Below are 62,911 nucleotides of genomic sequence, written 5' to 3'. Positions count from 1 at the left end.
CCAAAAAATGTTTATGTGAAATTCAAATTGAAATAGGTGTCCTGTATTTTATCTGGCAACCCCACTTACAGGAGCCAGGTGAGCGGAGGTGAGGTCCGCACTCCTTCAGGGGGACTTGTTGCTTTATTATGCCTCCCCCCACCCCCCACCCCCAGTCCTTGGAGGGAGCCTCCCTCATGGCCATTCCCTCCTCCTGGGTTGTTCAGAGCAGGATCTATACAAAACCCACCCCCAGCCCTCAGCCCACATCCCAACTGACCCCGGATCTGAACACACCCCTCAGCCACTTCTGAGATTTTCCAGCAGATCTGACAGAGGAAATGAGGCAGGGGCAGGGCACGGATGGGTGAAAGGACTGATCTCACAGGAAACGGGGTGAACTGGAGCTGCTGCCACGCCTTGGACTCAGCCTGAGAGAAGCTGGCCCCTTTCCAGATTGCCACCTCCTCCATGTCTTTTTGATTCTTCCTGAACGTGGCCTTGCAGCCCTGGGTACTGGACTATTCCATGAGATGGGGATGTCACTGCAGGGATGTAATCTGATCTGCATTTTTCAAAAGATCACTCTGGCTGCCGAGCAGAGAACAGATTATAGGAGCAAGGCAAGTCATGAGAATGGTAGGAGGCAACTGCAGTAGTCCTGGTGAGAAAGAGGGTGGCAGGACCAGGCAGCAACATGGTGCCTCTCCTACCTGGTCTTTCCCTACTCTGCTCCAGCCACAGCTTCCTTGCTCTTTCTCAAACACCAGGCACACTCCCCACTCCAGGACATTTGCACTTGCTATTCCCTCAAGTCTCTCATTTCCTCTCTTCCATTAAGTCCTTGCTCCTCTGTCATCCTTCTCTGACCATTTAATTAAAAATGATAACCACTCCCCCCTCAGTACTTCCCAGCTCCATTTCCCTGCGTTAGTTTTCTGTATGGTGCTTGTTATCTTCTAAGACACTGTATAACTGAGTGATTTCCCTTGTAGCTTTCTCCCAACCAAAGCCTCAGTTCCTCCAGGACAGAGATTTGTGTCTGTCTTGTTCACTGCCAAATCCCCAGCACCTAGAACAGTGCCTAGTACATAGTAGGTGCTCAGTATTGTCGGGTGAGCTAAAGATTTAGACTTTGGCCTTGCTTTGGAGTTGTAGGTTGGAGTGGTGGATAAGGTGAGGATGAGCCCTGGCTGCCTGGCTGGGGGCTTTGGTGAGGAGGTGTGGCCTTGGGGATCAGAGGGCCTGAGGGTGTCCCCTGGGGATGTCTGAGGAGCTTGGGTCTGGATCTTGGGGGAGAGGGCTGGGTTAGAGCAGGGTTGACTATGGTCAGTGCAGGGTTGACTATGGTCAGTGCAGACTTGGGGAGAAGGGGTAAAGTGAGGAGAGGCCCCCAGTCAGGCCTCAAGACACCAATATTCCAGAGAAAGGCAGAAGACCAGGAGGAGGGGGACATCAGGAAAAGTGTGCAGCCATGTGGTTGACATCCATGATGACATTCATCCTGTGTCTGTCTCTCTTGCAGACCTGGGATCTTTCGGAAGACAGACAGCAGACACAAGCACCCGTGCCGGGACCCCCCAGCAAGCACAGGCAGGCTTTGGGAATGTTCTGGGGAGGGCAGTGTCCACCTCAGCACGTTTGCTTGGCTACCAGGCCTATGAAGGGCTGGAGCACTGATGGCAGAGGCCCAGGAGCTATAACAGAACATCACTGAGCTCCCGTCTCAGGTCTGCAGTTGCCTGTGGGTGCCGGATGAAAAGGCAGTGGTGAGCACAGGCTCCCCAAAAAGCCACAGATGGTGTCACACTGGAGCCACCTGGACCTCTGGCAGCCAGGAACAGCCACTTCCTTCAGACTTCCTACTGTCCTCTCCACCAAAACCACTCACCGGCTGGCCTTAGGGAAGTCCCTTTCCCGTGGGGACCCTGGCATGCAAATGCTGCTGGCTGGACTGAACCATGGACAGTGAATGCCAGGAGGGAGGCCCAGCTCTGCCACTGCTGTGTCTTATTGGCAGGTCTGTCCTGCCACCAGGCCACGCTTCCTGGTTGCTGCGTCACAGGCCTCTGGAGCTCCCTCCTGGCTGCCCAAGTCTTAGAGTTTATAAGCCCCACCTTTCTCAGCAGGCCTTGGTCACTCTAGGGCACAGGTGGCAAACACAAGGCCTGCAGGCCAAATCCAGCCCAGCACCTTGTTTCTACTTGGCAGCAGCGCTGAGCTCCTTGCCCCTAGTTAAGGAGTAGTTACATTTATACAGTCCTAAAATTACATTCAGCCCTTTGCAGGCAACCGGGAAGCTGATGTGGCCCCCGGTGAAAATGAGTTTGATGCCCCTGCTCTTGGGTAAGCGTTGCCTGCCATGGTCCAGCATGTCAGATGCTTCCATGTTTCTTCCTCTTTTCCTCAGGACTGTGCAGTAAAGGTTGTTCTGGTCACTCTGAGTGCTGAGGCAAAACCAGACCAAGTAGAAGCAACAAGAAGGGGAGGATAGGGTGTGTGGGCATGTGTTCTGGAGTGTGTGTTTCAACAGTTTGTGGATCCCTATGTGTCCCTGTGTGTTGTTCTGTGTGTGCATATACCCATGTACACATCTGTCCAAACCTCTGTGTGTTTGTGCAAATTGCATGCAAGAGTGTTGAGTGTGTCCCTGTGTGTGTGTGCCTAGCAATGCCCCTGTGCTTTGTGCACCCGTGTATGGCTATAAATGTGTCCTTGCTCCTGTGGCCCTAAGCAAACTGCGAGCAGGTGAGCCCTGTGGCGTAATTGTGACGGTGTGCTGGCATCGTGTGCCGGTGTGGGGTTTGTGGGCCTGGCAGGATGGGTGCAGAGTGGAGGGGCAGGCTGAAGCTGCCAGCCAGTCCCTGCCTCACACCCACCCCTGGCCATCCTGCCTGTTACCTGGAAGATACTGGGCTCTGGGCTGAGGGAAGCCATTTTATGGAAAGAGCATGGGAGCACATAGGACTGGAACGGATGAGGGGGGTGGTTGCACTAGGAGGAAGATGGACACTGGGTTGGGGAATCTACACCTCCCACACTCCTCCTGGTATCAGCCTTCAGGGTCTCCTAGAAGGGGACCACCTCTCTTGGTCTTGGACACTAGGGCACCTCCCACCCACCCTGTTGACCAGCAGCTCTAGCTTTGCCTTTTACCTGTGAGCTACCTATTCAGCATTTGTTCTCCACTTCTTTCCTATCACACTTCAATTTGGGGGACAATGTACCTATCTAAGTACTTCATTTCTGGGCCTTCTGGCAGCTGGTGGCAGCCATGGGACATAGTTCTAAGGAGACGTGAGTCTGCTGGGGGCTACCAGGAGGGTGTTGGCTCTTGTGATAATAGGGGACAGATATAGCACCGTGTCCTCCCATTTTTCTTTTGTCTGGAGCGTGAATCTGATGGCTGGAGTGCAGCAGCCACCTTGTAGCCATGAGTTAAGAGAGGTCAAATGTCATTAGGATAATGGCAAAGCAGAAAGATAGAGCCTTAGTCCCTGGTGAGCATTACTTACCAGCTAAACCAAGGTGAACAAAGTTCTTTGGATTTGTTATAATGAAAGAAAAGTAAATGTTCATGTGTTGAAGCTACAGTCAGTAGGTTTCTGTTGCTTGTAAGCTTGATGTAGTCTTAACTGGTCATACTAGGTTGAGGGCAGGGAAAATCATTCATCCTGGCTGGTCATGCCCCCCACCCCGACCCCTCCCTCCAGCCTGCTCAGAATCCTGCCTGCCACGTCCGATGCTAACCAGGTCGGCTGACACAGTCACGGCTTGGGGACAAAGGCCCCCAAGCTTCACAGAAGCATTTTCTAGCCATGTCGGTTGACACAGTCACGACTTGGAGATGACGGCTTCACAGAAGCGTTTTCCAGCAGGACGGACGTGGCATTAGTGGATATATGGTGTTGCTTTTATTCTCACTGTTTCTTAGTATTCTAACCTTTGCACTTCTGATAATTTGGAATCTCCTAGAATTAATGACCACTCTCAGAGAAAAAACAACAGTTGGCTCAAGTCCTAAGCAATATCACCCTGGCTGAATTAAGGCATCGTACTTTACTTATTTGTTCCTGCGAAAGCCACCCAAGAAAGAACAGTTCAGGGAAAAATATGTATTCCCACAGAACTGCCTCATAGAATAGCAAAAACCCCTTTAGAAAATAGCCCCTGATTGTCAGACTTGTTAGAGTAACAGCCCCTCCTTTACCTTGAATAGGAATATATATCAATTAGAATTAGACAGGCATAAAAACAGAAGAAGCTGGTTAGCTATTACAAACTAAGCACTTAGAAACAACTACCAAGGAGTCAGAGTCCTCAGTATACAAAAAACATTTTAGACAGCAAGATAGATAGCTAAGTTAGATATTACAAAGGCTTATAGTGTATTTCCTAACCTCTGCTCCGTCTAGCATACCTGTTGCCAATGACAATTTCTGAGAACTTTAATAAACAATAAGACATTCAAACTGTATACATAGAACTATTTCAAATTGTCTGATTAATGGTTTTCCTGGTCAAAATAACTTTTGTTTAACATAACTGAAACTATGGGAACTTTTGTATTTTCCTGGTTACCTTTGTATTGATTTTTTCTGCTTAACTGATCATGCTGTACACCTGTAAATGTTAATCTATGCCAAAAATGAGAATATAAAAAATCAGCTTGTACTTGCAATAAACGGAACAGTGCTTCACCTGCCTTTGAGCTGTGTAGTTGCCTGTTACCCAGCGCCGACGCCTACTCTCACCTGAGGACCCTTAGATGAGCTGCGGCTGGACCGTGGCACCTGCCCACTTCCAGCCCCTGCCATTTGTGTGGTTAAAGTAGAATCCATGTTCAAATCTGGCCTAGAACCAACTGTAATTTATACCAACTCCTTACTTTCAGTCTTAGGGAGATTCCTTCCTTCATGACAGTGCAGTAGGTCACTCCCCTCATTTCATAGGGGAGATGAGATTTGGGGGGCCAAGGCTTGCCAGAGCTGAGGCAGTCACAACTCAGTCCTCATCTCGGCAGTGAGTTCCAAGGGCCCAGGGAGGGGGCTTTTGCCACCAAATTTCCCTTGCCATACTGTTACACTGGTGCCTAAAATGCCCCCATGGAGAAAAGGCAGGATCCTTTGCAAATTCACCCGTTAAATGGGCCCCCTTTCTTGGAGGGGGCATCTTGTCTGCTTTGTCCATAGGCCACCCTGTCCAACAGGTGATGTCAGGACCAGAGTGGGAAGGGCCAGCTGAAGAGAGCAGGGAAGCTCCCAGCACCCTCGGAAGACTAAGACTGCTTGCCCTGTAAGACTGCTCCCTGCTCCCGGAGGCAGCAGAGTCCTTGGTCTATGCAGAAGTAGATGTGAGCTGCAGGGTTCCTCACCCAGCCCCGTCATGTCCTGCCACTCACTGAACTCACTACTCTTACTTGTGCTGGAGCCCTGAGTCAGTCAGAGAGGAGTGTCTTCCAAAGAGTGGGAACTGCCCACAGAGAGTGCTAGGGCAGAGGCAGCCCACCCCACCCCCAGACTTTGTGGTCTTGGGCCCCTTACTCTACTTCCCCTAATGACCCCCTTTCCTCAGCTATAAACCAGGGCATGACTACTCAAAGGCCTCCAGGTCTGTGGGGAGTTCAGCACCTCTGCAGGGCCAGGCCCTGGGTCAGGTGCTTTCCTGGCCATCATTTCCCAAATCCATGAAACAAGCCCATCAGTGAGGTCTGAACAGCCCCACTCTGCAGATGAAGACAATGAGGTCAGGGGTGTCCAGTCCCAGCTCCCTCCAGGGCTTCAGGGTCCCATGTGATTGGCCTCTGACCACCTCCTTAGCCCCTTCCCTCCTCCACTCTCCTAGCTTCTTCACCAGACTACACCATATTTGTCCTTTAGGTCTCGACCCAGGTCTCCAGTTCTGACTTCCATGACTGGGCAAGGGCCACTCCTCGCTCCCCAGTGCCTGAGCATCTCCCACCTTGGTTCCCATCACCAGCGACAGCAGCCATCTGGGTGAGAGTCAGTCTCTGGGGTGAGAGAGTGGGCTGGGGCTGTGTTTTCATGGCTATGACCCCAACACAGCACAGACAATAAAGGATGCCTTGGCTGCAATGTGGCAGAGCAGGATTAAACCCAGGTGATTCTGCCCCCCAACTATGTCTTCTTAAAACTAAAAAGCTTTGGGATTGGAAGGGAGGCAATAACATCGATAGAATGGCTTCCCCAGATGCCCACCCACCCTGTGGTCCTCCAACTTGACACCTCCTCTGGGGGGCAGAGGGGTGTGGATGGTGTGGACACACCTGCTATTTCTATTGGCCGGGCACTGATTCCACCTTCCTCAGAGCCCAGGCTTCTGTTGGGAAAATGGCCCTCAGCCATTGCAAGTCTGAGGAGTTTGACTGGGGCTGGAGTCCCCTCCCCCTTCCAGAGGCAGACAGGTGCCTCAGGTGAGGCCAATCAGCATACTCCCTCCCCTGGCCAAGCCTGTCCCATGAGAGGTCTGCTGCCTTTGCTGACACTGTGGACAAAGAAGGGGGCCCACCGCCACAACTAGGGTTCCCCCCAAGGTCTTTGGAAGGACCCTGGCATTGGGAGCTCCCTGATGCTCCTGAAAGCTCATCAGGACCTTGGGGCTTGGATCAGACAGGGATCACCATGTGATATGATGTGACTAAGCACCCACTACTGAGCTCATAGCCCACTGCCCAGCTTGGTTCTCTCCCAGGGTCATCTTGGCGACACCTCCACTGTCTACCCAAATGCTTTGGCACCACCACCACCACCTCCCTCCACGTACCTCTTTCAAGGGCCCATGCTCTGTATTCTGCTGCCACTGCCTAGTCCAGACCCCCATCAGGGCTATCACCTGGGCTGTCACAGTAATCCCCTCCTTACCTTCAGTCTCTCTCTCTTAAGTAAACCCTCCACGCTATTTGTGAAAAATATGTTTCAGGAAGGCAATTCTGAATGGTGTTTCCCTACCCAAAAATCTTCAGAGGCTCCCATGGGGAAGACATAAGCCCACAGTGTCACACGTGTATACACAGTCCTGTGTTGTCTTCATTCCCACAAAGAGATATACTCTGTCTCTCTCTCTCTTTCTGGAGACACACCTCCTCTCAGCCTCTTCTGACTCCCTAACTTTACTAACATGTAGAAAACAGTGGTCCAAGTACAGTGACAAATAGCATCTGACCCCTGTGCCCGAGAGGTGCCAAGAAGGAGTAGAGCCTGGGAGGCTGCAGTGCCCATGCCTCTCCAGGGGCAGGGCTGTGACCCAGGTGCAGGCCATTGCTGTTATGTGGGAGTGGAAGTCTGACATTGACAGATCTCCCAGGTTTCTGAAAGAAGCCAGAAATCAGGATTTCTTTGAGATATCTCCCATTGTTAACAAGCAAATAATTCTAAGGTTTTTAAAAGCACTGTGTGAATCATACTCCAACATTCCTAGTGGGAGTCTAAATTGGTACAATTTCTAAGGATACAAGTTTGACATGAACTGTTAAAATTCAAATGCATTACTCTTTAATGTGGCATACTCACATGGTATTTATCCTGCAGATGTATTTGCAGTGTGCAAAATGATGCATTCAAGATAATTTATTGCAGCATTGTTTGCAATAAAAAAATTTCAATGAATCTAAATGTCTACCCATATGGTATTGGTCAGATTACACTCACAAAGAGATACTATGCAGCTGCAAAAATGAATGGTGGTTTCTTAGTTTTGACATCAAAAGCACAAGCGATAAATATAAAATGAAGTAGAATTCATTTCAAAAACTTAAATTTTAAAAACTTAAAAAAAATTTTTATTTATTTATTTTTAGAGAGGGGAAGGGTGGGAGAAAGAGAGGAAGAGAAACATCAATGCGTGGCTGCCTCTCACACATCCCCCACTGGGGACCTGGCCCGCAATCAGGCATGTGCCCTAGATGGGAAGCAAGCTGGTGATCCCCTGATTCGCAGGCCAGCACTAGATCTACTGAGCCTTACCAGACAGGACTAAAAACATTTGTGCTTCAAATGATACCATCAAGAAAATGGAAAGAGCCCTGGCTGGTGTGGCTCAGTGGATTGAGTGCCAGCCTACATACCAAAGGGTTGCTTGTGTGATTCCCAGTCAAGGCAAATGCCTGGCTTGCAGGCCAGGTCCCCAGTGCAGGGTGCCTGAGAGGCAACCACACATTGATGTTTAAACAAAGAGAGAGAGAGAGAGAAATAAGAAAGTGAAAAGACAACCCACAGAATAAAAATAAATATTTGTAAATCATATATTTGATAAGGGGCTTATAACCAGAATATATGAATAACTCTTTCAACTCAGTGATAAAAAGGCAAATAATGTAATTAAAAATAAACAAAGGATTTGAATAGACATTTCCTAAAAGATAAGTGGTCAATAAACACATAAAAAGATGCTCAATATCTTTAATCATTAAGAAAATGTCAATTAAAATCATAAAGATATAACATTTCTCACAGTCTTAATAACCAAAAGGTAGAAACAACCCAAATGTTTATGTCCATCATAAACAGAATGCAGTATGAGCAAACAATGTAATATATTAGGTTGGTCAAAAAAGTTTGTTTAGTTTTTTCTGTAAAATGGCTCTAGTAGCACTTAGTTGCCTTTAACTTCATTTGAAACAATTTTGTTAGATTGTATTGTGGCAGCTATCATACCAGCGTGCATTTAAAAAAAAACTTATCAAAACTGGTGAATTTTTGTACAGCCATTTTAATATTGAAGATGGGAGAAAATAAGCAACATTCTTGGCATATTATGGTTTATTATTTCAAAAAAGGTAAAAATGCAACACAGAAAGATTTGTGTCATGTGTGGAGAAAGTGCTGTGACTAATCAAAAGTGTCAAAAGTGTTTTTTTTAATTATTTTATTTATTTATGTTTTAGAGAGAGGGGAAGGGAAGGAGAGAGTGGGAGAGAAACATTAGTGTGTGGTTGCCTCTCATGCGTCCCCCACTGGGAACTGGCCCGCAACCCAGGCATGTGCCCTGACTGGGAATCGAACCTCGATTGGCTGGTTTGCAGGCCCACACTCAACCCATTGAGCTATACCAGCCAGGGCCAAAAGTGGTTTTTGAAGTTTCATGCTGGAGATTACTCTTGTTGGACAATGCTCCAAGGTTGGATAGACCAGTTGAAGTGGTCAGCAATCAAATCAAGACATTGAGAACAATCAACGTTATATCATGTGGGAGATAGCCAACATATTCAAAATATCAAAATCAATAAAGTTATTGGTGAAAATGAAAAATGTGAGACTTCTGCCAAGATGGAGGCATAGGTGGAAACACTGTGCCTTCTCCCACAACCAAGTTTGACTACAACAAAAGTTTTGGAGAACTAGAACACACCCAGAGACCAGAACACGGAATTATATGGAAGTCCGACAGCTACGAACCGTTCAACGGGGACGGTAAGAGAGGCAGAACCAGCAACGGCGCTGGGTCGGGCAGGACAGATCCCCCGATCTAGGCGCTAGGCGCGCGGCAGCCCAAAGCCAGTCGAGGTGCGGGGCAGATTGACCAAGGTCGCACGTTCGCGCGCACTGAGACGGACAACGCAGGCCCCAGGGGATGAACCCAGTGGTGGAGGGCCGACAGCGGTGGCACACTCAAGTGCAGTGGATCGAAACGCGTGGGCCCAGTGACGGTGGTGGCTGCAGTGCTGGTGGGGGTCGTGGCAGCAGGCGGCAGAGGGAAGCCATTGTCCCTCTTTGACCCCGCCCCCACATAAAACGTCACAACCCAGCGACCGAGTTGCCCTGCTCTAGTGAACACCTAGGGCTCCGATCCTGCTACGGAACAGGCACGAACAGCCCAAAAGATGGCACAACAAGAACTCAAAGTCCCATAGCCAATAACTCTAAGCGACCAACAGATTGCCAGCCTCTCAGAAGCACAATTCAAGACACTATTTATCAGGATGCTCACAGAATTGGTAGACTACAGTCACAAATTAGAGAAACATATGAAGGCTAAACTAATTGAAATGAAGGGAGATGCACAGGAAACCAATAGTGATGGAAAGGAAACTGGGACTCAAATCAATGGAATGGACCAGAAGGAAGAACAAAACATCCCACCAGAAAGGAATGAAGAAATGAGAATTCAAAAAAATGAGGAGAGGCTTAGGAACCTCCAGGACATCTTTAAACGTTCCAACATCCGGATTATAGGGGTACCAGAAGGGGGAAAGAAACAGCCACGAGTGGAAAACTTATTTGAACAAATAATAAAGGAGAACTTCCCCAGTCTGGCAAAGGAAATAGACTTCCAGGAAATCCAGGAAGCTCAGAGAGTCCCAAAGAAGTTGGACCCAAGAAGGAACACACCAAGGCACATCATAATTACATTAGCCAAGACTAAAATGAAGGAGAGAATCCTAGAAGCAGCAAGGGATAAGGGGACAGTCACCTACAAAGGAGTACCCATCAGACTGTCAGCGGATTTCTCAAAAGAGACCTTACAGGCAAGAAGGGGCTGGAAAGAAGTATTCCAAGTCATGAAATCCAAAGACCTACAGCCAAGATTGCTTTATCCAGCAAAGCTTTCATTTAGAATGGAAGGACAGATAAAGTGCTTCTCAGATAAGGTCAAGTTCAAGGAGTTCATCATCACCAAGCCCTTATTATATGAAATGCTAAAGGGACTTATATAAGAGATGATGAAAAATATGAACAGTGAAAGGACAGCAAACACACAGTTATTAACAACTACACCTAAAACAAAAGCAAACCAAGAGGACAGCTAGATCAGGAGTGGAACCATAGAAATGAAGAACACATGGAGGGTTAGAAACAGGGGAGTGGGAGGAGGAGAAGGGAGGAGAAGGCACAGAAAATAGCATAGATGGTAGGTAGAAAATAGATAGGGGGAAGGGCGAGAATAGTGGGGGAAATATAGAATCTAAAGAAATTGAGACACATGGTTATAAACTAAGTGGGGGAGAATAGTGGGGTAGGGAGTGTGTGGGTGTAGGGGAATGAAGGGGGGAATAGAACAACTGTAATGGTATAATCAATAAAATATATTTTAAAAAAAGAAAATGAAAAATGTGTCTTTTTTATGTAATAAACTATATGGACTTTTTGACTAACCCAATAGTTGAGTAATTGATGACTTTTCCAGGACAGTCAGGGCCTAGTAGGGGTAGAGCAAAGCAGCTCATGGTCGATTGAAAATAAATGAGAATCAGTGAGTTCTTGCCAGAGAATGCTGAAGCCTGTGACTTGTACTATTGTACATGGCCTAACTGAAGAGAGTTTAAAGGATACAGTTTTTTAAAAATATTTTATTTATTTATCTTTAGAGGGGAAGGGAAGGAGAGAAGGAGAGAAACATCAATGTATGGTTGCCCTTTGTGCATCCCCTGCTGGGAGTTGGCCTGCAGGGAACCGGCCTGCAACCCAGGCATGTGCCCTGACTGGGAATCGAACCGCGATCGTGTGGTTCGCAGGCCCGTGCTCAATCCACTGAGCTACACCAGCCAGGTAAAGGATACAGTTTTTGAGTTTCTTCTGACATTTTATGTTTTATTCCTGGATCAGACAGGACCATCACACAGCTGTCCACCTTGTTCCCCGAAAAGATGTGCTTTTGTGTCCTCCTTTTGCATGCAGTCTCTGTACTCTGGAGGACGCCACAGGCCTTATACTGCATGTACTTCACAGGTGGGGAAGGTTGTCCATTTATCACTGAAAGAAGAGCCACAAAAGAAGTATTTTCAGACCTCAGTTATAGAAAATGTTCACTTCCCACAGTATGGTTTCTTCATTCATGTTCAATCATGTAACAGATAATTTGGCTTTTTGCTATGCTGTCAGAATTTCAGAAGCAAATTTTCTTTTTTTCATCCTCACCTGAGGACATTTATTATTTTTTCATTGCTTTTAGAGAGCAAGGAGGAGAAACATCAATGTGAGAGAGAAACATCAATTGGTTGCCTCCCAAACATACCCAGACTAGGGATTGTAGTGCTGGGACAGGATTGGCTGGCAAAATAGGTGTGTACCCTGACCAGGAATCAAACTGTGAGCCTTCCATTGTGGGAGGACTCTCCTACCAACTGAGCCACACTAGCCAAGGCCAGGAACAAATTTTATAGTTCAACCTAAACTCTGGAGCCCCATTTTACTTTTATGTCTGTCTATTTGTCCTAATATTAATACTCTGAAGTATATTTTCCTTATGTTGAGTTTTTAGAAATGTAGTAATGTAGTATCTACTTTTCTATCACAATGTATGTATCCCAATAAAACTCTTAAAACTCAGTGCAAAAATATACATAGACTATCACCACTAGAAAAGGATACTCTGAAGGGCTGGTAATTTTTTCTTTTCATCTGAATTCAGTACACTTGTGTATTAAGTTTGTGAAAATCAGTGGAATTTTCTGTATGTACGTTTTAGTAAAAAGTAAAAAAACAAAAACACAACAGGGGGAATATAAACAAAATGAAAAAATTTAAGTGTATAGGCTTATCAAAATTCATTTCTGATCTGGGTCCACTCTCCCACCACTAGTTTGCCACTGGAGGAAAAAACCTTCAATCTGGCACTCAGACTGGAACTATTGAGTTCTATCCATCGTTTTTACTCAGGGCAGAGTAAAAACCCACAGAACCCGCATTCTCTACCTCCATACTGTCAGTCGACGTTTCATCAACCTTCCTTCTTTTCTCACTTGGTGAAAACACACCTATCTTTGGAGTTCCAGCTCCAAAACCTTCCTTTCAGCCCTACCTCGAACGCCTTGCTGAATACCTTTTTCTCAGCTCACACGGCCCACCTTGTCCAGCTCTGCCTCTTCTGACTGAGCCTTAGAAGGATGGTGCTTGATAAACATTTGCTACCCAAACCAACCAACTATCGGGCAATGGAGTGGGTCAGGACACCTGGGTTCCTTGTGCTGGCTCTGCCCACCCTGGGCTCAGGTGACCCGAGGGCACCTCGGACGGCTAGAGGCTGGCTGGCCCTGACCGCTACCCCCTCAACTTAACCGCCTCTCAAAAGCGCGCTGTAGCAAGGCAGAGGGAACTACCGCAAGGAGGGAATACGCCGGGAGCCAGGAAATAGCAAGCCTAGTTCAGAGACGCCGGAAACTGAGTAGAAATGACCGGTCACCGGAAGTCAGTGACGGCTTCTGGCTGGACGCTTTAGGATCCCGGAAGACTGGGAACTCTGCATTTGGAAGTAAAGGATCACCGCAACCTATCTGGGATCACCTATCTGGGATGATGCATTTCCAGAGCCGGGCTCCCGGGGCCGATCGGGATAAAGGCAGGGCACTAGCTCTGAGCGACGGGGGCTGATAATGGAACAGGGCCTAAAGAAGGAGGATTTCGAGAGCCGGCCGAGAAGGATAGTCGCTGAGGGGCCGGCCACCTCAGCCCTTACAGGCTCCTGAGACCACCTGCGAATGGCCGAGACAGAGCACACAGTGTGATTCATGCTGGCACGCACGGGGGCGTAGCCTTCCATTCACTCTGTGCCTGGGGCTGACAGCGCGCATGCGTCGGAAGACGGCGCTGACCCCGAGGCACACACCTATCAAGAGCCGAGCGCAGTTTGGGCGGCTCCCGTCTTGGAGCTGGACGGCGGCGCGGGGGCGAGGACGACAGAGGCGAGTTTTTCTCAGCAGATGGGTTCCGATTGGATGGAACAAATAGAAGGGGTGGGAACCTCCGCAGAAACAGCCCAGCGATTGGTCACAGACTGGAAGGGGCGTGATCCTGGAAGGCGGGGCATTGGAATCCGCGGGGCACAGCGCGAGGTTGAGGTGGTGGCGGCGGCCTTGAACAAGAGAACTAGCGACTCTTGGAGCCCTCCCCTGCATTCCGGACGGGAGGCCGGGCACTTCGAGGGCTTCCAAAAGCCCCGAGGAGGCGTCGGATGAGGTGCGTTTCAATGAATGTCGACCAGGAAAGCGAAGTGCCCCGCCCCTCCCTTTCTTCCTGGACCGAGCCTTGTGGCACCTCCCCTACCTCCGACCCTGCATTCCACCGGGACCTGAGCTCTGCGCTCAGAGTCCTGGGTGTGGGACGTCTGCTACGTGCCAGTCACTCTCTTTTGCCCCCTATCAGGTTGCCTCCTATCGGCTTAGGGAACTTGGAAATTCCCTGCTCCAGCAGCCTCACAGAGGGGAAACTGAGGTCCTGGGCGGGGCGAGCCCTTCCTCACCGGCGTTTCTACGCAGTCGCTATGGCTGAGCCCCTGAAGGAGGAAGATGGCGAGGATGGCTCTGGGGAGCCCCCAGGGCCGGTGAAGGCGGAACCCGCCAATACCGCTGCTTCTGTAGCGGCCAAGAATCTGGCCCTGCTTAAAGCCCGTTCCTTCGATGTGACCTTTGACGTGGGGGACGAGTACGAGATCATAGAGACCATAGGCAACGGAGCCTATGGGGTGGTGTCCTCTGCACGCCGTCGTCTCACGGGTGAGCTTCCCTATGGTGTACTGCTTACAGGTGTGGAAACCAGTTTCTGGAGAGTGAGAAAGCTGCCCCATCTCAAACAGCTAGGAAGGAAAACTGGGACGCACATTCAGGTTTAAGTCAACAAACTTTGGTTGCGAGCCATCCGAGTGCCAGTCTCTGTATTGGGCACAGTTCTCAGAAACTCTGGCTGGCGTGGTGGTTCAGCCAGCACATCAGTTTACTTCCTCCTTAGAAAAATCACCATCCCAATTAGACCAGATTGGAGATCCTGGCCTTGGTTTCTAAAAGAGAAGTGTGTTCTGGAGCCAGAAACTGGCACAAGGGATTGGTGATAGGATGGGTGAGGTCTGAGAGGGAGAGAGAGGTAGAATGAGTACAGGCATTATACAGTCTAGACCCTACCACTAACTAGCTATGCAACTCCCAATGAATTCCTGAGACAAGATTTCCTCATCTCTTAACTGAGGAGTTGAGAAGGAAAAATCTGATAATCTGTGTTAAGTGCTTAGCACAGGGCTTGGCATTAGCAGGTACTCAGTAGTAGTAGCTGTTGTTTGCAGTCTAGACAGGAGGTTTGATAGGGACCTTGTGCCACTGTGCAGCTACCCCAAGATACCTTATGGTAGTTTCCTTTTTCCTGCTCCACAGGCCAGCAGGTGGCCATTAAGAAGATCCCTAATGCCTTTGATGTGGTGACCAATGCCAAGCGGACCCTCAGGGAGCTGAAGATCCTCAAACACTTCAAGCATGACAACATCATCGCCATCAAGGACATCCTGAAGCCCACTGTACCCTATGGCGAGTTCAAATCAGTGTAAGGAGTGGGGTTGGGAGAGGGAGGCAGAATTGGGACTTTTCTGAAGGCTGGGACCATGTTGCTAGAAGGGCAGCTAAACCTAATGTTAGACAGGCCAGGAAAATTCCCACAATTCCAGGACCAGTTCTCCCTTAGGACTTTTGCAGGGACAACTATGTTTCCTTAGGAAGAGTACAGATGTTCCAGTTTCATAGAATGTGAGCATGTAGGATGGTAAATGTAGGACACTCATTCTATAACTACATCCTAGAACACTTTCCTGCAGAAAATGGACAAGATGCCCAGACCAGTGTGGCTCAGTTGAGTGTCGTCCTGAAAAGCAAAAGGTAGCTGGCTCAGTACCTGGTCAGGGCACATGCCTGGGTTGTAGGTTCAGTATCTGAATTGGGGCATGTAGGAGAGGCAACCAATCAATGCTTCTCACATCGATGTTTCTCTTTCTCCCTCCTTTCCCCTCTCTCTAAAAATAAATAAATAAAATCTAAAAAGAAAATGGACGAGATACCACAGTTTTTATCATAGTCTTTCAAGCAGTCACTACCAAACAATGGAGACAGACCCCAAACTAAACCCATTGGTCAGCTCTGGTTTAATCCAACCTCATCTTTTCTCTGATGGGGAAATAGATCTGGAGACAAAGGGATTTAACTTCACTTAAATTCATGGAACAGTTGTAGAGACTCTAGAATCTTCATACTATGCCATGGCCCCTACAGAGTCTAATGGTAAGGCCACTACCTGTTTGGGGTCAGGAGGGCATGGTGAGGTTGGGCTAAAGAGTGGGCCAGACAGCCCACGCCTCTCTCCCCTGTCCCTTCTAGTTATGTGGTCCTGGACCTGATGGAGAGTGACCTGCACCAGATCATCCACTCCTCACAGCCGCTCACATTGGAGCATGTGCGCTACTTCCTGTACCAGTTGCTGCGGGGCCTCAAGTACATGCACTCAGCTCAGGTCATCCACCGTGACCTCAAGCCCTCTAACTTGTTGGTGAATGAGAACTGTGAACTCAAGATCGGTGACTTTGGCATGGCACGGGGCCTGTGCACTTCGCCTGCTGAGCACCAGTACTTCATGACTGAATATGTGGCCACACGCTGGTACCGTGCCCCTGAGCTCATGCTCTCACTGCACGAATACACACAGGCTATTGACCTGTGGTCTGTGGGGTGCATCTTTGGTGAGATGCTGGCCAGGCGCCAGCTCTTCCCAGGCAAAAACTATGTGCACCAGCTGCAGCTGATCATGATGGTGTTGGGCACCCCCTCACCAGCCGTGATTCAGGCTGTAGGGGCTGAAAGGGTGCGGGCGTATATCCAGAGTCTGCCACCACGCCAGCCTGTGCCCTGGGAGACAGTGTACCCAGGTGCTGACCGCCAGGCCCTCTCATTGCTGGGACGAATGCTGCGTTTTGAGCCCAGTGCCCGTATCTCAGCAGCTGCTGCCCTTCGCCACCCCTTCCTGGCCAAGTACCACGACCCTGATGATGAGCCTGACTGTGCCCCGCCCTTTGACTTTGCCTTTGACCGAGAAGCCCTCACCCGGGAGCGGATTAAGGAGGCCATTGTGGCTGAGATTGAGGACTTTCATGCACGGCGCGAGGGCATTCGCCAGCAGATACGCTTCCAGCCTTCTCTGCAGCCTGTGGCCAGTGAGCCTAGCTGCCCTGACATTGAGATGCCCAGCTCCTGGGCTCCCAGCGGGGACTGTGCCATGGAGTCACCTCCACCAGCCCCATTGCCGTGCCCTGGCCCTGTGCCTGACACCATTGATATGGCCCTGCAGCCGCTCGCCCCGCTGGCCAGTGAACCAACCCCTCCGAAGAGGGAGGGTGCCATCTCAGACAACACCAAGGCGGCCCTCAAAGCTGCCCTGCTCAAGTCTTTGCGGAGCCGGCTCAGAGGTGCCTAGTGCAGAAGCAGTTACTGACTTGGGAATGGGGAGGCAGAACAGGGACTCTGGGCTTAGGGCCACAGGCTCTTACCATCTCCATGCCTAACTTCCCTGCAGATGGTCCCAGTGCCCCCATAGAAGCACCTGAGCCTCGGAAGCCAGTGACAGCCCAGGAGCGCCAGCGGGAGCGGGAAGAGAAGCGGCGGCGGCGGCAGGAGCGAGCAAAGGAGCGGGAAAAGAGGCGTCAGGAGCGGGAGCGCAAGGAACGAGGGACCGGGGCCTCTGGGGGCCCCTCCACTGATCCCTTGGCTGGGCTGGTGCTCAGTGACAATGATCGAAGCTTGTTGGAACGCTGGACTCGAATGGCCCAGCCCCCAGCCCCCACCCTTGCACCAGCCCCTGCCCTAGTAACAACACCACCTCCGGCCCAACCCACCAGTCCTCCTGCTGGCCCTGTAGCTCAGCCCACTCGACACCCACTGCCACCTACAGGCTCCACCCCGGGCCCTGCACCACAATCTGCCTGCCCTACCCCTGGCCCTGCTCCCCACCCTTCTGGCATTCCTGGCCCTGCTCCACTCCAAACCACCACCACCTCTAGCCTCCTGGCTCCCCAGTCTCTTATGCCACCCCCTGGGATGCCTGGTTCCAGCACCCTAGGTGTTCTGCCTTATTTTCCATCTGGCCCACCCCCTCCAGACCCTAGGGGGACTACTCAGCCCTCCACCTCAGAGTCACCTGATGTCAACCTGGTGACCCAGCAGCTGTCCAAGTCTCAGGTGAGAGGAGAAACCCAGGCCATGAGGACACCTGGATACGGACCCAGGAAAAATGGATTTGGAAAGTCCTTGCTGTTCATTGGGAACAGGAAGATGAGAGAGGCTTTGGTGTGTTTTGTTCCATGAAAACTAAGTGGCATTTAGGGCTGGTCTCTGAACTTGTCCCCTTGCTCATAGAAAGAGCATAATGCTGATGAGCAGGGTCTTAAGAGTTAAGTATGATGCGTCTAGGAAGTGTCTGACCTGGAGATGGACTCCAGGCAGAGTCACCAGTAGTACCAGGACAGGGGCTTTCCTGCAGAACTCTGCCTGCTCTTGGTTGTGCCTGCATTATAACCAGCCGTTCTACCCACAGGTGGAGGACCCCTTGCCCCCCGTGTTCTCAGGCACTCCAAAGGGCAGTGGGGCTGGTTACGGTGTTGGCTTTGACCTGGAGGAATTCCTGAACCAGTCTTTTGATATGGGCATGGCTGACGGGCCACAGGATGGGTAAGTTTGTCTAGACCAAACCTCCACAATGGGGCTGTTGGTTCCTGGGGCAGGAAGAGCCAGGCTAGGCTCATTGGTCCCTGCCCCCCTTTCCCCTGCAGCCAGACGGACTCGGCCTCACTTTCAGCCTCCCTGCTTGCTGACTGGCTTGAGGGCCATGGCATGAATCCTTCGGACATTGAGTCTCTGCAGCGTGAGATCCAGATGGATTCCCCGATGCTGCTGGCTGACCTGCCTGACCTCCAGTAGCCCTGAGGCCCATGGCCTGGGTCTTGCTGCCAAGGGAAGACCCAGCCCAAGGCCTGCAGGAGCCATCTCCAGGGCTGGAGCTTTGGGCCCAGCAGGGGAAGCTTGGCTTGGGTTTACTCTGCAGGTTCATCTCAGACCCACCCTGCAGCCTTAAGTAGCCACCTGAGCCACCACCAAGCCACGAGAGGATCAGGATATCCCTATTCTCCAGGCAATCCTTTTCAGTATTATATTTTTATTATATAGTTTTATTATTAGTCATTCTTTATTGCCATCAAAATGAGGCTTGCAAAATACAAGTTTTCCTGTATTGCCTAACTCCAGGTATTTTTTGGAGCGGAGGGCAATAAGCTATCAGTAAGGAAATAGAGGAGACAGGTCCCTGCCTTTGAGGACCAAACAAATGCATTTGCTTGCACAACAGCCAAAGCCAAGTTCATTCAGGTCCTGAGGTTTATTGAGATTCCACTCCTTACCTGCTCCCAGTCCCACAGAAGTCTGCTACCCCCTCACATGGTCAAACCTCAACCCTGGGGCAGGCGGGAGGACCTTACATTTATGCCTACCTTGACTGGCTGTTTTTGGGTGGTGTGCCGTAGCTGTGATGAAATACAGTTTTGGCCTTGAGTGTTGGGAGCCTGGGACAGGGAGCAGGGGAAGCTGAGTATGATAGTGAGGTGGGGCTGGGGGGTCAGTGGTGCTCACCACTAGAGACTAAGTCAATGGGAGGCAGGCAAAGGATGAGAGATACTCTGAGAACAGCTGGGGGCTTGCTGGGGGTAGTCATAGTGGCCACATGCAGGTGGTCTGGCATACTCCAGGTGTTGATCAGACTGCACCAGCTCAGACTCCCATGCTGGGGTGGCCTCAGACAGATGAGCCTGCAGTAAGGAAGCTGGCTAAAGTAGAACATGAGAGCTTGCGGTGTGGGAGGGCAGCTTCTAGCCCTTAGCCTTTGGTATGGGGCGGAGGCAACTAAGAGTTTTGTGGAGCCCAGCCAGGTCCAGACTGGCTGTGCCTTTCCGAGGAGGCCTGGGAAGCCAGTTGGCAGCATGGCCTCAGGCCAAGGGGAGCAGAGGCCTGGCTTAGAGATCAGCTGAGGCTAGAGCCATAAGGCCCCCTGTGAGAAGCAGGTGCCAAGAGAGCAGCAGAACTGACATGGAGGTTGGAGGGTGACAGGTACAGCGGAGGGAGCGCTCATGGAGACAGAGCAGCCAGGGGGGCATCGGGGCCTGATGGGGCCAGCCATTCAGGCCCGGCGTATTTTCATCTCAGTGCGCTTGAGGGAGTAGTAGAAGCCCTTCCACTGGGCCCAGTTGATGCCATTAGCATAGGAAAGGTGGCTGCCACCCAGGTAGAAGCCATTGAGGTTGGCAAAGTGGCAACTTCGGAACCAGAAGGCTCCTGAGGAGAGGGCAGCACAGTTCTGCACAACGAGGTCCTGGTCCCGGTCAAAGGTGGAGAACTTCTGGCCACTGTGGTAAGACAGGGAGTCACCTGGTGGAAAAGGAGAGGGGAGGGGCTACTGAGGCAGGGCGCTGAGCCCTGGGCTTGTGGGCACGGGGTGACAGTAGTGACGAGTGATGCTGTCAGAGATCTCACTTGTCAGCTTAGTGGGATGGGGCATCCTTCCTGTGCCAGATGCTGGGTAGCTGTGCTTCTGCAGTGAAGAGAAACAGCTGCTCCCCCCGGAGCTGCCTGGAGTGGAGTGGATGGGGCCTCTCCCCAGGCTGAGGCCTGAGCTGGTGGGGAGCCAGCCATGACCCTTCTGGGCCAGGAAGGGAAAGGAGGGGCCTGAAGGAGATCTGGGACCAACAGGGTAGTGCCAGCCCTGCCTTGTCCCCCCACATCCCCTTTCTAGTCTATCAGGAGGGTGCTACCTGCCCCGCCGTCCTCAAAGCCTGCCACGTAGAGGGTGTAGCCATCCTCTTCAGCACTGATCGCGTTGGGTGAGATGGAGAAGTCGATGTACTTGGCATAGGCTGTGTTGTTCTCAAAGTCCTCCAAGTCCACTCGCAGTTCATACTTCTGCTTCAGTGTCAGGAGGTGCAGGTTCTGCAGCCCTGGGGAGGAGGACAGGGCAACTGGTCAGCAAGGACCTGGATCTGGGGTTGCCCCCAGCCTACCTGGTCCCCGCCTTACCCAGCCAGTACTCCCCATCTGCACGGCCAAAGCCTAGCTTGTAGTCGTTCCAGCCCCGGAAGAAACTCACTGAGCCATTGAATCTCTTCTGGAAAACCTGGAGCAGAGACGACAGGCCTGGGTTTTCAAGGGTCCAGTGGGCAGGGAGGGGCCTCATTCAGGTATGGACGCTATGGTGCTGAGGTGGTTTGTTAAAGGACTGAGCTGGGGACCTAAAATAAGACGCACCCTGGCACCACCCCAGGGGGCAGCTGCTGCAGGCAGAGGAGGGTGTTCAAACGCCAGGGCGGAGTGCTGGCTGTATGACGTTGAATGAGGTGCTTCACACCTTCGGGCTTCAGTTCCTTGTCTATGAGGGTGCCTTTCTCCCAGGGTTATTGTGAGGCTTATGTGCTCCTAGAATTCAGTGCTGGCAGCAGCTCACAAACTATGCTGTCAGCACTGTTATCCCCATGTTAAAGAGTTGAAGAAACTGAGGCTCCCAGAGGTGAAGCTGGGCCACACACTAGGACTGGAACTGGACATCTGTTCCCCTCCTGCCACTCACCGTCCACTTCCCGCCCTCGGTGGTCATGTCACAGAAGACAGGCACAGGCACGCTGGGGCCCAGAGGGTAGATGAGGTACACACCATCTGCCTGGTAGCCCTGGGCATAGATGTCATCACAGTCCAGGGGCTGCTGAAGGCAAGACTTCTCTAGAGCTGGGGAGCGGGGCAAGGAGGACAAGAGGGGGCTAAGGTGTAACTCACACCTTGGCACCCCACAGTTTGCCTCCATCCCTAGGAGCAGAGTACTCTGTCACAAGACATTGCAAGATTTCTTGGAGAAGAGGGATGCTCAAAGATCGTATCATTCACCTGCCCCATTTTATAGAGCAAGAGGAGACAGGCCTGCAGAGCTGGCTGACTCCCAGGGATGTGGCTCAGACAGCTTCTCTTTGCCCAGCCTGCTGGCCAGGCTGCATTTGCAACCATGGGCTGCTTACCATCACCCCGGATCCCGGAGACCTGGGGGGCGCAGTGGGGAATGGAGAAGAGCAGCAGGAGCAGTGGAAGGGCCAGGAGGGCCTGGTGAAAGGAAAACGGTCACCTCAGCACAGTCCATGCCTCCAGCCCCAGAGCCCTCCTACTTTTTTTGCACTTGCCAATACCCACAGCAGCCCCCCCCAGAAACCCTTTGCCTGCCCTCTGGTCCTCTTTTCCCTCCCAAGAAATGCCACTCCCCGGGACAGACTGAGCACCCTTGCAGATTAGGAGTTTCAGCTGGATCGTGCGAGTCCCTGGTGCCTTTAGGGTCTCCTCTCTTGTCAAGGTCCTCTCCACACAAAGGGCTCTGTCCCCCACGCATGAATCTCCCACACGAGTCCCCCACCCAGGGCCCAGTACCTTCATGCTGCCAGTTCAGCTCAGAGCGGCTGGGTGTCTGCTGCCCCAGACTGCAACCGCTGGAGTTATGTGCTGGGCCCCAGCCAGCGGCCCCAGCCCCACCCCTTGGAACGGCAGAACCCCCTCTCCATCCTGGGCACTGAACCAGCATAGGCTGGAGCCAGGGGACCACCTGTGTCTCATTAGGCCTGTCAGGGGCAGAGCACCGCAGACATTAACTCTCACTGGCTCAGCCCCGACGATGTCTTTATTTTCTCCTCTTCCTTGGGCCTGTGCGTCATCAGCCATTGGGGGAAGGCTGAAGGGTGATGGGGTGGTGCGAATGCTTGAATTCTGAGGAGGGGAGGCCCCTCAGTGGGGGGCAGCTTTAGAGCTCCTGCTGCTGGAGCCAGGCTGGGGTGGGCTGGTGAGGAGGCTGAAGAGGAGCAGGGGCTGGCCGGCTCCTGGCAGGGCTGGGACATTGTTGAGCTGTGAGCACAGCTTGCAGGCGTCCAACAGCCGTCTGCTCTGGCTCCAGCCAGGGCCCCTCTCCAGCCCCCTTCTCCCCCTTTCCAGACTCCCCCGGGGATCTGTCTGGCTCATACACCAGAGCACAGGGCCTCTTTTGTATTTTTTTTTCACCTCATCTCATCCCCTTCCTTTTTTTAAACCCCTTGCTTTGGCCCCCATCCAACCTCAGACTCCTCTCTCCGCCACTCAGCCATTGCACTATTTCCCTAGCCTTGGGTGCTGGCCTCTTCCCTTTTTGCCCCTCTGAATGAGGTGGTGTCCGGTCTGCCCTCCTGGGAGGCCTCTCACAGGGGCAGGGGTCGGGGGAGGTCTCTTCCATCCCCCCTACACACCTCCCTCCTGCAAGGGCGGCCAGAACAATCTAGATGGCTGTTCTGTCACCACTTGCTTATAAGCTTCTGTGGCTCCCTATTTCAGAGTTGAGGCTAAATTTCTCACCTTGGACTTGAGAGGAATTTTAAGTCTAGTGTACCTTAAGGACCTTCTCCCTCATTGTTGGTCACTAATGAAGTACAATCTAGCCACACTAACTTCCCCACTGGTGCCCGCTCTGTTTGTTCCCTGGGGACCCAAACTTCCGCCCAGGGGCATGAGTGCTGAAGGGCAGGCCTATGTTCCTGTGCTTTCAGTGCCCATTGCAGAGCCTGGCATGGAGAGGCCAGTGCAAGGCCTCATCCACAGACCAAGTATCTTGTGAGCCTGTGCTCTTTGCTGGCTACTGGGAATACACTCTCTGTCCCCATGGAGTGGTAAACACAGGTGTGAGGTAGCTCAGTGAAAATGTAATGTGTGGTTTGAAAGAAACTTTGTTGAATGGATGAACAAATGAAATGTTCACAGGTATGAAGTAAGAAAGCAGTGCGGCCTCCGGTCCTCTCTTCAGCCCCCACAAGGCCAGCCGGCCCCCTGGTGATCCTATCAAGTGCTTCGCACAGTGCCCACAGTTGATAACTGTTTACTAAGTGTCAGTCATCTTCATAAACAGTGGTTGTTCTCACATACTTGGATTTTTATCCTTGCCAGTGGAGAAGATAGTTGCCTGCCTCACAATAGCCATTCTTCCCGGAGTCCTGAGCAGTAAGATCCTGACAGATTTTTACCTGGACTGATGGTTTGCCTCCCCTGGGGAGGCCACATGTCTGAATTTTAGCCAAAAAGATGCAAGAAGGGTTGTCAAGGTAGGTAGTAGTTTCTTCTCCTTGCCCTTTCCTGTTGCTGGGTATGAGGGCTGGAGCCTCAGCTGCTGCCTGAAACAGTGGGGACCAGGCCCCTTGGGGTGGTGGGAGGGTGGTTCAGGAGGAGCTGGGTCCATGTGTGCTCTGGACTGGCCTGTAGGCCTGTTTTATGTGGGAGAGGGAAGTGTCTGCGTAGTTGAAGCCTGCTGTTTTTCCTGATACACACTGCTGAGTCTAATCCTAATACCAGTGCCAGCTAATTTTAGCACAGGCTACAAAAAGGAAAATAATAAAAAAATCAGTCATCAAAACATCATAAAATGTGTTCTAAGTCAAGTATCAGAGTTTTGCAGAATGCAACTAATAAACAAATGTAGGAAACCTCCACCCTGACAAAAAAGAATGAAGCAATGAGGTATCCATCATAGTTTGCCTGTTAGTTTTGTAGAAACTCTGACGTTTGTGGCTGTGGCCCAGCAGGCAGGCGTTCTCCTTGCTGGATGTGGTGGTGAATGAGTTTAACTCTTTAGGGAGAGGAACCTGGCAATAAAACATAGCAAGAGTCAGGAGTCAGAAACCCCACTTGGGAAATACTGTCTGAAGGAAAGATGCCAATGTTGAAAAAGGTATTAGTGGGCATTGTTGGCTGCCCAGCCTGGGAAACATCTTCCTGTATTTAGGGGTTTCTCCCTAGTTTGGAAAATGGGGGCACTTGCTTTGACAGGCTTCCTTTAAGTTTGGTTGAAGGCACATGACCTTGGTTTAGCCAATCAAATGCACTCCCCTGGGTTTCATTTGGGAGGTGTTATTTCCAGAAGCAGCAGCATGAAAAGTCCATTCTTGGGTTGGTAGTGACCCTGGGGGCATCTGAGTTCTAGGGTCTCTGGCTGGTGGGTGGTGACTTTGCAACTGCAGTGCTGGTTTTGGTGACAAAGTCTGAAACTTGGTCCTCAGAACCCTCCTGGCCTCTGCCAAGGGTCTGCCAACTCATGTAGATGAAGATAGTTACCAATTCGAGCTGACTTTGCTGGAAGGCTTTCCAGGCCTTGCAGTTGCTGAGGCCTGGAGGACTGGCTTGATTGGGTGTGTGGCAGCTAATGTCACTCAGGGCTCTGAGAGATAGGCCCTTGGTCATGGTCTTGTCATGGGGACAATGTCAGGAGCACACTGTATACTGCCCAGGCCTGTGGCTTTATCTGGGCAAGAGTGCCCCATCCCACTGGCCTTGCTTGCGTCACCTGCACCCTCTCTACCCCACCTTTCTCTGTCCTGCTCTGTGCCCAGGGCATCACTGGCTTCCAGCCAGATTTGGCCAGTGGGAGGCACCAGCAGGAGATGGGAGAAAAGAGAGGTTGGGGTATTTCTCCTTGGCTCTGGTCCTACCCAGGTGTGAGGTTTTGGTGATGGCTGTGCCCTCCTCCCAATGCCTTTATAGCTCCTGCCTATCCCCTCCCCAGCCCTTCCTCCCCTCTTCAGCAGCCAGGGAGAGTGTGGACTCCACACCCTCCATTGCTAGTCTCAGGTGCCCCAACACCCCATGCTGGGCTCCTTGATGCTCACACTCACGTAAAAAATCCCTTCGTTAAATTCTCTTAAAAACAAACAAAACATCTGAATCTGCCTTTTTTCCTGCCAAGGGCTTTGGTTTCTAAAGTGCAGCAGCTTGTGGAATGTCTGAGACAACAGCTAAGGACAAGACCCCAAACTCCTCTGATTATCACCCTACATTCAGCCTGAGCTGAAGAGGGCTGAGCAAGGGCATTTTCAGAGGGAGCTCCTAGGAGCAGAGAGCACTGAAGGATCGGGAAGGGTGCATCCCCCCAATCCAGGCCTGTCTGCCTGCAAGAGACTCCAGCTGAGCTCCCAAATCCAGCCCTCCCCAGAGGCTGCCACTGGTGTGGGTGGGAGGCGTGACCCAGAAGCCAGAAGGTGTGAACACTGGAGCTGCCTTGTAGGGGCAGGGGCTGCTCCATCAGGGGCAGGATACGAATATTCCCTGGTGGGTGCTGGGGAACATCAGGTCACATTGGACTAGGGCCCACTCTAGGGGGCCTAGTTTTTTTTTAACCCTTGCCTGAGGACATTTTTCATTTATTAAGGAGGAGGGAGGGAAGGAGGGGGCAGAGAGAGAAGTAAGAGAGAACATCAGTCACCTTCCTCCTGTACCTGCCCAGAGCAGGGATCGAACCCGCAATCCTTTGGTTTACAGACAACACTCCAGCCAACTGAGCCACACTAGTGACCTCATTCTAATAGAGGTCTAGTGACATCTTTAAAGGTTCTGTCTCCAAATAGTCATATTCTGAGGTGTTGGGAGTTAGGACTTCAACATATGACTTTCAGGGGATACATTTCAGCCCATAACAAGCTCCTAGATGTATCTGGCATTCTTCACCCCTGTTGAGAAGGCAGTGAACAGATGGCTGTCCTGGAGCTAAAGAGAGAGGGAAAAAAAAGTAAAACGATGACAAGTGCTTTGAAAAAGAAAGGGACAGTGAATGCAGTGGGAGAGGCCATGGTTACAAGAGGCAGTGGTGGCTGTGGGCTCCCAGGCCCAACACAGGGTCTCTTGTGGTGGGGAGCACATTCCCTCCCCAGATTTTTTTTATAAAGGGTAAAGTTAGGAGGGATTGGTATCTCCCCACACTCTTTTTGTAGTTTGGGGCCAGTTCCATTGAGCTCAGAGTGTGGCCAAGAGAAGAAGCAGGTGGGAAATGGGGAGGGTATAGAACACCAGGCTAAGCATTTGTTCAAGGTTTACCCCAAAGGCCTTTGAGATTAGGGTATGCGGAGATATGACCTTCCAACCTATTTACCATCGAGGGTTTATGTGCTCGGTTTTATTTTTGATGTGTGTGTGTGTGTGTGTGTTTTGTGCATCTGGGCATGTTGCCTACTGGGGAGAAAACATTCAGATGGAAGGTTTTGTTTTCTGAACAGAACAACGGGATGCAGGCATGCCGTATTCGCAGAGAAGGGCACCGAGAGGTCTGTCTGTATTGGAAGATGGCGGTTCCCCTCCTGGTGTTTGAGGAGACCTTGGGGGGGTCTCTTCCATTTCAGTGTGTGGCTGGCCACACTGGAAGCTCGTATCCTCACCCTGAGAAAATTCTCCATTACCTCTTCCTTAGCTGCTCTCTCCCCTCCTTTTCCTCTGCTTCTTTCTGATAATTTTATTAGTTGGATGTTGGACCTCCCAAATTGAACCTTTATTTGTTCTTTTCTCTGACATTTTCCATGTCTGTGTTTTTAAATCTAATTTCTGGAGCATACAGAAATGAATGTCCAACACTTCTATTGATGTAAAAAAATTGGCTATCATGTTATTTTTATTTTCCATTTCCTTCTTGTTTTAAGGCTTTATTGGTGATATAATTTATATATTATAAAATCTACTCACTGTGTACAGTACAACTGCTAATTTAAACAGATAGACTTTGTTTTTTACAGTAATTTTAGGTTCACAACAAAACAGGAAGGAGTAAGTACAGAGATCCCTGTATAACACATGCACAGCCTACCTGCCCACTATCAACACCCCCACCAGAGTGGTACATTGGTTATAGTCAGTGAACCTACTGCTTTGTCTAAAGTATCATATAGTTGGAATCGTACAGTATGTACCCTTTTCAGATTGTTTGCTTTCACTTAGTCATATGCTTTCACTTTTCCTCCATGTCTCTCATGGCTTGAGAGCTCATTTCTTTTTAGCACTAACATTCCATTGTCTGGATGGACCACAGTTTATCCATCACCCATTGAAGGACATCTTGGTTGTTTCCAGGTTTTGGCAACCATGAATAAAGCTGCTATATTTGGGCAAATACCAAGGAGTGTGATTGCTGGATTGCATGGTAAGAGTATGTCTAGTTTTGTAAGAATCCACCGAACTGTCTTCCCGAGGGGCTGTCCCGTCAGCAGTGAGCCAGAGTCCCTGCTGCTCCACATCCTTACCAGCATCAGATGTCATCAGGGCTCTGGTGTTCACCATTCTTCTTTTATTTTTTAAAGATTTTATTTATTTGCTTTTAGAGAGAGGGAAAGGGAGGGAGAAAGAGGGGGAGAAACATCAAGGTGTGAGAGAAACACTGGTTGGTTGCCTCTCCTGTGTATCCCAACTGAGCGCTGGCCTGCAACCCAGGAATAGAACTGGCAACTTTTTGCTTGAGAGGATGACTCACTCGATCAACTGAGCAGTCAGGGTGTCACCACTTGGTTAGGTGTGTAGTTTTGTAGTTTTTTTCTCTTCTTTTTTAAAAAAAAATTATTTAATTATTGTTCAAGTACAGTTTTCTGCCTTTTACTCCCATCCTAGCCCACCCCCCCAGTGCTCCTCACCTCCTTCCCATTTCTCCCCCACCTTAGTTTTTGTCCATGTGTCTTTATACTTGTTCCTGTGAATCCTTCCCCTTTTCCCCTGAAATTCTCTCCCCTCTCCCCTCTCGACCCTGTCAGCCTGTTCTGTATTTCAGTGTCCTTGGTTATATTTTGCTTGCTTGTTTGTTTTGTTGTTTAGGTTCCTGTTAAAGGTGAGATCATATGGTATTTGTCTTTCACCACTTGGCTTATTTCACTCAGCATAATGCTTTCCAGTTCCATCCATGCTGTTGCAAAGGGTAGTAGCTCCTTCTTTCTTTCTGCTGCATAGAATTCCATTGTGAAAATGTACCCTAGTTTTTTGATCCATTCATTTACTGATGGGCACCTAGGTTGCTTCCAACTCTTGGCTACTGTAAATTGTGCTGCTATGAACATTGGGGTGCATAGGTTCTTTGGATTGGTGCTTCAGGGTTCTTAGGATATACTCCTAACAGTGGAATTGCTGGGTCAAAAGGCATATTCATTTTTAGTTTTCTTAAAAAATTCCATACTATTTTCCATAATGGTTGTACCAGTCTGCAATCCCACCAACAGTGAACTAGGGTCCCCTTTTCCCCACAGCCTCTCCAACATTTGTTGTTTGTTGCTTTCTTTATGATGGCCATTCTGACCAGTGTAAAGTGATATCTCATTGTGGTTTTAAGTTTTGTAGTTTTAATTTGCAGTTCCCTAATGACATATGATGTGGAACATCTTTTCATATGCTTATTTGCCATCTGTTGGTGAAGTGTCTGTTCATATCTTTAGCCCATTTTTTAATTTGGTTGTTCATGTTCTTATTGTTTAATCAATTGCTTCTATTTAATAGCATGTATTATTTTTTCTTGGGTTTGTTTTGTTTTATAGATGTATATGTTCCTTTATTTCTTTAAGGATATAAACTATAACTTGTGAATTCTTCTTCTGTTTCCTGCATTATCTCTCTTTTCTAAGTTTGTTTGATTTGATTACCCTCTCTTGTGTTTGAGACTTTCATCAGATGCCCGCCTCTGATTTGTTCAGATTCAGGCAGAGACCTTGGAACCTGTGAGGGTCTGTGTGGGTCCAGGCTGTGCTGTGCCTCACTGTGGCTCATGGATCAGAAGTGTGTTCTGCTTCACAGAACAGAAAACATGATCACAGTAGCACAACCAGGTGGAGGTGTTTTATTTTTGTTTTCACAAAACAAACAAACAAAACACAGAAATGGGCAGAGCAGGGCTACTTGAGTGTTTATAACTTTTTTTACTTCCTAACTGTCTTTTCAGTGAGTTTTAGGAGGAAGAGAAATAAGAATGAGAGATGAATCCACCAGATTTAACCCCATGGGTTATATATACACTTCATCTTATTCTAAATAATTTCCTGTTATAGGCACAATGTTTTGCCTTTTTAAAAAAGCTTTCAAGTCCTGGCTGGCATGGCTCAGTGGACTGAATGCCAGCCTGTGAACTGAAGCGTAGCTGGTTCAATTCCCAGTCAGGGCACATGCCTGGGTTGTGGGCCAGGTCCCCAGTGGGGGGTGTGCAAGAGGCAACCACACAGTCATGTTTCTCTTCCTCTCTTTCTCCCTCTCTTCCCCTCCCTCTAAAAAATAAATAAAATATTTAAAAAGGAAAAAAAAAGTTTTCAAAATCAGCATTTATTTTAAAAGTAAAATGCTCAAGAGACTTTAGAAAGGTCCAAAGGCCTAGAGGTACCCAGGTTTCAGGTGAGATCACAGGCAGGTGCTGACTTTTGGCTTCTCTGTTGCTGAAGCCTGACTCTCACTGTGCTCAAGTCTGTCTGTCTCCTAGCGGGGCGGTGGCGGGTTCCTCTGGTTCTCAGGGACAGCCAGGCTTACCACACTAACAATAATAAGAAAAGCGGTTGCAGTTCCTGCCAAGATGGAGGCATAGGTAGGAACGCTTTGCTTCCTCACACAACCAAAAGAGGGATAACAACCAATCTAAAAACAGTAAACAACCAGAAGTGCCAGCAAATCAAACTGCATGGAACTCCAGCAACCCAGGAGTTAAACATTCGCCCAAACCAGCAGGAGGGCGGAGGGCAGGAGGGGCTGAGACGGGTATCCGAGTGGAGAGGATGCATGCATGGTGGCAAATTCTGAGGGTGAGGTGGGGCTGGCTGAACAGGAAAGTGAAGACTCAAAGCTAGCGGTAAACTGCCACAGCGATAGAAACTCCCAGTCTCACGTGAGAGAGTTCACTGGAAAGTGGAGCTAGAGCAGAGCAAGTGAGCCTCATTTCCTCTCTGACCCTCCCCCATGGACAGCACCACAAGGCAGTAAAGAGAGTTGCCTTGTGTGGCTGAATACCTAAGGCCGTGCCCTCTTAATAACATAACAGGTGTGCTGAGACAAAGAAATAACAGCCCAAATGAAAGAACAGATCAAAACTCCAGAAAAAACTAAGCGATGAGATAGCCAACCTACCATGCAGAGCTCAAAACACTGGTAATCAGGTCCTTAAGGTACACTAGACTTAAAATTCCTCTCAAGTCCAAGGTGAGAAATTTAGCCTCAACTCTGAAATAGGGAGCCACAGAAGCTTATAAGCAAGTGGTGACAGAACAGCCATCTAGATTGTTCTGGCCGCCCTTGCAGGAGGGAGGTGTGTAGGGGGGATGGTAATCAGTACGCTCACAGAACTGACTGAGCTTGGTTGCAAAACGAAGGAAGAAATGAAGGCTATACAAAGTGAAATAAAAGAAAATATACAGGGAACCAACAGTGAAGGGAAGGAAACCAGGACTCAAATCAATGCTTTGGAACAAAAGAAATAAATATCCAACTGGAACAGAATGGAAAAAAAAAAAGAATTAAAAAAAAGAGGCTTGGGAAACTCTGGGACAACTTTAAATGCTCTAAAGTCTGAATCATAGGGGTGCCAGAAGGAGGTGAACAAGAGCAAGAATTTGAAAACTTATTTGAGTAAATAATGAAGAAAAACTTCCCCAATCTGGCAAAGGAAATAGACTTCCAGAAAGTCCAGGTCCCAAAGAAATTGGACCCAAAGAGGAACACACCAAGGCACGTCATGATTAAGCTACCCAAGATTAAAGATAAAGAGCCCTGGCTGGTGTAGCTCAGTGGATTGAGCATGGGCTTGCGGATTAAAGGATTGCAGTTCGATTCCCAGTCAGGGCACATGCCTGGGTTGCAGGCCAGTTCCTAGTTGGGGACACACAAGAGGCAATCATACATTGATATTTCTCTCCCTCTCTCCTTTCCTTCCCCTCTAAAGATAAATCAACAAAATCTTTTAAAAGATAAAGAGAATCTTAAAAGTAGCAAGAGGAAAGGAAATTATTACCTACAAAGGAGTTCCCATAAGTTCATAAGCTGATTTCTCAAAAGAAACCTTGAAGGCAAGAAGGGGTTGGAAAGAAGTATTCAAAAGTCATGAAAGGCAAAGACCTATACCCAAGATTACTCTGTCCAGCAAAGCTATCATTTAGAATGGAAGGGCAGATAAAGTGCTTCCCAGATAAGGTCAAGTTAAAGGAGTTCATCATCACACAGCCCTTACTATATGAAATTTAAAGGGACTTACCTAAGGAATAGAAGATCAAAAACTATGAACAGTAAAATGACAATAAACTCAGCTATCAACAACCAAACCTAAAAACAACCACAAACCCAAAATTAAGCAAACAACTAGAACAGGAACAGAATCAGAGAAATGGGCATCATATGGAGGGTTATCAGTGGGGAGGGGGAAGGAAAATTGGCGAGAAAGGTACAGGGGATAAGAAGCATAAGTAGGCATAAAATAGATGGGGAGGTTAAGAATAGTATAAGGAACAGAAGTCAAAGAACTTGTGTGTATGACCCATGGACATGAACTAAGGGGGGGAAATGCTGGAGTGTTGGGGGAGTGGGGTGGAGGGGAGGTAGAGGGGGGAAAACTGTAATAGCATAATCAATAAAAAAATTTTAAAGAAAAGTGGTGTCAGCAGCAATCACTGCAGGAGTGGACATTGTATGATCCAGGGAGGAACCTGCCATGGCAATTCCAAAAATCAAAATGAAAATTACTAGTCCAGTAAAGAAGAAAGTAAATTGTTTGTAGAACCTATAGGAACACTTTCCTTGGATGACTGCCTGCGATCAGGTCTGCTGACTCTATGCTTGAGATGCTCAGATCATGACATTAAATGCAGCTCTTGAACAACCAGGAAAGTCAAGCTCCTGTCAAGATGAGATGTATTTTGCCTTTTATAAACAAGGAAACAGGCTCAAAGAGGCAGTAGGACTGGGGTTTGAACCTGAAGCTTATTCTTTTTCTACATTCCTGGGAGTCCCAGGAGCCCCTAGAGACTTCTGGCCCCCTGGACAGGAGCACATCAGGCCCTTGGGACACCTGTGGGAGCCAGGTGGACCATGTGCAGTGAGGACGTGGTCAGAGGGAGATCAAGGCAGGGAGAAGGGCCCACAGGCCACAGAGAGGATGACGTCCTAGGGTGCTGGGTGGCCGGCATGCCACAGGCCCATGTGAGTGGGTGCAAATGGTGCTTTCTGAGGCACTGGCCCCACAGTACCTCTCCCTGACACCCAGTTGTCTAGGTTCTGGCTTCTGTTGCCTTGTTTCCTGCACCTGGCTGCCAGCCTGTCCACTTGGCCTGCAGCAGGGAGCCACCCTGAGGGCTGATGGCCTGGTGGGAGCACCTGCTGAAGGAAGGAAGCCTAGGTTGTGTGAGGCCCAAAGGGAAGAAAGGAGCAGTGCTATGGCGGGGTAAGGGTTAGGGGGTCCAGAGAAGGGACGGGGAAAGGGAGGATCGGGTGTAAGGGTTGGAGCATAGCACAGGAGGCTGTAAGATTGGAAGGAGCCCTGGCTGGTGTAGCTCAGTGGACTTAGCAAGGGTTACGAACCAAAGGGCTGCTGGTTCAATTCCCTGTCAGGGCACATGCCTAGGTTGCAGGCCAAGTACCCAGTAGGGGGCGTATGAAAGGCAACCACACATTGATGTTTCTCTATTTCTCCTCTTCCCCTCTCTCTAAAAGTAAATAAAAATTTTTAAAAAATACTGGAAGGAAAGTTAGGTTAGTAAAGTTAGGTTAGTCTGTAAAGTGCTCTACACATTCACGAAGCTTCTTCCTGGGGGTGCTTTAGTAAAAACAATACAGTGGAAAAGTATGAGTTTGGGAATCCAGGCTCAAGTCCCAAGTGTAATTGCCACTGATGTAAGGGACTAATGGGCTCAGAATTCTATTTCCAGTAAGTTCTCTCAGCACTAAACTTTCTTAGCTCTGTGTAAGTTCTCCCTTTCTCTCTCGTGCACAATCATCCCTCTGTTCCTTGAGAATTCCAGCATTTAGGAAGCACCTGTTACGTGTCGGTCACTGTGTGAGATGGCAGGGTCGTAGCACTGAAAGTTGTAGGCCCCACCCTGCTCGCAGTGCTGAGACTTCAGGGAGACAGGGTGAAACAAACCCATATCCTCATTCATTCATTTTACTAAGCCCTGAAAATGACCCCTCTTGTGGCCATGGGGACCCACCAAGGATCTGAACAAATGGAATCACCTGTCCTCCTGGAGCTGACATTTGGGTGGGGGAAAGGGCAATAAACAAGGCTCACAGGTCACTTACATAGCTTGCTAGGTGGTGACGAGTGTCATGGAGGGAAAATAAACCATGCAAATGGCATTGATTGAGAGTTGCTGAAATTTTATCTAGCTTGGGCAAGGGCAGTTTCAGTGAGAATGTAAGATGGGATTAAAGCAGGGATCAGCAAAGTTTTTCTGTGAAGAGCCAAACACCAATTACTTCAGTCTTTGGGAGCCGTATGGTCTTGGTCAGAGCTCTTCACTTCTGCCGCTGTGGCACAAACGCAGCCATGGCCAGCCCATGAATATGTAAGCATGGCAGTGTTCCAATGTGGTCTCTAACCATTCTGATAGAAGCTGAAGTGGCCCATAGTGTGCTGACCCCTGGAACAAAGACCTATGGGAAATGAAGGAGGGAGCTGTGAGGATATCCGAGTAAAGAACAGTTTGGGCAATGAAAGAAGTATGTGCAAAGGCCCTGAGGTGGCAGTGTGCCAATATTTTGAGGGACAGTGAGTCCACCAGGGTGGCTGGACCAGAGGAGACCAAAGTGGAAGAGTAGTAGGAGAGTTCAAGAGATGGCAGGGCACATTCTGCAGGGCTTGTGTAATTGTCAACTGTGGGAAGGAAGGGCTGTGAATAAGTCCAAGGCCTGTGCACAGTTGTTTTCATCTAGTTACACCAACACTAAATGTCTAGTTCTTGCATGAGGTTGAACTAATAGCAGGTTCTTTTTCCTGCTAAGAGAGTTGGTCATGAGTCAAAGAAGAGACTTACCACGATAAGAAGCACCAAGGCCAATTTCAGTACTCCTCCACCTTCCAGACCTTGGAGGGAGCACAGAGTAGGCTCTCCTGCCCAGACAGAGGGGCCAGGCAGAGGTGGGGAAGGGGTATGTGTCATGTGGGCTGCCTTTGGGTCCCTGATGGACTGGGTCTTCCTGATCCAGCTGTGGCATTGCCAGGTGGGTGTCCTGTGACTTCTGAGGTCTTCCCTGGCTGGATGAGGGCGGTCATGGTTCTTAGGGTGAGAGTTGCCATGCCCTTTTGGTCTGGGCCCCTCACAGATGACCTCTGACCTATACAAGCTAAAGTCTCTAATAGAGCTGAATGTGCCGTAATTTCTTTCCTTGTTTGTCCTCCTGTTGGACATTTGGGCTGTTTATAGTGTGGTTATAATGAATAAGGCCACAGTGAACATTTGCGGCCTATCTTCTGTAGCCATGAATGTTCATATGCCCTCACTCCCCTCAGACGTTGCCTAGGTGGGGCCGTGGGGCCGCAGGGCCACAGGGCCGCAGGGCACAGCACGTAGCTTTGGGAGCGGCTGCCACACACTCTCCATAGTGACCACACCAGTTCACAACTCCCAAGGCGATTCAGGAGACTCAACCTGATGTTAATCCAGGCTGTGGACTGCAGCTAATTTAGAGGACCATCCAGTGCCCCCAAAGAGGGCACCTCAACATACCCTGGCTCTTTCTAGGGCATTGTCCTGGTGTCCCACCAATACACTCAGTGTAGCCAGCCGTATGTGCAGGCCCTGACTTGTCACAAATGGAGACAGTTGGTGAAGTCCAGTGTGTGGCCCCTATCGGGGCTGTCTGCTGGGAGGGGAATAAGAGATTCCCTCCTCAGAATGTTCAGGGAAGACCACGTGGAGGAAGAGAAATCTAAGCAGGGACCTGAAGGATGAGTAAGAGTGAGCCAGACAGAGGAGGGAAGAGGCATCACAGGCTGAGTGGGCCTCTCCTGGGCCCTGCTTGCTGCGTTGCGAAGCAGAGAGGAGGCTAGTCTGTGCCAAGCAGAGAGAGTGAGGGGTGGAGGCAGCGAGGGCAGGGAGAAATGTGTGGCGGTGGGCCACGGACAAGAGTGTGGGCTAGCAACCCCAAACTGCTGGATAATTTGAAGCCCAAAAGACCACACTTCTTTTAAATTTTTACTTATTCATATTTTTCAGTTAGATTCACGTGCATTTGAAGAAAAATACAGAGAAATTCCATGTGTCTTTACCCAGTTTTCCCCAATAGTAACAACTTGCAAAATTATAGTTCAGTAGCCCATCCAGGATATTGACATTGATACAGACAAGATTCAGAGTGCTGCTGCCACCGCAGGACTCCCTCCTGCTGCCTACTTATAGCTACAAATGCTTCCCTCACCCCACCTCCCTACTTACCCTGCCTCTCAGCAACCACCAATCATTTTCGTCTCTTTAAGAATGTTGTATATGGAGGGACTAACCCTGGCTGGTGTAGCTCAGTGGATTGAGTGCTGGCCTTCGAACCAAAGGGTCGATTCCCAGATTAGGGAACATGCCTGGATTCCCAGGCCAGGCCCCCACTTTGGGGTGTGGGAGAGGCAACCACGCATTGGTGTTTCTCTCCCTCTGTCTTTCTCCCTCCCTTCCCCTCTCTCTAAAAATAAATAAATAAAATCTTAAAAAAAGAATGTTGTATAAATGGAATCGTACAACATACAACCTTTTGGGGTTGGCTTTTTCATTGAACATAATTCTCTGCAGGTGCAACCATGTCATTGTGTGTGTCAATAGTTCATTTCTTTTTATTGCTAAGTGGTATTCTGAGGTGTTCATGGACCACTTGGCTTAATCATTTACCTATTGAAGGACATCTGGGTTGTTTCCAGCTTGGGGCTATTATGAATAAAGCTGCTATAAACATCTGTGTACAGGTTTCTGTGTGAACACAATTCTTTATTTCTCTGGGATAAATACACAGGAGTACAGTTGCTGGGTTGTATGGTAGTTACATGTTTACTTTTTTGAGGAACTGGAGTTTTTTGAGTATTGAAACTGGCCAAACTTTTCCAGAGTGGTTGTATCATTTTACATTCCCACCATCAGTGTGTGAGCCATCCAGTTTCTCCACATCCTTGCCAGCATTTGATATCATTATTATTTTTTATTTTAACCATTCTGATAGATATGTAATTATATCTCAGGATTTTAATTTGAATTCCCCTAATGGCTAATAATGTTGAAGATCTTTTCATGTGCTTATTTGCCATCTGCATATCCTTTTCAGTGAAATGTCTGTTCATGCCTTTTGCCCATGTTGTAATTGGATGATTCATTTTTTCACAGCCAAGTTTTCAGGGATCCTTATATATTCTAGATAGTAGTTTCATTTTTTTTGTCAGGTATGTGATTTACAAATATTTTCTCCCACTTTGTGACTAGTCTTTTCAACCTCTTTACAGGGTTGGCAAACCAACCTTTTACATAGAGCAAACATTTTACATTTTGATTGTCTAATTTATCAAATTTTTCTTTTATGAATTGTGCTTTTCATGTCACGCCAAACAACTTTTTGCCTAGTTCTATGTCCCAAAGATTTTTCTTCATTTTTTTTCTAAAAGTCTTATAATTTTATAATAGGTTGGTGATCCATTTTGAGTTAATTTTTGTATAAGGTGTGAGGCTTAAGTTAAAGTTGTTATTATCATTTTTGCCTATAGATATTCAATTGCTCCAGCATTGTTTGTTGAGAGGGCTGTCTTTTCTACACTAAGCTATTTTTATGCCTTTGTCAGAAGTCAGTTGGGTATATTGATGTGGGTCTGTTTCTGGTTCTCTGTTCTGTCCTGATGATCTGTGTGTCTGTCCATCCACCAGCACCACAAAGTCTTGGTTACTGTAGCTCTATCATGTCTTGAAATTGGATAAATTAATTTATCTCAGTTTATTTTTTCTTTTCAAAATTGTTTTTACTATTCTAATCTTTCTGCTTTTTCTTACAAATTTTATAATAATTTTGTCTATATGTACAAAAATATCTTTCTTGGATTTTGATAGGAATTGCATTAAATCTGCATATCAATTTTGGGAGCATTGATCAACATCTTTACTATCTTGATTCTTCAAATTCATGAACATAGTATGTCCATTTATTTAGATCTGTGATTTCTTTTCTCAGAGTTGTGTAGTCTTCAGCATGCAAATCCTGCATGTGGTTTGTCAGATTACACATAATTACAAAATGACTACAAAATACAGAATAAATACAAAGAGTCCTGGTTGCTGTGGCTCAGTGGATTGGGCACTGGCCTGTGAACCAGAGGGTCACCAGTTCAATTCCCAGTCAGGGCATATGCCTGGGTTGTGGGCCAGTAGGGGGGCATGCAAGAGGCAGCCACACATTAATATTTCTCTCCCTCTCCTTCTCCTGCCCTTCTCCTCTCTCTAAGAATAAATAAATAAATAAAATCTTTAAACAAATAAATAAATACAAAGAAATTAAGTATTTTTAGTGTTGTAAATACTCAAATATTGTAAAAAGCATTGTGTTTTTAATTCAGTGTCCACATGTTCATTGCTAACACACAGAAATAGAGCTTATTTTTGTATGTGTTGTTTGTGTCCATTGATCTTGCTGAACCCACTTATTCCTTCTAGGAGATTTTTAGTTTTGTGTGTGTGTATAGATCCCTTGGGATTTTCTACATAGACCACCATGTCATCTGCAAATAGAGACAGGCTTATTTCATCCTTTCCTGTGTACCTTTAATTTTCTTTTCTTGCCTTATTCCACTGGTTAGAACTTCCAGCACCATTTTGAGTAAGAGTGGTGAGATCAGATATCCCTGCCTAGTTCTCAGGGTGTGGAGGAAAGTCTTCAGTCTTACCATTATGGATAATGTTAGCTGTAGGTTTTTTGTAGATGCTCTTTATCAAGTGGAGGAAGCTTCCTTGTATGCCTGTTCTAATAAGAGGGTTTTTAAAAAAATCATTAGTGGATATTGACTTTGGTTAAATACATTTTTTACTCCAACTGATATGATTATGTGATTTTTTCCTTAGTGTGTTCATATAATGGATTGCATTGATTGATTTTTAAACACTGAACCAATTTTTAATCCCTGGATTATTAATTCTAATTTATCTTCTCTCTGCCTTTCAGTTTTGCCTTGTTTTATATTCACTTTGTTATGATGTATAATTCCTTTTTAAAAAAATATTGCTGGATTCTATTTGCTAATATTTTGTGAAGGATTTTGCATCTATTCATGAGACATATTGGTTTGGATATTTATTTATTATTATTTTTTTAATACTAAATTGAGACCCAGCCACTTATTTCTTATAGGCTATTTTTTTTAAACTTTATTTATTTATCTTTAGAGGGGAAGGGAAGGAGAGAGGAAGAGAAATATCAGTGTATGGTTACCTCTTGTGAGTCCCCTGCTGGGAACTGGCCTGCAACCCAGGCATGTGCCCTGACTGGGAATTGAACCACAATTGTGTGGTTCGGAGGCCCACACTCAATCCACTGAGCTACACCAGCCAGGGCTTTGGGTATTTATTTTTTAGAAGTACCTTTGGTTTTGATATAGGCAGTACTAGGTTTATAAATAAATTAGGAAATGTTTCCTCTTCCTTTCATTTCTCTGGGAGATACATAGAATTCATCTAATTCTTTAAAAGTTTGGTAGAATTCTCCAGGGAATTCATGTGATCCTGGAGATGATCTTTTCCTAGAAAATATTGTGCCACTTCATTCTGGCCTCCATGTTTGTTTGTTTTTGGATTTTATTTATTTGTGTATTTATTTATTTATTTTTTTAGAGAGAGAGGAAGAGAGGGAGGAAGAGAGGGAGAGAAACATCAATGTGTGGTTGCCTCTCAGGTGGCCCACACTGGGGACCTGGCCTGCAACCCAGGCATGTGCCCTGACTGGGAATCAAACTGGCGACCCTTTGGTTCGCAGCCCATGCTCAATCCATTGAGCTACACCAGCCAGGGCTGTTTGTTTGTTTTTGTAATCCTCACCCAAGAACATTTTTTCATTGTATTTTTAGCGAGAGAGGAAGGGCGTGGGGTGGGGTGGTGGGGAGAGAGAGAGAAACATTAGTTGGTGGCCTCTCATAGGCTCCCTGAGTGGGGATTGAACCCACAGCCTTTTGGTGCATGGGATGAAGCTCCAATCAACTAAGCCATACCAGGCATGGCTGGCCTCCGTGTTTTTTTTTTTTTTTAAGATTTTATTTATTGATTTTAGAGAGAAGGGGAAGGAGGGAGAAAGGAAGAGAAACATCACTGTGTGAGAGAGAAACACATCAATCAGCTGCCTCTCACACGTGCCCCATATGGGGACCTGGCCTGAGACCCAGGCCTGACCGGGAATCTAACCAGTGACTTTTTGCTTTCTGGGACAACGCTCAACTCACCGAGCCACACGGGCCAGGGCTGGCCTTTATGGTTTTGAAAGAGAAATTTGCTGTTATTTGATTGTTCTCCCCTATAGATAAAATGTTATTTTCCCCTAGCTACTTTAATACTTTATCTTTAGTTTTCAGAAGTTTAATTATGATTTGTCTTGCCTGGATTTCTTTGGGACACCTATTTCAGGTTGCTCATCTTTTTTTAATGTATAGGTTTATGCCCCTTGTCAAATTTGGGGAGTTTGAAAAAAATTCAGCTATTTTTATCTTGGGAGTTCTTCTTCTGCCCTTCCCTCCTTTGCCTCTCCTCCTAGGGCTCCAATGATGCAAACATTAGACATTTTGTTACAGATCCACAGGTCCCTGAGTCTCTATTAATTTTTTTTGTCTTTTTTCTTTGTTGCCAGATTGGGTATTTCCATTGTTTTATCTTCCAATTTGCTGATTCTCTCCTCTGCCCCTCTGTTCTGCTGTTGAGCCCATCCTCTGAACATTTTATTTCAGTTACTGTATTTTTCAGTCCTGCAGTTTCCATCTGGTTGTTCTGCACAGTTTTTATTTTTTGCTGAGGCTTTCTGTGTTTTCATTGGTCTCAAGTGTGTTTGTAATTGCCCATTGGGGCGTTTTAGCACGACTGCTTTAACCGGCTTGGCAGCAGTTCTGACACCTCTGTCATTTTCTTCATTCAGTGTCAGATCTTCCAGGTTCCTAGTATGATGAGTGATTTTCAAGTGAAAACTGTACAGTTTTAAGTCATGTTATGAGACACTAGATCCTGTTTAAACTTGTCATAGTTGGCTTTCTCTGACACCCCTCTGGCTGGGGGGCAGGTACTGCCTTGGCATGCCGGAGGAGGGCAGAAGTCCAGCGTCCTCATTCTGCCTCGCTGACATCCAGTGGCTGGGGTGAGGGGTCCTTGTGGCTGCTCCGTGGGGTCAGAGTTTGGCTCCCCATGTGACCTCCACTAACACTTTGGGGTCGAAGAGAGAGCTGTTATTGGCTGGAAAGTTAGGGCCCCCTACTTGGCCTTCTCCATCACTCCGGTGATGGGGGACATCTGGGCTTTCCACCTGGACCTCATTGGCGGGAAGGGGTGGGATTGCTTTTTCTCTGTGGTGTCTGGCTAAAGCAGAGTATTTATTGTCTAGTTTTCTGTCTTGCCAGACTTTCCCTTTGCTGGCTCTTTGGCTAGAGAGAACAGGGTTTGTTTTTTGTTTTTTTGGGGGGGCTTGTTTTGTTTGTGCCCATTGGCATTTCCAGGTACCGGCTCCTGGCACCGGAGCCTGGGACAGTGAGGCAGGAGAAAACCTGGGGCCCTCATCTCCTTGTAGTTCCACTGGTGGCCCCAGCCCATCAGCCTTTGTCTGTATCCTTCCAGTGTTTCCTTGTTTTATGTCTAATGTCCAGGCCGTTTAGTCATACTTTGCACAGGAATAGGAAAAAACACATTGATCCCATTTTCCTGTGAGTGGAAGTCCTTCAAACAAATTTCACATGCAGATATGTACATCTGCCACCATGACCCACAGCAAATATTTCTAGCAGCCCAGCAAGCTGAGACACATTAAGATCCAGTCTTTAGAAGCTGGGCTGGTTGCAGGTGGAGATGGGTAGCTGAGCAGCAGGAGAGTGAGGAGCTGAGGTCCTCAAGCCTGTCAGCTGTGGGCCCTGTGCATTGGATGGGGTGGCCTGTATCCTGTGGAGGCTCCCCTGTCTGCTTAGGCCTCTCAGCTGACAGTCTTCTCTCCTCCTTCCTTCTTGGCACTAGGAAGGACATCAGTTGGGATGGAACAACCTGGACCGTCTGAGTAGGGTGGGGACCTCTGTTTCTCCCTGCCACCAGACTCAGTGTCAGAAAGCAGAAGCAAATTTCAGCCTTTGGACACTTCCTTTCTGACCTCTGGGGTCAACTGTTAATTTCCTGTTACCTAATCTTTCTTCACAGTGTTCCACATTCATTTAACCAACTAACAGGTTGTGCCATGAATCCATGGGGCCACTTTGCTCTGCCCAGCCCTGGGTCATGGGGTGGGGGTGGGAGCAACTGGCCAAGGGTTTGTGAGAGGAAGGAGAAACACTGTGTGTGTGTGTGTGTGTGTGTGTGTGTGTGTGTGTGTATGTGAGAGAGAGAGAGAGAGAGAGAGAGAGAAGATGGGCTTGGCTGTGAGTCACTTGGGCACTCTGTTTTATCATCCTTAAAATGCAGCCAATATTTTCAGATTTGTAGGAATTCAGGGAGACATGGAGATTCGATTGTACAAGAACTCGGCATATTTTAGGAGCCCAGAAGATATGTGTGGTCATTATTATCAATGTCACAAATTAATGGTACTTGATCTGCGGGGTATCTGTTTTCATGCACTCCCTAAGGTCCTGCTTCTGTAGGAGTCTCTTGGCTTATACTTGACAAAGAAGAAGGAGTGAGGCCTTGGGGAGGGAGGCTGAGAACCAAGGTGGGGACTCGGGGAAATGTGGGCACAGTCAGGTGTGTGATGCAGGCTTGCCTCGGTCTCCAAGGCAGGCTGATACTAATGGCTGGTATTTATTGAAAGCCAATTACCTGCCAGGCTCTATGCAATAACTCTGAACAGTGGTAATTTTTATCTTCAGTTTAATTCTGGGGAAACTGAGCTTGAGTGAGGGGAGTGACTCATCCCAGAGAGCTGGGTAGAATCTGTATCTGAACCATGCCAAAGCTTGGGTGCTGCCCAGTGCACCCTCCGCTCCAACTTTGCTGGTCTGGCCCACAGTGGAGGATAGTCAAGGCCAGCTGGCCTGTGGAGATGCCTATGCAGAAGTCTGGGCTGCAGCAGGCCCCAATGGGGTTCGGTTTAGCTGTCTGCCTGTGACCAGCTGAGAGGCTCTGCCTCTCCCTTCAACAGGGTCTGGGGGACCTGGGCCCCATTGGGCAAAGTCTCTGGTGAGGAGGTTGCTCCTCAGGCACCAGCTGGCCACGTGTCTTCTTCCTGGCTGACTGTCTGGATGCTCAGACCCCGGTGGGCAGCATGGCCATAGAAAGAGGGCGGTACAGAGCCTGGGAGAGGCTGGAGCCCAGTCCACATTCTGACTTGGGGGGAAGATGAAGCATGAGGGAGGGTTGGTACCGGCAGCCTAGGACCGCACCAGCTGGTGTGAACCTCCAGGAAGGCACTTGTGGGGTCGCCCCGCTTCACCACTGTCACCTCTACCCCCTCCTCTGCTGTCCCCCACATCATTCGGTACCTTCCTACCTGCACGTTCTGCTGGGCCCTGTCCTTGCAGCCGTCCATCCTGTGCCCCCATATTCCAGTCGTCTTTTAAATTTACACACAGTAAATGTAATGCCTGAGCATTTTAGCTGCTGAAGCTTTAATGTCAGAGACCCCTGTGAGCACTGGGGAATCATTTAAGCTCTCCAAACTTCAGTCTCCTCCTCTGCAAAGTGGGGGGTTCATTCCCATCTCAGGGCTGTTTGCAAGAGGGTTTGCAAGAGGTGGCTCCTGTCTCCAGGTGCCTCCTGCCCCTCCTCCCACCCCTTAGATGGGCCCCTGCTTCCCTCCCCTTCTGGTCTACATTACCAATTGCCAGAGTGAGGGTCCAGATGGCCTACTGAGAACCCCACTCTGTTGGCTCCACACTTTGTTTCTAGGGGATGGAGCCTGGTTTTCCCAGCCCAAATCCAAGGCCCTCCAAGCTCTTCCCTTCACCCTCGTCACATGCCTGCTGTTTACTAGGCCTGTTCTGGGTCACAGTGTGTTCCATCAAAATGAATATATTGAAGTCCTAACCCCTAGTACCTCACAATGTGACCATATTTGGAGACAGAGGCTTTAAATAGGTGATTAAGGGAAATAAGGTCAGGTGGGTGGGCCCTAACCCAGTGACTGGTGTCCTCAGGAGAAGAAGAGACGGGAACTCAGGCACTCACAGAGGGAAGGCCATGTAAGGGCACAGGGAGAAGGACAGCCATCTACACACCAAGGAGAGAGGCCTCAGAGCAAGTGAACCCTGCCGACACCTTGCTCTCAAACTGGATTTCTAGCCTCCACAACCATGAGAAAATTAATTGCTGTTGTTTAAGCCCCCCAGCCTGTGGGGCTGAGTCATGCCCCGGAGCAGACCCATGCCGGGCCAGTTACCGAGGGCCTCATATTCAGACCTTACACCTGCATGGCCACAGGGAGTTTTTGTTTAAAGCATCCCATTGTTTAAGCATCCATTGTCTAAAGCATCCATTTTGTTGAAGTTGTAAACTTAAAAACAGGCCTCAGCCTCTATAACCCTGCTTTCGCATCACTTCATTCAAGAATTTACCGAGAGCCTGTCAGACTGCAAGTCAGTGCCAGGGGCTCCCCTATCGCTGCTCCCTCTACCTTGCCCGGTCCTGCCCGCCCTGCCCCTTCTCACCTGCTCTCCAGCTGACATCTGCTTGAAGTGCTGCTCCCTGTGGGGCAGTGGCGTCAGAACAGGACACTTGGCACAATATGCTGGTTGTAGACTGACGTTAGAGCCCTTCTAGATGTCTATCGATAGAGGACTGGGTGGGGGACTCAAAGGCCCCTGATGGGAGGGAAGTGGCCGTCCAAACTACCAGGGGCCCTCCACTTACATCCGCTGGGTGAAGTCATGATTCGGGGACACAAATCTGATCACACGCCTCCTGCTTAAAATTGTACATGGCTCCCAGTGTCACACAGGGAAAGTCTGAAATCTGCCACACGGCTCTCTGTGATCTGTGCTCAGGTGCCACAGGCTTGGTCCCCTCTCCTGGCCTCCATGCTCGCTGACTCTGGCCCTCGCCTTGTGCTGGCCTTTGCACATGCTGTTCCCTGTGCCATGACTGTCCCTCTCCTTCCCCAATACCTCCCAGGAGGGGATTAATTCTCACTCGTGCTGCAAGATTGAGCCTCAGTGGCTCCCAAGTCTGGGTGAGCGGCTTCTCCCAGGGATCCGATCTGACGGTTTCTCGGACTTCTGCACTGGCACTGACCCTGCTGAGGAGCCGCTGCCTCTGAGCTCTGGAGGGCAGGCACTCTGTCAGTTAGTCGTAGACCCTTCATTTGGTTCCAGGCATTTCCAAAACAGGAGGAAGAGCCGGGAGGAGAGGATGGGGCACATTGCCTGCAGGAAGTCTGAGCCAACCTGAAGCTGGCTGAGAATGGTGAGGGCATTCTAGGTGGGAGAAAGGCAGGGCAAAAGTGTAGAGCTGGGAGTCCTGGGAGACCCTCGGGCTAGGGCAAACCTGGCACACAGTGGCCACGGTGAAGGGGCAACACAGTCCTAGGGGCCAGGGTACCTGAGTCTTCCTGCTGGAGCTGCCACTGGAAGGTCCTCCTCAGCTGTCCGACCCTGTCTCCCTGTTCAAAAACTGGAGCCAGTCGTCACTGTGCCGTGAGGATTGGCTGAGGCAGTTCATGTGCAACACATTGTGAGCCCTACAGTGCTAAGCAAGTGTTGGTTGATGTTTTATTTTGAAAATTATTTCAAGGAGCCTGGATCAAATTGGTTTTGAGGCTTTGGAAGGTAGCTGGGGAGCTCAGACTTCCCTCCAGCTGCCTATGGGAAGCCCTTGGAAGCTGGCCAGCAGGAGAGGGGGTGTGTCTAGGTGGCAGGGTCAGTCAGGGTCAGGAGCAGCCACACACAGGCCTGGCCTCTCTGGTGTTGGTAAAACATCTGCCCAGCCACGGAGTGCAGGGATTGGCCATGTCCCCCTGCCAAGTGCCCCCCATCAGCTCTGAGTACAGAGGTCCGAAGTAGACACCACTTGTAACCAGGGCCATCAGTGGGATGGGAAGCATGGTCTCATGCCTGGGAGCCTGGGAGCTGACAACAGCTTTGCCAGCTTAGCAGGGACTTGGGAACCTGGACCACAGCCTGGAATGGGCCTTTCAGTCTGAGGGGCTGGCTTAGGACTGGAGCCATCTGTGATGGGTGGGGATGGATGGCCCTGGAGGGACTGTCCTGGAAGTCAGAGCCTCGTGGGGATTCCAGGCCATGACCAGCCTTATCTGGACCTCTGTTCAAAACTGAAAGATGCCAGCCAAATATGGAAGCTGCTGGGGAGCTGGCACCTCCCTCCAGCTCTGCCATCTCTGATCTGAAACTTGTCCCACTTCAAGGCCTGCTCCTCTGTCACCCAAAAGAGGCCTGAGCCCTTGGGCCCAGCTGAGTGGCACCTGAGCCCAGCCCTTGTGGCACCTGAGCCTTGGGAGAGACTATGGAGGAAAAAGCAGCTCTGGGGGGAGAGAAACAGAGAACGAGGGGTGATAGGAGTCGTGCCTCAGCCATAGCCTGAGACAGCTGTTCACCTTTGGGTAGAGATATTATGGAAGGAGTTGTGGGGGTGCTGAGGTGACCTAGTTGCTCACTCTCCAGGTGATGAGGTTGGGGGGCTCGGAGGGGCTTGGGAGGGAGAAGCGGGGAACAGCACCACTGGGTTCAGATGGTGGTGGCAGAGGATTGTCACCTCAGCCCCAGGATTCCAAGTCTGAGCTTGTTTCCCTCACTTTTCCCAGCCACTCACCCAGTAACAAGAAAGAGCCCTTGGGCAGTTAGGTGGAGGCCGAGGGAGTCAGATAGCTGGTCCTCCCGGGGAAGGTACGGTGGCTGGGGAGCTGCAGCAGGCCACCGCTGGCTAGGGCGGCCGGGTGATGCCCCTCCCATGGCCTGGGCCTTGCTGGCAGAGCTAGAGGCATCCGGGTGTTTGTTTCCCAGGAGCACAGAGAAGGGAGAGACTTCAGACAGCAGGACCGGATGGGGAGAGATCCTGTGCTCACCAGCACCCCTTGTGCCAGGCTTCCTGGTGAGGGCCAGCTGCCCCATGCCCTTTGGCTGTTTCCAGGCCAGTAAGGCAGAAGAAGAGCGGGACAGTTCCTCAGAAGGGAACTCTGGAGTCACCGAGCCCCCCTCCACTTACACATCAGGAACCTGGGGCCCAGAGAACGTCAGTGATTTGCTCAAGGTCACACAGCAAGCTGGGCCGGAACCATCCTGATTCTACACAGACTGGCTGGGCCAAGTTTTCTTCCCCTCTGAGGCAAGTGACTGAGATACAGCAAGACCACACACTCTTTTACATGCTTGTTATCATAGCTGACATGAGTTCTGCCACCTAAGGAAACTACAGAATGTAGTGTGGCAGTCCGCCTGGATGGCTTTGGATTCCAGCTATGTGCCCTGGACAAGTGATTTAACCTCTGGCCTCAGTTTCCTTTTGTGGAACACAGTACCTCCTTCAGATTGGGTTGTCCAGTGGGAGTTTGTGTGCATGCTTAGAACACTGCCTGTGGGCAACAGTGTGTGATATGTTTGCTTGCATAAGGGAGGGAGTGGGAGCACCTGTGTAAATGTGCATGAGTGTGAGGGCCTTGGTGCACAAGCAGTGTGTTTGTATTGGAGTATTAATGAGCAAACACATATGTGAACCTGTACACACCTTGTGCACGTACATGAGTTGGGGGTGTATAGAGATAACAGCAGTGAAGGTGAGTGTGTACACAATATGGGGAAGAGGGAGTATTTTCACCCTTCATGTGTGTGAATTCACATGGGAGGTCGTGAAAGGGGGTGACTAGACAGGTGACTGAGTATATATACTTGCCTGTGTAAAGCAGCTCCTGCCTGCATCAGGAGACTTGGAAGCCTTCCCAAATGGGGTTTCAGTCTGAGAGACTGTATTTTTGGCTACTGAAGCTGGTTTTTCCAAAAGTGACCTCACTCCCTCACCTCCTTCCAGCCCAGGAGCTGGAGCCAGAGCACAGGTGAGTGGCCTGGGCTGGGCCTCCAGAACCTGGCCCACAGGAAGGAAGGAGCCTGGTGTTTGTTGGGGGAATGAATGGACAAATGGATGAAATAATGAATAAGTTCACCTGCAGGGCCCAAAGTTCACACCATCCCCAAAGTTCACACTGCCCAAAAGAGACGGACGCAATTCTAAAAACCACAGAGCCCTAATAAGAACTTGGCTTTTTTAAGCATATAGTTAAAGCCCAAAGTTCACACCATCCCACAGCTCAAGCTCCTGAAACCCAGGACCACCCTCCCACCCGGTCCCTTCCCTGTCGATTCTGTTCTCACTGAAGTCCTCTCTCAGCCCCCAGATGCACCCAGGGGCCTGTCTACCTTGCAGGGCTGGGCCTGGCTCACTATGGCCTTTCCTGTCCCCATGAATTCCTGGGGTAGGTTAGAGCCCCATGGAAGGCCTGCATGTATTCCTCACCCTCATTGGGAAACAAGAAGCCCCCTTTCCTTTCCAGAGAGTGTGGTCCCCGTGCAGGTTCACTGGGCCAACCTACCTGTCCACTCGTATGGGGGGTTACTACCAGCCTCAGGGACTTGGCATGGATCTGGCCCTTTGACCTTGGGGGACCTCCCTCCACATCGGAGCAAATACATCAAAACAAGTGTTGCCCATAGCCCACATTTTTCCCATGAATTTTTAAAAGAGGATTTAAGTAATGTTTACAATGTTGAGTTTGATAAGAACCAATTACTACTGTGTATAAACACTTAACAGCGAGGTCCTGACACCCCAGCTCAGTGGGTGTTTGTGGACTCTGACTTCATGGAAGACAATGACTGCTGAGTTCGCTGGATGACATCATATGAGGGGTAGCTGATACTGAATTAAGAAGTATTACTTTTAACTTTGAAGTTTTCTTTTTGTAGATTTGAGACTCTTGTTTTCTCATTGGGTTACAGTCACCCCCAGAGACTAGAAGCGCTCACAAGCCTGTGGAGCCTAGTGGATATGATGGGGCCGTCCATGCCTGACCCCCACAGCTAGCCTCCCTGGACAAGCCCTTCTTCCCAGAGCCCAGGAGGGGCCCCGAGAGTGAAGGGCAGGTCCAGGCCTTTCTCCAGGAGCACAGCTCTGGGCGAGGGGTTGCTCCCACCCTCCCCTCTGCCAGCCCCTCATGGTGAGGCCCCTCATGTGCCCAGGCCTGTAGCCTGGCCTCCCACCCACCTCCAGCCCTGCCCTCCTAACCTGTTGTCCACGCAGCAGCCAGAGTGACCAGTGCTGACCTCTTGGGTGTGCTGACACTGGTCAGTGACCACTGACCACTGGTCAGTGTCGCCACTTGGGGCCAGTCTGCAGAGGGCCTTGTGCCCAGGGGGCAGTGCTTTGCAGTCGCAATCTGGAAATACTTTATAACCGGAGCTTTGAGTTTGTATGGAGCAAGTGCCCTCCCTCCCTGTTCTTATCTTTTCCTGTCTCCATGGTGACTCACCACTTCAGCTTGCCTGCATCCCAGCCTCTGCCAGGGATTCTGAGCCTGGCTCTGTCCCTTCCTCCTCCAGAGCCCTGGTTCCTGCAGTCCTATCTCCTCCCCCTGGGGTGAGTCCAGAGGCAGCCTCCTCTTTCCAGACTGTCACATCTATTTTTCAGCTCTGACGAGTTGGCTGCTCAGGGGAGACCATCCCCCCACACCCTCCACCTGTCAAAGCTCAGCAGCCGTTTCAGTCTTACTGCTGCTGAAGGCCCCAGGGGCCTCTGTCCTCGGCTCTGGACCTGCTCCTCGCTGCCAGCCTCCCATGCCTCGGTCTGCCTTGTCCGTTATCTCCTTTTGTCACTGGTTTGGCAAACAGGCAAGTCTTCTCAGATTTGGGGAAAGGAGTCGGGTGGGAAGGGGCTGCCTAGGGATGGGGTGGGCGTGCAGACGGGGTGGGTGTGCAGACAGGGGTGAGAGTCTGCTAAAACCTGAGATGAAGACAGACATCTGGGTTCCTTTCAAAATGACGGGGTTTTTTGTTGTTATTTTTTTCCCAAAATTTCCTCTCCAAGGAGAGAAAGCAGAGCTTCATGGGAAACCACAGCAACAGTTGGTAAGTGGCAGGGCCTGAGGGCAGGACCCCGGCAATGGGTCTTGTAGGTCTCTTAGTCCAGGAACATGAGGCTGTGGCTGTCCCAGGGGAGGGAGCTCAAGGCTGGATCTGCCAGGATTGGAGGCGGGTGGGGAAATCGGGTGGGTGCTGAAAGGAGGCTGATTCCAGCCCAGTGGGAGAGTGGAAAGAATGTTATAAGGACCAGAGCCTTCTGCCCTACCAGCAGGGGGCTCCCACACTCTCCCTGCAGTCCCACCTCCCGTGTGTTCAGGTCGCTGTAGAAGGCTGTAGAAGGGATCACTCATTAAGCTGTCCAGACGGGTCAGTAACTCCTTGCGGAACCGCTGGCAGCAGGAGGCTGTGGGTGAGGGTTTTCTTGGGCACTTGTGCCAGACGCAGGGCAGTGTGCATGCTCAGCACCTGCCCAGTGCCTGGCACGAACTATCTCCTCAGATCCCTCCATTGGCCCCACAAGGCAGGCGCTGCTCCCCTTTCCTCTGGTCGGTTAGGACACTGGGGCCCAGATCGGGGGAGAAACCTGCCCACAGTTGTACCTGGTGGTACGTCAGAGACAAGTTTCATCCGTTCCAGGCTGCCTCCCTCCCCGGGTTCCTCTCCCCAGGCTCTGCTGCCCCTACGCTGGGGTCCCCAGGTTCTGGGACGCAAGCCAGAGAGGAACGGGAAGAGCAGGCAGAACGTGGCTTCCCTAGGCACAGCCTGATGGCTCAATTCCTGGCCTCAAATGACCCGTGCCGCCCCGCAGGTCCCACACACCATTCCCCAAGTTGGAGCTGGGCCTGGGGTCCCGGCCCGTGGTGCCTCGCGAGATCCCCGCCTGCGGTATTTGCCTGGAGCGGCTGCGCGAGCCGGTCTCGCTGGACTGCGGCCACGACTTCTGCGCTCGGTGCTTCAGCACGCACCGCCCGCCGGGCTGCGAACGGCCCCGCTGCCCTGAGTGCCGCGAGGCTTGCGCGCGCAGGAAGGGCCTCCGCGGTCTTCGTGACAAGATGAAGGGCCTGCTGCGGAGGCCACCGCCCTCCGCCGCGCAGGTCTGGTACCAGGCCTCCTACAGGTGGGGCGAGGGTGGTGTGGGAAGACCGGGTCTGATCCGAGCGCGGGGCGTGTAGCTCTGACCTCATTCTAAGATGTCGGTGTGAGAAAGGGAGCTTGGGGCCGGACACACTCCAGACTTAGGCCCCGGCAGACACCGCCGGGAGGCTGGAAGGCCCTTTTCTCTCCCGGCCAGGAGGCCTGTGCCCCTGCAAGGACGGAGCCCCTGCTGCTGGTGCGCATCAGCGCCTCCGGAGGCCTCATCCTGCGGATGGGGGCCATCAACCGCTGCCTGAAGCACCCCCTGGCCAGGGATACCCCCGTCTGCCTCCTTGCTGTGCTGGGTGAGCAGCACTCAGGAAAAACCTTCCTCCTCGACTGCCTGCTCCAGGGGCTGCCGGGCCTGGTGAGGACGGGCTCACGCAGGGGCTGGGGCAGGCTGGGACAGCTTGGCTTTGGGAGCAGGATGGGGACTGGATGCATCCACCAATGTTCTCTGGCCTGCAGGAGTCCAGCGAAGGCGGCTGGCTGAGAGGAGAGGGCTCCGTTCAGGGGCCCAGATGGGGCGCCAGCAGCCTCAGCAAGGGCATTTGGATGTGGAGCCACCCCTTCCTGCTGGGGAAGGAGGGAAGGAAGGTGAGGGGAGGAAGGGCAGGGAAAGTCAAGAGTGGGTCAGGGAGGAAGGGAAGAGAGAGCAGAGATGGGAAACAGGGAGGAGGATGGCAGTGAAAGCCCTGGGGCAAGGACAAGAAGACGGGGTGGCCAGAGGTACTGAGGCAGGCTTGACCCCTTCGTTCGTCCCCTGACACTGCACAGGTGGCTGTGTTCCTGGTGGACACGGGGGACGCTATGAGCCCTGAACTGAGCCGGGAAACAAGGACCAAGCTCTGTGCCCTCACCATGATGCTGAGCTCCTACCAGGTGGGGGCGCTGTGATCTGGTGTCCTGCTCCAGCTCAGCTTTTTGCAAACCTGGGACATCTTGGCTGGGTCTAGCCCTGAGAGCACAGGGGCCTGTCACTGAATCTGGAAGGCTTTTGTGTGCAGGTTCTGGGGGTGCCCCTGCAAAGGAAGGATGCCCCCAGTTGGTGAAGGTGGGAACATCGCTTGTTCTAAAGGTGGGTGGAAGTTCCCCCAGGGGAGGGGGGGCAGTTGAAGCTCTGCAGGATCACTCCCTCTCCTGCCTTCCATCCCTAACAGCCAGCTGCTCTGCAGGCTGTGGAGACCCCTGGCTGGGCTCTCCAAGGTCCCAAGACCCACAGCCGGCCTGAGCTTCTTCCTCACTGAGGTCTTCCCAGTATCTCTTTGCCTTTGCAGACCCCCTTCCATCTTGTTCTCCTTGGTTCCAGATCCTCAACACTTCCCAGGAGCTGAAGGACACAGACCTAGAATATCTGGAGGTGAGGAGACATCTGGTGTTGGGGTGTCCCCGTCCCTGTCTTGACCATGAAGCTAGGGGACCAAGCCAGTTCTGGCCCAGGATCCCATACTTGGAGCTGGGTTGATTGGTGTGAGGCAGAGGATGCAGCGCAGACACCTGGTTGGCAGGAGGCTGGAGAGGCCTGGAGCTGGGAGCTGGGAGCTGGGTTACACACTGGGCCCAGTGTGGAAGGGAGGTGTCGACCCTGAAGAGGCCTAGCTGTGACCTTTATTGTCCCATCTCTAGATGTTTGTCCATGTGGCCGAGGTGATGGGCAAGCATTATGGGATGGTGCCAATACAGGTGAGATGCCTATTTCTGGACTTGTCACTCAGACCCAGACACCCCTTCCCCCAGCTGCTGGTGTCAGGACTTCTTCTCTTCCAGCACCTGGATCTCTTAGTTCGTGACTCATTCCTTCCCAGCAAGGCAGGGCAGGGGCATGTGGGTGATGTCCTCCAGGTGAGTGTGCAGAGGGAGAGGTGAGGGGGAAGGGGGTGGACATGTCAAGATGAGGGATCCTGTAGGTAAGCTAGGAATGGGGTTGGACCACTAGCTCAGAGATCTCTTCATCTGTCTCTCAGAAATCTGGCAAATACCCCAGGGTTCGGGAGCTGCTACAAGGGCAGCAAGCCCGCTGCTACCGCCTGCCTGCCCCAAGGAGACGTTGGGCCAGTGGAGACCAGGGAACCCCGGGCAGTAAGTGTTCCCAGCAGCAAAGGCCTCCTCAGCTTGCACTCCTCTGGAGGGCCAGATCCTTTGCACACTGGCCCCTGTCTCCCAGCCTCTGATACCCTTTCTCCCCACCAAAGCCCAGTCCAGCTCAGTCCCATCTCCTCAGCATGAGAAATCTCTTCTGCAGACACAGAGGATGATTTCTGTCATCTGCGAGCCTACATTGCTGATGTGTTGAGCACCGCCCCCCAGCACGCCAAGAGCCGTTGCCCGGGGTACTGGAGTGAGGGACGCCCTGTGGCCAGAGGGGACAGCCGCCTGCTCACAGGGCAGCAGTTAGCTCAGGAAATCAAGGTGTGAAAACTCTCTGGAGACCCAGGAGAGCCTGCTGGCTCTCTGCCCTCCCTGACCCCTCTGATGATGTTTCTGCAGAACCTCTCGGGCTGGATGGGGAGGACAGGGCCTGGCTTTGCCTCTCCGGATGAGGTACAGAGCTTCCCCAAAGGACCCAGGGGGCCAGGAGGGAGGCGAGCTGGTGCACCCTGGGATACGGGGAGGAAGCGGGAGGCAGCCTGGCTTTTCCTGTGGTCAGATGGCTGCCCAGCTGCACGACCTGAGGATGCTGGAAGCTGCCAAGAAGGAGTTTAAGGAGTATGTGCGGCAGCAGGTGAGCCCCCAGGCCTGCACAGCAGCCAGGTGTCCAGCCAGGGGAGTCCATAGTGGGAGAGGGCTCCGAGTCTCCTGGTCAGGGCTCCTTCTTTCTCCTCCTGGCATAGGATATAGCTACCAAGCGCATATTCTCTGCACTCCGAGTCCTGCCTGAGACCATGCGGAACTTCCTCTCTGCCCAGAAAGATGCCATCCTGGCTCGCCACGGAGCAGCCTTGCTGTGCCAGGAGAGGGATCGGGCTTTGGAGGCCCTGGAGGCCGAGCTGCAGGCAGAGGCCAAGGCCTTCATGGACACCTACACCATGCGCTTCTGTGGCCACCTGGCTGCTGTGGGGGGTGCTGTGGGGGCTGGGCTCATGGGCCTGGCTGGTGGTGTAGTGGGCGCAGGCATGGCTGCAGCGGCACTGGCTGCGGAGGCTGGGATGGTGGCAGCTGGAGCTGCGGTGGGAGCCACAGGGGCCGCTGTGGTTGGAGGTGGCGTGGGTGCTGGTTTGGCTGCTGCTGTGGGCTGCATAGAGAGGGAGGAGGAGGAGAGGGTTCAGGAGGGGGACCGAGAGCCCCTGCTCCAGGAAGAGTAACAGCCCCCAGGAGACAGTAAAAGGAGGGAGAGATTCAAGGGGTGAAGGAAGGAAGTGGGGAGGGAGTGATGTTCCGAGGACCCCCAAGTTCCACTCTGCCCTGGTGAACACCCAGTGTCTGGGCAGCTGACTGAACCGAAGAACCCAGGTGGCCCCAGGAACCTGGATGGTCGCAGGGGCCAGGAGGCAGTACTTAGGGTGGTAAATAGGATACAGGGCCTATTTTTGGTTGCAAATAATTGCTAACTGCCACTGACCCAAATGCACTTGACCGCAGTGTCTCCCACCAGGAATAAGGCTCCACCCTCCCAACTGTAGCTTATTTTCCCAGGACGGTAGGAAGGCTGAGTGACCTGGAAGGTCTCCCCTTGGGTGAAGAGAGCCTGTCCTTTCACAGAAGGGAGCAACCCAGTTGAGTGTCCTTGGTGTTCAGGATCGGGGAGCACTACTGAGGGGCTGGGGACGGGGGTGGGGAGCAGCAGACAAAACCAAAGACTCTGTGTGAGGTGGACAGTGGCCCAGCCCCCAGAGTGGGGACACTTGTCCCTGTGACTCTCCCTAATGCCACCAGCAGGACAAAGGCGGTGCCCCTCCTCCTGAAACCCCAGAGAATCTGTGTGTGGGCCTTGAACAGGGTCTCCTGGCTGTGCCCTTGGTTACACCTGGCCAAATGCATAGTGCCTGTTGTTTTTGTGGAATGCCATCCCAGCAATGGGTTAAATGCCAAAACATCCCACCTGTGACTGTATGTGGAGCCCAGGCAGACGGCCCTGGGCCAGCCTGGGATAGTCCTGTGAGCATCCACAAGGGAGATGGTGCGAGGTGACATGCCCTGCTCTGCCTGTGAGAGGGCCCCTCCGTTCCACATTAGCAGGGGGCTAGGTACAGCCCCCACAGGGAACCTGAGGGCTCAGGGCTCCTCCCAGGGCTTGGGGAAGTCCTACTAGGACAACTTCTAGGCCATTGAACTGCAAAGGGTTAATAGGCACGTTATACAAAAAATAAAATGTGTGTGCTTGAATGTTAGATTTCCAGTAAATTATTGAAACAGTGTTTGAATTCAGCTATCAGAGGGCTTTGGGGCAGGAGGAGGTGAACCAAGATGTTCTGTTATGGGGACTCACAGATGGGAAGAGGACAAATGAAAATTCGAGAGATCTGGGAGCTGAGTGTCTGAGGTCCCTGCTTGGAGGATTGTAGGAGGGCTCAGGCCACAGGCCAAGGGCTCTGTCACCTTTGCAGGCTTGTCTCCTAGGACTTGGGGTCCTGCTCCCTGAGTCTCTCCTGCTTCAGGCAATATCTGCCCTGGCAGGAAGAGAGCATGGAGGCAGAGATGGGAAGTCCTTGCTGAAGCTATGGAGAGAGGAGGGGCCCAGGAACACTGCTGTGGGTTCACTCAGACTCCCCATAATTTCAGCAGTGGTCAGTGTCCAAATCCCAACTTGCACAGGTGTAAACACAGGGAGAGCAAGTCTCAGTGAAGGCCCCCCGCTGGCAGACAGTGAAAGCAGAGGAGTCCTGAACCCCTGGTCCCCCTCCGGCGTCCCTCCACAGATGCTGGAAGAGGTTTTGTGAGACTGGGCTGAACGGAAATGGAGGTGCTCCTCCTTGGTGATGTCTTACCCCAACCCCAAACCCACTCCAGCTCTAAGGAGCAGTGTTGGGGGACAGAGGCAGACAGACGTAATCTGGTACACATGGCTCGACAGGAGAAGTTGCTGTTAGTAAGCTGGGGACAAAATAACGATGCAGAGAAATCTCAAAGCCAGGGTGGAGGGCAGGTGGGGTGAGGACCAAAGGCTGAGGGTGGCTGACATCTGCAAACAGAGCCCGAGGCAGGCCAGCACCCTCACCCCGGAGGTCTTTGTCAAGAGAGCCTCCTGAAAGCCTCTCGTGAGGCCCTTCCGCCATCATCTGGTGGACACAAGAGCTGCAGACCTCCCAGACTTTGGGGCTGGCAGGTTCAGGACTCGGTGGGGGTTGGAGACGTTAAGAGGAGTCACAAGCCCTGGCTGATGTGGCTCATCTGGTTAGAGCATCATCCTGATATGCCAAGGTTGTGGGTTCAATTCCTGATCAGGTCACAAACAAGAAACAACCAATGAACAACAAAGTGATGTTTTCTCTCTCTCCCCCGCTTCCTCCCCGCCTCTCAAATTAATACATAAAAAAAATTGCCCCAGTTGGTGTGGCTCAATGGATTGAGTGCCAGCCTGTGAACCAAAGGGTCACTGGTTCATTCCCAGTCAGGGCACATGCCTGGGTTGCAGGTCAGGTCCCCAGTAGGGGGTTAGCGAGAGGCAACTACACAATGATGTTTCTCTCCCTCTCCCTCTCTTCTCTCTAAAAAAAAATTTAATAAATAAAAAAATTAAATAAATTAATTTTATTTTTTAAAAGATTTTATTTGTTCATTTATAGATGGTTCACAGGCTGGCACTCAGTCCACTGAGCCACACCAGCCAGGGCAATAAATTTTAAATTATAAAAACAAGAAAAGAAAAGAGACCCAGAGAACCTTAGACTCTTCCACCATGCAAAGACATAGTCATCCATGAGCCAGGAACAGGCCCTCATCAGCTCCTGTTGCTGACAATGTTGGTAGCAAAATGGCAACAGTCATTACTGGCAAAATTGGACTTCAGTTCCAGAGTTTGGCAAGTAAAGAATTCAGAGTCATAAACTCAAATTGTAAGAGAAAGTTTATTTAGAAAGTTACAGAGATAGTAGGAGTGAACCAGCTGGGCTGCGTGGGCTCAGGAAACAAGTTACAGAAGCAAAAGAAGGGGTCCCAGGGCTTAGGAGAGAGAAAGGCTGAGACCTGCATGGCGGGGTTGGGGGTGAGCGGGGGCGCTGCTCTCCCGGGAGAGGGGAGAGCAAGAGTGTAGGGTCCTTCCTCTTGTGGATTTTAAGGGCTGGGACCTTAATGTCTTACAAGGAGGATCTCAATAGAATATTCATCAGCTTTATGCTGATGTGCTCAAACGAGATTTATTCCCCCCAACTTCATCCCTCCTTGGGTGTGGTTGGCACCAATGGCCCCAACTGGATTTCTGTGATCCCTCTCCCTGAGGTGTTGCAAGCTATTTACTCTCTGGTTTGGGAGGAAAAGTTTATACTTTACTTTTTTTTACGGTTTTTTTTTTTAGCTTTTTAAAAACTTGATTTGGGAGATAGAAAAAGAAATCAATTTGTTTACTTATTTGTACACTTATGGTCACATACAAGACCCTTGTATGTATCTTGACCGGGGATTGAACTCACAACCTTGGTGTTTCAAGATAATGCTCTAACCAACTGAACTACCCTGCCAGGGCACTAAACCATTTTCCCTTAGATATCTTTGGTTTAAGATAAGATTTTGCAATTTACTAGATGACTGTAAACTGCTCGGCCATTTACCTCTCTGTCCCAGTTTCCTGGTTCCACTCGTCCTGGTGACTGGCCTGTCTCATTTCCACTTTAATCTTTTGTCTGGCTTGCATTCTTTCCTGCTCAAAACCAAGAACCACATTAGGTTGGAGTCCCACTAGGGACTCATTTCTCTAGCATCAGGAAGTCCTGATGCCACTAGTAAGCAGAATGTAAAAATTTACCTGTGGCCTACATTTATTTTACACACTGTGTGAAGACTTTCTTATTTGCATTTTCACATGATTAACTATTTGAAGATTATTTTGTAGTTACTCACAAAGTCTTAGAGATCTGATCAGAGCACTAGGGAGTAGGGAGCCGCAGTAGGAGGTTGCCCGAGGCAATGGTAAACAGTGTAGGACAGGATTGGCTAAGGAGCTGAATACCTCCTGAGCGCATGGAATTATGGGGAGAAGATTTGAAATAAAAAGAGGGCAGAGACCTCTTCCTTGGGCTCTCTTCCTTGAGGATGCCTGGATGATCATGCTGCAGCTGCCTGCCTTTCCCAAAGGACAGTATTTTAGATGGATTTTGAATGGGAGAAGAACTCCGGGCAGGGCCCAGGATCCGGTTGGCCTGGCAGAGGATGGCAGGTTTACTCTTGGGGTGTTTTCAAGGGGACAAGCTCTGAGGCAGAAGCTTGACGTTCTTCCAAAATGGTGTAGCTCTTGTATCTTATGTTGTTTCAGTTTATAAACTAACCCTATAGAAATAAGATAATTAAAATCTAACAGGGAAGATGATAGGAGAACTCAGGTGTTAAAGATTTTAGCCTTATAGGCTTAAGTGATTCAAGCTGTAAGTGGACTAAAGCAGGTGGAGAGCTGTTATTCCAAAATTGAGTAGCTTTTGGATAAAGACTCCTTGCCTTTATTATCAAACCTTTGCCTCCTAGAGGGTGGTAGCAGGCAGAAGGAAGAAGGACCCCACTTACTGTTTGCTAACATGACCCAATTGTAGCCTAAGGAACAGCATACCTTATTTTGCCATGTATAATGCACACTTTTTTGCCCAAATTTTTGAGGCAAAAATAAGGATTCACATTATACATGGGTACTGCCTGAAATACCTTGTATCTGTTCTTGTGTTTTGTAATTATTTGTTATATAACATTTATCATACCGTAATATGTTAAAAATAAATGTTAAAATGCCTTTATAATGCAAAAAACAAGTATCTAAATATAAATAAATAGAAAACTGAATTTAAAAAATTAAAATCAAAGATTTTTTTCCTGAAGTTTGGGAAAAAGACATGGGTGCACATTATACATGGCAAAATACAGTAACTCCAGAGCCTGACAAGCTAACATGTTTTTCTTCTAGGACCCAGTACACTTGTCCTGCATGCCCTTCAATTGCACAAGTAACCTCACACTTACATGATAATGTACACCTTTTGGTCATTGATCTAACATCCAAATAATATTTTTCAGGTGCAAAATATAGGCACCCATTGCCATTTTCATTTAGTATTAAAGGCTTATTATGAGGTTCAGAGAGGTACAGATTCAGTTTCCAATGTTACTGTTTATGGCTAGTTTTTGAGTCTTATGGACAAACTCACCTTATAGGCCATTTTTCTCATCAGTCCCAACCAGCTGTTACATGACAATGGTAGGGCTGTCCTGCTAACCTAGTAAAGGGATCTCAGGGCTGCTTTGTGGCTAACTGCTAAGCTCTGTTTTCACTGAGCACCTCTGAGACCTTTTGTGGTAAGTTTTTGTTCCACCATTAAATTATTCCCAGTAGTCCAACTTCAAATTTCCCCATTTCCATTACAATCGTATTATTGTTAGAGGGAACTCAAGAGTTAAAGATTCTAGCCTTTATTGACGGGCTTAAGTGGCTAATGCACGTGGAAAGCTGTTATTTTGGGAACTGGAATGTATGACCACAGTGACTCCAGAAGTTTGACAAGCAATTCAACCTTGTGACCCAGGGGGGTCTGCCAGCCACCAGACAGCATCTGAGCCTTTGAGTTCCAGGGCCTGAACACCGGTAATGCAGATAAAGAATTGTTGATTGACAGATAAAGTAGTAGGAAAATCAGAGCTGGATTGCAACTCTTACCCAATTAACCTTTTTCCCCCTCCCGAACTCCTTACTTATCCTTCTATCTAACCTCTTCTTCCAAACTCCTTACCCACCCTTTCTTCTTATAAAGAAGTCAGCTTGAAATGAGATGTTAAGACAGTTTTTGAGGGCACATAGCCCGGTGTCTTTTGGGGTCACTGACCTTATGAATAAAGTGCCAATAAAGATTCAACTCTTGTCCCTACTTGTTGTTTCTGGTGGTGACAGGCAGCACCAACGTTGGCTTTTCTGGTTTCATTATGTGTTTTTATAATTGGCCCAAAGCACTGAGTTGATTACTCAAAGTATTAATATAAAAAAGCATTAACTAGCCCTGGCTGGTGTAGCTCAGTGGATTGAGCTACAACCACACAATCGTGGTTCGATTCCTAGTCAGGGCACACGCCTGGGTTGCAGGCCAGTTCCCAGCAGGGGACACAGGGGAGGCAACCATACATTGATATTTCTCTCCCTCTCTCCTTCCCTTCCCCTCTAACGATAAATAAATAAAATTTTTTTTTAAAAAAAGCATTAACTAGAACTTGCCTATTCAATTACTCTAAGAATTGTATTTAAAAAGTCTCTTTTTGTCCTTTGGTGGCCGCAAACAGGCCCCTTAATAAACAAACCTTCCATGAAAGGAGGGTCCAGGAGACACAATTTCACTTATAAAGACTACTAGTCTCAGAGGTTTTGTGTAAAATTTTGGGTTTGAGTATTGACAAAGATTTTCTTTTTGATCAAATTCTACTCTGGAGCTTCTGAATACTCCTCAACTAGGTCCTGGCTTTTTGGCTTCCCTGTTCATCTCTGTGCAACATTGTGATTCATAAGAAATATATATTTGGTTATTCAGATGACCAAAATATATTTCTCATATTTATTTGGTCTTCACCCACAGTTTCTGGCTCACAGCTCCTAAACTCTTGGAACTTCCTAAGTGAGGAAAGAGCTAAAGGTGTTTTTTGTTGTGGTAATGAAGCAACTTCTGGAAGCACCTAAGAATGAGGGTTGGTTTACAGGAGAACCAAGCATGTGATTAGAGGGCTGGAACTTTCATTCCTACTGCAGACCTCCCAGTGGTGGAGAGGGTCTAGAGATTGAATCTATTCCCAATGAAAATGAGTTAATCAATCATGCCTAAGTAATTGATCCTCCATAAGACCCCAAGAGGACAGGGTTTGGAGAGCTTTCAGGTGGTAAACACAAGGAGATGTGAGAAGATGGCTTGAGTGCCCTTTCCCCAAACCTTGCTCCTGTCAGGCAGGAACAAACTTTCCTCTTATCTCAAGGTTCTTCTGACTGGTCTAATTGATACCAATAGCCTGGCCAGACAACAGGTGGGTGGGGGGCGGAAAGGAAGGGTCGCAGGAGGAGATTTCAAACCACTAGAGGCAGCTGGTGAGACTGCGTTACCCGGGTAAATAAGCTAGAACCTTGGGAACATTCTTTAAAGCAGCACATCGTGCTCTTGGTGACAGGAGGAAACATTGCACTGAACACACACAAGTCTAGCAAAAGTACTTGAGTAGGGGAAAAGCCCTCCTACCCCGTTCTGGTACCTGATGGGGGTGGGATCAGGGCAGGCACGTGCGCCATAGAGGTCAAGACGGTAGCAGGGGGAATTGCTGTGTTGAAGAAACCTGTCAGTCTAGCCTGGGGAAAAGAGGGGATTTGTTGGGGGCCAGACCTTCCCAGAGCCCATGGAAGTTTGGGCTAAAAGAAACACCTGGTCCAGTCCACCCTGGAAACTAATATAAACCCAGGGGAAGGAAGGGATGCTCTCTTGCCTGCCTTGAGAATGCACTGGCCAGTGTTTGCAGGACCTTCTGGTACTAGATGCCATGGGGCCAATGGTGGTTCCAGCTCCTTCTGAAGAAGGAACCTGAAGCCAGACAGCAACTGGGAACAAGCTAAGCTACCTGGATGGTTGTGTAGCAGCTGTCTGAGGGTCCCAAAGGTCAATACTTTAAATGGAAGAAGGAACTCTGGATACTGCCTTTGGTTTTGGTCTGGCTGAGGGTGGCTGGACTTTCCCCTGAGTTTCTGGAAGGGATGGGCTTTTGAGACCAGAGTCCACCACTCTCCCAGATTGCATGCGCAGCAATTGCATAAAGACCTCTTTCCATTCTCGCCAACCTCTGCTTCTGGAATTTGCCTATTGGCAGTGAGCAGCTGAGTCCCCACTTTTTGTTTCAGTAATATAATAATACATGAGATAGGTTAGCAAGAGAAAATAACCACATTTAATACATATGTATGGGAACTCCCTATACATGAGAGATTCTGAGGCCCCACGTGCACAAGAGGTCCCGATTTAGAAAGGAAGCGTTGATGTGTATAAGACATTCTGAGCTAGGAGTGAGGTCATGCACCTTAGAAGCTTTAAAAGTTCATTGCAGGACAACAAGAAGAGATGCTTAGCAAATAGAAGTTTGCCCTGCCATATTGGTGGGTCAAAAATGTTATTCCCTGATAATCTTATTATGAGGCAAGGCCCCTAATTCAAACTCTTCTAAGGTAGTTAATTACTTAAACCTATCAATTAAGACTAAACTCTTTAACACCTGAGTTCTAGCTTTTCCCTGTTAGCTTTTAGTTATCTTCTTTCTATAGGGTTAGTTTATAAGCTAAAACAACATAAGATACAAGAGCTACACCATTTTGGAAGAATGGCTGGCCTCTGTCTCAGAGTCTGTCCCGTCTAGAACACCCGAAGAGTAAACCTGCCACCCTCTGCCGGGCCAGCTGGATCCTAGGCTGTGTCTGGAGTTCCTTCCCATAGAAAATACCATCCTTCGGGAAATGCAGACAGCTGCAGTGCAATCATCCAGGCATCCTTAAGAAAGGAGAGGGCCCTTCTTTTAGTTCAAATCTTCTTGCCCATAATTCCTCATGTTCTGGAGGCATTCAGCTCCTCGGCCAATCTTGTCCTAGACTGTTTACCATTGCCTCAGGCAACCTCCTCCTATGGCCCTTCCCCTTTCCTCCCCAGTGATCCCATCAGATTTCTCTGAACCAATATTCACTGTTGTGAATAGGAAGAGCAAGGCTGTTAACTGAAAGAACACAGCCAGCCCAGCCCCATTTGCTATTGTGGTACCATTGGCCAAGCAGGCCTATGACCTTGTTAAACTTGACTCCTGTTTTACTCATTGAGCTTATGTCCCCAGGACTGGAAATGACTGGAAAGCAAGAACAATCATGACCAACCACTTCCCACAGCCACAGGCACAAGATAACTTTGAAGCAAACTGCTGCCTCTTGTTAC

At 49.7% G+C, this 62,911-nt stretch overlaps 3 protein-coding genes across 9 annotated transcripts; 2 read left to right on the top strand and 1 right to left on the bottom strand.

Moving 5' to 3' along the window:
• Nucleotides 1-13,456: 13,456 nt before the first annotated feature.
• MAPK7 (mitogen-activated protein kinase 7) lies at nt 13,457-18,970 on the top strand. Of its 4 annotated transcripts, none has more exons than XM_037068781.1 (7): nt 13,457-13,889; nt 14,121-14,425; nt 15,074-15,239; nt 16,064-17,145; nt 17,253-17,914; nt 18,270-18,403; nt 18,505-18,970. In XM_037068781.1, exons 1-7 carry the CDS (start codon nt 13,885-13,887, stop codon nt 18,650-18,652), a joined length of 2,502 nt encoding a protein of 833 aa, XP_036924676.1. In that variant the 5' UTR covers nt 13,457-13,884; the 3' UTR covers nt 18,653-18,970. The 4 variants fall into 4 exon arrangements, with proteins under 4 accessions (XP_036924676.1, XP_036924675.1, XP_036924674.1 ...); XM_037068780.1 differs by having other exon boundaries at nt 14,076-14,425; XM_037068779.1 differs by having other exon boundaries at nt 13,457-14,425.
• Nucleotides 18,971-19,087: 117 nt separating this feature from the next.
• On the bottom strand, nt 19,088-22,258 carry MFAP4 (microfibril associated protein 4). Its single transcript, XM_037068784.1, has 6 exons — nt 22,181-22,258; nt 21,781-21,862; nt 21,342-21,496; nt 20,795-20,891; nt 20,533-20,715; nt 19,088-20,149 (listed from the first exon to the last, which is right to left on the bottom strand). Exons 1-6 carry the CDS (start codon nt 22,184-22,186, stop codon nt 19,902-19,904), a joined length of 771 nt encoding a protein of 256 aa, XP_036924679.1. The 5' UTR covers nt 22,187-22,258; the 3' UTR covers nt 19,088-19,901.
• Nucleotides 22,259-49,147: 26,889 nt separating this feature from the next.
• On the top strand, nt 49,148-55,172 carry RNF112 (ring finger protein 112). 4 transcript variants are annotated; one of them, XM_037068834.1, is made up of 14 exons: nt 49,149-49,523; nt 49,720-49,760; nt 50,524-50,809; nt 51,007-51,216; nt 51,318-51,446; nt 51,627-51,731; nt 52,159-52,209; nt 52,476-52,532; nt 52,617-52,691; nt 52,814-52,928; nt 53,092-53,258; nt 53,337-53,390; nt 53,497-53,571; nt 53,681-55,172. In XM_037068834.1, exons 1-14 carry the CDS (start codon nt 49,470-49,472, stop codon nt 54,149-54,151), a joined length of 1,890 nt encoding a protein of 629 aa, XP_036924729.1. In that variant the 5' UTR covers nt 49,149-49,469; the 3' UTR covers nt 54,152-55,172. The 4 variants fall into 4 exon arrangements, with proteins under 4 accessions (XP_036924730.1, XP_036924731.1, XP_036924729.1 ...); XM_037068835.1 differs by lacking the exon at nt 52,476-52,532 and having other exon boundaries at nt 49,148-49,523; nt 52,587-52,691; XM_037068833.1 differs by having other exon boundaries at nt 52,476-52,691.
• The last annotated feature ends 7,739 nt before the right edge of the window (nt 55,173-62,911 follow it).

Source organism: Sturnira hondurensis, unplaced genomic scaffold (genome assembly GCF_014824575.4).
Source record: "Sturnira hondurensis isolate 20B ecotype Veracruz unplaced genomic scaffold, ASM1482457v3 Scaffold0018097, whole genome shotgun sequence".
Taxonomy (NCBI): Eukaryota; Metazoa; Chordata; class Mammalia; order Chiroptera; family Phyllostomidae; genus Sturnira; species Sturnira hondurensis.
The sequence above is the reverse complement of the archived record's forward strand: the minus strand, read 5'-3'. Positions and strand labels throughout refer to the sequence as shown.

Bases quoted from the DNA above. Each gene is read 5' to 3' on its own strand.
- MAPK7 (XM_037068779.1), top strand. From the start codon at position 13,885: ATGAGGTGCGTTTCAATGAATGTCGACCAGGAAAGCGAAGTGCCCCGC. The intron at 14,426-15,073 runs GTGAGCTTCCCT...CCTGCTCCACAG, and splicing joins TGCACGCCGTCGTCTCACGG to GCCAGCAGGTGGCCATTAAG. The intron at 17,146-17,252 runs GTGCCTAGTGCA...ACTTCCCTGCAG, and splicing joins TTTGCGGAGCCGGCTCAGAG to ATGGTCCCAGTGCCCCCATA.
- MFAP4 (XM_037068784.1), bottom strand. The intron at 20,892-21,341 runs GTGAGTGGCAGG...TCTCTGCTCCAG, and splicing joins CCGAGGGCGGGAAGTGGACG to GTTTTCCAGAAGAGATTCAA. The intron at 20,716-20,794 runs GTAAGGCGGGGA...CCTCCTCCCCAG, and splicing joins AGATGGGGAGTACTGGCTGG to GGCTGCAGAACCTGCACCTC.
- RNF112 (XM_037068833.1), top strand. From the start codon at position 49,470: ATGCCTCGGTCTGCCTTGTCCGTTATCTCCTTTTGTCACTGGTTTGGC. The intron at 53,259-53,336 runs GTGTGAAAACTC...ATGTTTCTGCAG, and splicing joins AGTTAGCTCAGGAAATCAAG to AACCTCTCGGGCTGGATGGG. The intron at 53,391-53,496 runs GTACAGAGCTTC...TCCTGTGGTCAG, and splicing joins GCTTTGCCTCTCCGGATGAG to ATGGCTGCCCAGCTGCACGA.